The 70,001-nt window shown below is 50.2% G+C and overlaps 2 protein-coding genes and 3 long non-coding RNA genes across 6 annotated transcripts; 3 read left to right on the forward strand and 2 right to left on the reverse strand.

Moving 5' to 3' along the window:
• The first annotated feature begins 11,641 nt into the window (after window positions 1–11,641).
• FOXE3 (forkhead box E3) lies at window positions 11,642–12,697 on the forward strand. The gene has a single exon (XM_037021953.2). It carries the CDS (start codon window positions 11,654–11,656, stop codon window positions 12,599–12,601), a length of 948 nt encoding a protein of 315 aa, XP_036877848.2. The 5' UTR covers window positions 11,642–11,653; the 3' UTR covers window positions 12,602–12,697.
• An 8,515-nt stretch (window positions 12,698–21,212) lies between these two features.
• On the reverse strand, window positions 21,213–28,540 carry LOC118973048 (uncharacterized). Of its 2 annotated transcripts, none has more exons than XR_005062257.2 (3): window positions 28,356–28,540; window positions 23,463–27,659; window positions 21,213–21,999 (listed from the first exon to the last, which is right to left on the reverse strand). It is a non-coding gene; the product is annotated as an uncharacterized lncRNA (long non-coding RNA). The 2 variants fall into 2 exon arrangements; XR_005062258.2 differs by lacking the exon at window positions 21,213–21,999 and adding an exon at window positions 22,010–23,303.
• Window positions 28,541–29,131: 591 nt separating this feature from the next.
• FOXD2 (forkhead box D2) lies at window positions 29,132–32,209 on the forward strand. Its single transcript, XM_037021948.2, has 2 exons — window positions 29,132–31,053; window positions 31,144–32,209. The coding sequence occupies exon 1, from the start codon at window positions 29,154–29,156 to the stop codon at window positions 30,624–30,626; it is 1,473 nt and encodes a 490-aa protein (XP_036877843.1). The 5' UTR covers window positions 29,132–29,153; the 3' UTR covers window positions 30,627–31,053; window positions 31,144–32,209.
• Window positions 32,210–37,140: 4,931 nt separating this feature from the next.
• LOC140848887 (uncharacterized) lies at window positions 37,141–42,393 on the forward strand. The gene is made up of 3 exons (XR_012130153.1): window positions 37,141–37,276; window positions 37,390–40,224; window positions 40,313–42,393. It is a non-coding gene; the product is annotated as an uncharacterized lncRNA (long non-coding RNA).
• An 8,188-nt stretch (window positions 42,394–50,581) lies between these two features.
• Window positions 50,582–51,761, reverse strand: LOC140848681 (uncharacterized). Its single transcript, XR_012129781.1, has 3 exons — window positions 51,696–51,761; window positions 50,963–51,457; window positions 50,582–50,715 (listed from the first exon to the last, which is right to left on the reverse strand). It is a non-coding gene; the product is annotated as an uncharacterized lncRNA (long non-coding RNA).
• Between the last annotated feature and the right edge of the window lie 18,240 nt (window positions 51,762–70,001).

Genomic DNA, 70,001 nt, shown 5'->3' on the forward strand with positions numbered 1-70,001 from the left:
CATCTGTACCCAGAGGAAGGTGGGACTAAGTGTTCTCTGGGGCTCTTTAACATTCTGAGACTTTGGGCCAGTTACTTACCCTCTTTGAACCTCAGTTTCCTCATCTGTGAAATGCAAATAATGATATCCACCTCACAGAGTTATGGTAAGACAGTAGACATGAGAATATCTAACATGGGTTGGCTACAGAAACACTGAAGAAATGCTAGTGATTTTAGTAGATTTAAATTAGGGTGGCTGCCCAGCTTATACAATTTTCCCCAAGAGTCATGGCTGTGACACTCCATGTGTTTGGGGGAATTGCTCCTCCTTTAGTTGGGAGCTGCTCTCCTCCAACAGTGATTTGTCACAGGGTGCTCATGGGTCCCAGATTGGATCACCTAGAGTGTTTCTCTGGGCTTCCTTCCAACTGCAGCTCTATTCTCTCCATTTGCAGAACTGTAAGGATGGGGTCATGAAGCTGCCAACAGTCAGGTCCCCACCCTCATGGAGTAAGTGGTTTGTGAAAGTGAAGAGGATGTTTGGGCATTTGGTTCCAGACATGCCTAAATCCAGTTCTATCTTTGCCATAATTTATAAGCCCCCTTTATATATAAATTTATAATTTGTAAGGTAAAAATATTTTACCCCTCGTTTTTCTCAGGTTCATTGGGGTTAGTATTCTGTCACTTGCAACCAACAACTTGTGACCATACCTTCTCCTTTCCCTCTCTAAACCTCAATATTCTTGTCTGTGAAATGATGGGGCGGTAGCCTGCCACTTTCATCTCTGATGCACTATTACTGTCTTCACCAATTTATTAATTCCATCAATTAGTTAGCCAGCATCTGTTGTGTGTCTATTCTGTCCGTAGCCCTATATTGGACACAAAGATTCTTACTAGAGGAGAATTCACATCCCCAGGTTTCAAGGCTCACAGAATTAGGCAGAGGAGGGAGTTGAACAGCCATGCAGCACCGACCGTCTGAGGGTGTGTCAGAGGGAGGTGCAGGAACTGTGCAGAAATCAGAGATGTATGCTCCTTTGGAAGGCTTCCTGGAGGAGATGGCACAAGCTGAGTATTTCAGATGGGGATGGGGATGGAGCAAGAAGGAAAGGTATTCCAGACAGAAGAACCTACCTTTCTAAGAGCCCAAAAGAGATTGAGAGAAGTTAGCAGCCTGGGGCCAAAGGGGAGGGGACACAAGAGATGAACTTATTTGTATTTTCCACTCATGTAACTTCTGGGAAAAACAAAACAAAACAAAATTCCCCAGGGTGGAGTCTTTGAACAGGGATGAAAAGAAGTGACTCTTGACCACAGTAAAGCACTGGAGTGAATGATTCCTGACCCAGTTGGCTGCCTCTCTGGTCCTTGGTCCCATCAGGGAAGCCATGCTCACAGTTGCATCTAGCTGGTCCTGAGGCGTTGGTCCCATCTAAAAACAGGCAGGCTGGGAGCCTAAGACCAAGCAGACAGCCAAAGAGCAGCCCAGGTAGGCCTGGGAGGAGTGTAAATATCCCCCCTCAAAGGAAACATCCTCATTACATTCTGAGCAAAGGCAGTTCACAGTGAGCCCTGGAAAAAATATGCAGTTAGTGCCCCTGAACATGCCAAAGCCTGAGTAATGATGGCATGCCTGCTCCAAAGGTATAGACTGTTCCAGATGAACAGTTCTTGCCTCTGAAAGAGCCCTTCCTCCTACCCACGCAAGGTTCTGGACTCTTCCTGGAATTCTAGTCCTTTGGGAGAGATGTGGTTTGCTGGGAGTCTAGAGGCAAGTGATTGCCCTCTCTGGGCCTCAGAGGGGCAGTGCAGGGGACCTGTGCCTTACCGGACCGGAGACTACCCGCCTGCCTGGTGAATGAGTGGTGGGAGAAGGGTGCCAATTGGGAAGCTGGGAGTCAGTGCTCTAGGTGGCCTGAGGGTGAGGGAGGTGAGCTCTAAACTTCATACATCTATCAAGTGGTAATGAGTCTGCAAGGAAGCAGTAATGTGCAAACTCAAAACCCCGAAGTCCTCAAGGGTTGCTACCACCAGACAAGCACGGGAGCTGGGCATTGGCTTTGGGCCAGGTGACTCTGGGCAGCTTCCGCACCTCTGTGAACCTCCATTCCCTCATCTGCAAGTCAGGGGTGGCTTCTACAGGTAACATTCTTCCATGGTTAAAAACTTATGCATACTTACTCTCTGTTTTTAAAAAATGTAACCAACCCATCTTTGAATAGGTGATATACTGACATAATTCCAAGTTCAAAAGATGCAAATGGTACAGAGTTAAAGTCTTCGTCTCACTCCTCTTCCTTAACTACACTTTTTATTCCATAGAGGCAACCATTATTATTGGTTTCTGGAGTATTAACATATATATATATATATATATATATACAGTTTAAAAAATGTATATTGAAGTATTAACACACACACACACATACATATATTCAACAAAGTGCATATGTCTAAAGAGTGCAACTCAGTGAATAATGTTCATAGTTCTAATTTCAGGAAAAAAAAAGAAAGAAGAAGAAAAATCACCACAAATCCATCATCTGGAGATGAAACTGTTCATATTTTGGTGTATTTTCTTTCTATTTCTTTTCCATGTATATATATATATATATATATATATATATATATATATATATATATATAAACATCAGAACCGTACTGTATAACTTTTGAACCCTTTTATATTTAACATTATCTTTTGAAAAATTCCTCATGTCCTTAAAAATTCCTAAAAAATTTTCTTTTGATGTTTGACTAATGTTTCAAGGAACGGTCCCACCCTTACTGCAGGACATTGCGTTCCATTTCTCCCCTATTACAGATGCCAGTGACCATCCTGAGCATGCATCGAGCACACCCCACAAGATGAATTCCTAGCAAGGCAATTACTGAATCAGATAGTATGAACTACAGTGTTAGAACTTAAGATAAAATAGGGAGGAGCAGGCCTGACTCTCAGAGCCACTTACAGAAGGCTCTTGCCTCATGCTGGTCACAGATGCAGGGCTCCACGAGTGTGAGCTAAGGGGTCCTAGAGAGGGCAGGTAAATGCCTGCCCCTCCTTGCCCCAGAGGCCCACCCTCTAGACCTACCCTGCATGGAGCCTCTTGACAGTCACAAAGGAGTCTCAGTCTTGCCTGAGCATTTTATTCTTTTATCACTGGAGTGTTGCCAAGTGGTGGGCCAGTGAATGTTTAACAGCTGGATCTCTGGGGGTGCTGGGGTGGGGGAGGTAGGTTTCGATCTGTAGCATTTGCCCATGTCTGTGGTGTAAAATCTCCCACTGTGGCCAATTTCAAACTACCCACATGTCATGGAAAGCAGAGCTAGGACGGGATGCACCTAATCCCACCAGCTGGTGGGAGCTGGCCCCACGCACCAGCCCCTGCCTTTCTGCCTGGCCAGTCTCCCTCCCCTCCCTCTCCTTGACCTCTCACCCCCATCCCCTTGACACTCATCCAAGGTGAGAGAGATTAAACATTTTGTAGGAGGTGAATGTCGCTGAAGAACTACCTGCTTCCACTTCCCTAAAGGAGAAACTGAGCTCCAGGAGGCCAGGAGGATTGCCCCAGGTCCTCCAGCCAGATGGTCTTTCACAGGACATTATCCCTGGTCCCTGCCTAGGACACTTCTCACCGGAACTGGTGCTTTCCCAGTGTGAAAAACAGTCTTTTCTAAGCACAACCCTTCCTCTTTGGTGACTCCTGTGTGTGGATCCAAAGAGAGTCCCAGACCTCGGCCCCCTGGAGCAGAGAGCTGCGAGGGACGGTTTGTATAAGGCAGAGAGGTGAGTTCTCTGAAGCTGCCGGCTCAGTGGCTCCCGCTGCGGCTTCCAGCCTTTACCTTCTCTCTTTGTAGCAGACATTGCTGAAGGCTTCTCCTTCTCCTTCCTAAGGCAACCCAGTTTTTTCAGAATCCACTCTCTTCCACACAGCAAGCGCCCTTCCCTGTCTGGGCATAGATAGGTTCTGATTAGTCCCCGCCAACCCCGTAGTTCATGCCTCCTTGCCGGGGACTGCTTAGAAAGGGGCAGTGACCCAAGTCTGGCCATGAGAGCTGAGGAGACGGGGTGGGGGCAGCTTCCCTTTCCTCAGAAACCTGTGTGGAAGGAGGCAGCCTCTCTTCTCCTGGGTACTTGGAACCTGGCGTTGTAGTGCTGGAGGCCGTAATTATCTTGTACCCAGTGGGAAGGTGAAACCAACTCCTGGGGGATAGCAAAGCCAAGCATGTCACAGGAGGGGGGTCAGAGCCCTGCCTTCATTCTACCTTTGATCTTCTTGTGAGGGAGAAAATATATTTCCTTACAGCCCAAGTAGCTTTGAGTTGAAGTTTTCTGTTATTTGAAAGCCAACCCCATCCTGAATGATAGACCCATCCCGTCCGTCGTCCACACTGCAAATGCAGGGGTTGGTACACACAGCAGTCTTCTCACACCACTTCCTGATTCCCAGCCTCCAGTTCAGGAGCGGGATGGAGTCTGCGTTCAGGGTTTCCTCTCCCTGCATAACACCTGCCTCCCTCCCAGAGGAGTCTCAGTGCCTGAGGGCAGGAGCATTGATCTGTACCACTGGCTCCCTCTGCCTAGCACAGACTCGGCCAGGAGACAGCAGCATCATTGTAAAACCACTGAGTAATGCAGAGGAGGAGCTGGGGGCTCAGAGACCTAGGCTCCATTTTTGGCTTTGCGCTGACTTGCCTTGGGACTTCAGGCAAATTTCTCCCCTTCCTGGCCCTCAACATCCAAAATTGCAGAGAGGTATATTGGTCTAAAGCAGCAGTTTAAGAACAGGGATTTGTAAATCCCTCTCAGCTGCTCCATAAGATAGTGGTTGTGCTTTTAGAATCCACTGATGGATTCAAAATAAAATGACTGAAAAAAAATGACTGCAAAGTTTTTCTGTGTGGGGATCTATCAGTCACTGCAGCCTCAATGTCCATTTGTGTGTGTGTGAGACACATTGTGCATTCTTTTAGAGACAGCACTGGGTGCCACGTGCTTTCCAGATGCCTTGCTTTAGCTTCGGGGCCCATAGGTTGGGAATCACTGGCCTAGATCACCTCCGAGTTCTTCAGGCACCAGGGACTTAAGTGACTAACACGGGCCATAGAAGTGCAACTTGCTCAGGATTGTATAGTAAATGAGTGGTGGATCCAAACACCCTCTTCTCCAGCCTGGGCTCCCTTGGTTCAGCTGGCCTGGCTGCCAGCATCACTTCCCCTCAGCCTCCCTGGAAATGAGAAGCAGGGAGGAGGCCTGAGAGCGCTGAGATTGCTGAGGTTGTGGGGTGAATTAGATGGCAGAACGCAGAACGCTGACAGCCCGAAATGACATGGAACATACTTCACATGCCTGCTGTGTGGTTTAGGAGCAGCTGGGATTACACCCTCAGGGCTGAGCCAACATTGTCTGAGTCTGGTCCTTCACTGAGTCTGGGCTCTGCTGAGGCAAGGACCTCGTGGGGGTTCTTGGCCCAGGGCCACAAAACTAAGCAGAGGCAGTGAGGGCAGGAGGCAGATTCCTTGCTGGAAATCAGGCACAGGGATCTTTCGCCTTTCCAGATATGTGTGATCATTTGTTTGTTCATTCATTCATTCAGTCACTCAGCAAGGTAGTCTTTCAGTCACTCAACAAATGCTCCCTGAGCCATGCAGTTCTGCAGCCTGGCATCGAGTTGAAGGATGAACAGGGCGCACAGGGAGGCAGACTTAGAGCATGTTGGGTACAGTTGGGCCAGAAGTGCCAGTGGGCCTTCTGCCCGGGGAAGGAAAGGAAGGAGAAATTGGGAAATGTTATCTAGAGGATAAAATGATTATCTTGAGCAAGCAGCTCTCCAAGTTCAAAGAGGAATATACCATATACATCAGGTGAGTGTTTCAGAGGAAAAGATGGGACTTCCTGTTAATAAAGGTCTTGAGAGGTTGAGGTGCTGGTTGGAAAAATAAATGAGACTATATTTGTATCTAAAGTTGACAAAGCAGTTTGTGCTCATTTTGATCAGCAAATGCTTAGAGCAGAAGAGCTCTGCATAGTTGTGCGTGTTTTGAGGGGTCAGCAGGGTACAGGGCAGTTGATGAAAACTGAGGCATAGGGGCCTATGGGGTGCCGCTGTGATGATTTGGTCTGACTCCTGAGTGCTGGGAAGCCCCTGCAGGTGTTTTCGCATGGGCCACAGATGAGCTCTAACTGCTGAGTAGAGAAGGACTCAGAGGCAGGTAGGAGACCAGCCAGGAGGCCCCTGTCTTTGACAGTGTGAGAACAAATACTGGCCTCAACAAAGACCAAGACAGAGGGACAAGAGAAGAGAATGGATTTGAGAGGGATTTCTGAGAATGGACAGGTCTCGGTGACTGGAGGTGGCCAGGGAAGGAGTGAAAGGAGTAGGATGATGGCCAATTCCCGGGCTGTGTGACACGTAGATGTTTAAGTCACCCCTGAGATGGATGGCTAGAGGTCCTCTCTGTCCTGGTCTGGAGTGAACGGCAATGAGGGTCTGATGCTCCCCCAGAGCCAAACCTTGGTTCATATCTTGTCAGTGCTCAGCCTCCCATCTGGTCTCTCAGCCTCCAGCCTCTTCCCTTTCTAGTCCATCACTGCCACACTGATTAAACAAGAGTTCTGACTATTTTATTTCCCTGTAAAAACTTCAAAGGCTCCTTGTTGTCTCTAGAAAGACCTGATCTCCTTAGCCTGGCAAATAAAGCAAATAAAGTCACCTACATTCTGACCCCATCTACCTTCTTTGTCTCAGCCACCTGACACTCTATACTAGCCACAGTGAATAGTAATAGCAACAACAGCTATTATTTACACTGCCAGGAAGTGTCCTAAGAACTTTACACATATTAGCTCTAGTAGAGAAACACTGAATGTCTTGTACTTCCAGAATGGACTAGATCCTTTCGCCTTTATATCTTTGCTCCTGTGGTTTTCTTGTCCTGGTTTCCAGCCATCCTGCCAGCCATGTGATACATATTCATTGATCATCACCTTGTGCCAGGCACTATAGCAAGTACCAGGGATACAAACACGAGTGAGATACAGTACCTGCCCTCAGTGCATAGTCTAATGCAGCTAACAGGCACACGAAGGGTCAATAAGGTAAGTGCAGTGACAGAGATGTGATGGGGGCACAGAGAATAAGCCCTAATCTAGCCTGGGGCCTGCCCTATGTGGCTAGTGGGAGCTCTCCCCCTCCAGGAAGCCTTCCTGACTTTACCAGGCTGGGTGAGGGCCCTCTTCTGTGCCCCTCAAGTTCCTTCTCTGCCCACATCACATACTGACCACACTATACAGGGAGTGTCTGCATGGCTGTCCCCTCCTGAGCACAGTGAAGGCAGAGAACAGTTGGACTGACCATTACTCACCTAGCACCCAGGGCAGCCTGGACACAGAGACTTCGGATTTGCTGAATGCAAGTGCTTGAGGAACGAAGAGTAACAAAGAGGGACATCCTCCTCCTGGATTGTTCCCTGATGCTCTCCCCAGAGTCAGGCCTGCTTGTTTCCTTTCCTGGGCCTGGCTCAGGCCCCTCAGCCCAAAGGGCACCTCACAGAGGTTAGGCCCTTCAGGTAAGGCTGGGACTGATGCTTTCATACCTAGTGTAGGAACAGATTGGTTAGAAAGGCCACACTAACTAGCTTGGAGCTGTTTGCCCCAGGCTACTGAGGAAGGAGCAGTGCCCTGGGCAGCTCTAGTCTCGAGGGTAGGAGGGAGGAGGTCCGCAGGACCGCTGGATGGCAGGGGTGGGGTGAGGGTGTCTGAGTGGTCTCTGGTCCCTGAGGCCTTTCTGCAGCCTCTAGGCTATGGGATCCGTGATGGAGGACTTTAGGAATAAATGACTCTAGAGTGGTCTCAAATTAGAGGTATTTGAGTAATATTCCAGGAAGCCCTGTGAGGTCTGGTGACAGCTCAGGCTGGTCCCCTTGGACCTTTATTGTGTTAACATAGTTCTTTTTCCCTGGAGCTCTGGAGGGACAATCATGAGGCTCTCTTAGAGGAGCTGTGAATCTCAAGGCAAGGGCCTGCAATGACTTTTAGCCTCAGCCCCCTCTCCCCGGCAGTGTGGTTGGGAAGCTCTGGCCCCCACCCTCTATTCCTTGACTTGAAGCCCATCTTGGCTCATGGTGCCTCTGTAGAGGTGGGACTGTTGGCAGGGAGCCTTGGGGCTGATGCTAACAGCTTTGGACAGGGTGGGAATTTCCACTCCTATCTAGGGAGCCATCAACACTGTGTGCCCTGACCTGGGCCTTTGGCCTCCAAAGGGCAGTGGGAAGGCCGGCCCCAGGGCCAATCCCTGGCCATTAATCCCTCCTGCCAGCCTGAATATCCACCCAGCATGGTCAGACAAAGGACTGCCCAGCCCAGCCACTGTGTTCCTCCCGCCCCAGGGGCTCCACTCAGACGCTGGGCCGCCTGGAATCCAGGCCCATGAGAAAGGGGCTGCCTTCACTGGCCATCTTATGTCCGGATGCTCAGCCGCGTCCCGTCCAGCCCAGGGCCTGTGAAAAGAGGGCCCAGCCACGCTGAAAACACGGATTAGCCCTTGGGCCACCCCTTGACACCGGCCTGCTTAGCTCCGGGAAGCAGGCCCAACAGAGGGGGGCCAGGCAGGCATAGAGAACTGGAAAAGTCTGGGTTCTCACCCCTTTGGCCCAGCTCCCTGCTCCCACCCTCCCCAGGATTAGTATAGCCAACCGTGAAATAGGTATCATTTATTGAACATATACTATGTCCCAGGCTCTGTGCATGGACTGGAAAAGTAGAAGTACAAGGAAATTGGGGTCGGCCATGGGAGCTAATAAGAGCCACTCTCCACACCTCCTCAGATCTGGAGGTATGAGACAGAGGCTGTGGCAGGGGACTTTGAAGGGGGTGCCAGGCCTAAGGGAAGATGGTGGCTCTAGTTCTGTGCCTGAGTCTAGATGCAGGATTATGTTGTACCTAGTTGAAAATAGGTAGGCTCAGAAACCAAACCACTTCTCTGACTCTGCCTCTCCCTCTCCTTCCCTACCTGGTCTAATATTGGAAATGCCAGTTATGTAGTAGAAAAAAAATCCATTACCAAGTGCCAGTGTGAGCCTGGCACTTTCCTACATGATGCATTTGAATCTCATTACAATGCTGACAGGGTTCATTATTCCCCCATTTGGCAGGTGAGAAAACCAAGGCTCAAATAAGCAACTGGCTGCAGGTCACTTAGCTTTGCAGCTAGAGTCCCTGCTGCAGCAGTTGCCTGTCTTGTCCTCTCCTCTGGTGCTCACCAAAAGAAGGCAAGGTGGAGAGGGTACAGAGGTGGGACCTATTTGTGGATAAACCAGTCCAACTCCTCACTGTTACGGGGTGCAAGGATGTCTCTAGATTTCCAAGTATCATTCTCTCTGCTTTTGCAGCCCCCTCTGCCCACCGTCTCATAGTTGTTATTGTCCAAGTGTCCATCTCTCCATGTGATTGCAAGTCTCTTTTTTGCCATCTTCCCTACTCACTGACAGAGGGCCTCGCACTGAAGTGCTCAGTGGATGATAGTGAAATTGAGGCCAGGAGAACTGGAAGAGGAGAACTTTGGAATCCATGGGGAGTTGGTAGGACTTGAAGATTGCTTGATGTGGGGAGTGATGGGGAGGAAGGAGCCCAAGGTGATGTCCACATTTCTGATCTGGTGAGGGACAAAGGGTCCCTTTGCTGAGATGTGGAATGCAGGAAGGGGGGCAGGTCAGGGTTGTGGGGGTGGTAAGGTTGAGGGTGATATCCAATGGACACTTGAATATGCTAACCTGGAGGTTAGGAGAGATGCTAGGTATCAATTTTGCAGCTGAAGTTGTGAGAACTAGAACTCTAGAGTAAAATTATAGTCCCAGCTTTAAAATATGGTGTTCTTAGAAGAGTCACGGGACTGGTGTTCTGAACTCTGGGTTTAATTCCAGCCCTACCATTTGACTAGCTGTGTGAAATTATGTAGGTCACATAACCTCTCAGAGCCTTAGCTTCCTCATCTGCAAAACAGGGGTAATCACAGTACCTACCTCAGAAGTTGTTCATGCTGAAGACAGATAATGCATCTGAAGTGTTTGTCACATACAAAATGCTCAGTAATGTGGCTGTTGTATTATCACCTAAGACTAGAGCTGGAAGATTGGGGCCCTTGAGTTTCGAGTTTGGATTTGGAAGCCCTAGGCCCCAGGCCCGCTGTAGTTAGCTTTGGTCATCTGTACCTAGAAGCATGTCACATCAGGGCCAGAACTGGGATGAGGCACTTGGGACCCGAAATTAAAGGAGGCCCCAGCTTTCAAGTGCTGACCACTGCACTTGTGCCACCTTGAGAGTGAGTGCCCCCTTAAAATGTACATCTTAGATGCTTCACTTGCCTCACCTAACCCCAGCCCTGCTGCCTTCATCTTGCCTGCCCCCAAGGCAAGCCTCTTTCAGACAAGCCTCATCTGGATGGTGGTGGTGGTTGGTGTTTCCCACAGTGAGTTTTTAATAAAAACTGTGAAGACACCCCCACCCCAGCCCCAGTGCCATGTGAACCTGGCATTTCTGGGTCAGTAAGCAGCTCTTTCAGACTTCCAGTCTGTGGAAGCACTTGGGGGTCTCTCTCTGACCCAGTAACTGATCCCTGGAACTTCCAGTTATGCAGGTCGGCTTTGTGCATCTCCCCAGTGCACACGCTGTGTGTGTGTGTGTGTGTGTGTGTGTGTGAGAGAGAGAGAGAGAGAGAGAGGGAGGGAGGGAGGGAGGGAGAGAGAGGGAGAGAGAGGGAGAGAGAGAAAGGGAGCCCTTTTTCTAGAACAGAAGGGGCACAGAGAAGAGGCAGCCAGAAAGACAGCTCTGAGTTACAGATTTTCCAGGGGCTCTTGATGTAAAGCTGTCAGTCCTCTGGCTCCCAAATCTGCAGTTGGACTACTTTTCATAATTTTGTTTTTTCAAAGGATGCTCACAAGTGGCCTGGACATGATAGGGAGTGGGGAGGTAACAGAGAGAGGAAATAGTGGCCCTGGCGCCACCAAACATCCTTCCCTAAGACAAAGCCAGCCTCCTTGTTCTGCCTGTCCCCCCAGATACCCTTCTCATGTCCAAGAGTGGGCCTGACACCTTCCTGACCAGTACAGCCATGGGAAGCTGAGGGCTGGCAAGGTGGCCCTCGGTGGCTCTCAACTCTGTCTCATCTTTGTGGTTGGAAGGACTGGGAAGAGACTAGGAAGAATGGAGAGGACAGGACTCAGCTGGGATAAACAAAATGGGCGAGTGGTGGTGCAGAAAGTGAAGTTATAGTCCCAGAATGGGTGGATTTGTGGTTGGCATTGACCCAAGGGGGAGAAGCCGAGGGAGTGGTGGAGAGGGGAGGGCACTGATCAGGTCAGGTGGGATGGAGCCAGGACGGACCCAGTGAAGATAGGGAAGGGATAGGGCTATGTCTGGGGAAGACTAACCCCAAGGGCTGAGAGCAGGGAGGGGCGAAATGTAGGGGGGAACTGTGAGCATAGTAGGGGGATTCGGAAAGCAAATTAGGGGGAAGGCGCTGGCCAGCGAGGAAGGTCGAGCCCTCTCCCTTGGTTGGGGAGGCGGGGGAGGGGAGCTGTGTTTATATAAAGCAGGTCAGCGGCCCCTGCCCTCTCCGAGGCGCCTGGGCAGGGGCTGCAGCATCCCGTTGACAGGGCGCGGCGACATGGAGCCGCCCGCTGCTTTCTCCGGCTTCCCGGCCCCGCCCTTGGTCGTGCCGTCGGGGCCGCCGCCGTCCCCGCTTGCCGGAGCTGAGCCAGGGCCGGAGCCCGAGGAGGCGGTCGCGGGCCGCGGGGAGCCGGAGCCCGCGCCCGCGCCCGGCCCCGGACGGCGGCGGCGGCGGCCCCTGCAGCGCGGGAAGCCGCCCTACTCGTACATCGCGCTCATCGCCATGGCGCTGGCGCACGCCCCGGGCCGCCGCCTCACGCTGGCCGCCATCTACCGCTTCATCACCGAGCGCTTCGCCTTCTACCGCGACAGCCCGCGCAAGTGGCAGAACAGCATCCGCCACAACCTCACGCTCAACGACTGCTTCGTCAAGGTGCCCCGCGAGCCGGGCAACCCGGGCAAGGGCAACTACTGGACGCTCGACCCGGCGGCCGCCGACATGTTCGACAACGGCAGCTTCCTGCGGCGCCGCAAGCGCTTCAAGCGCGCCGAGCTGCCCGCGCTCCCGGCCGCGCCGCCCGGGCCCGCCGCCGGCCCGCCGTCCTTCCCCTACGCGCCCTACAGGCCCGGCCCCGGGCTGCTCGCGCCGCCGCCCCCCGCCGACCCGGGCCCCTCGCCGCCCGCGCGCCTCTTCAGCGTCGACAGCCTGGTGAGCCTGCAGCCCGAGCTGGCGGGGCTGATGGCCCCCGAGCCGCCCTGCTGCGCCGCGCCCGACGCCAGCGCCGCCTTCCCGCGTTGCCCGGCCGCCGCACCCCCGCCGCTCTACTCGCAGGCCCCCGAGCGCCAGGGGCTGCCCCCGGCGCTGCCCGGGCCCGGCCCCGGCCCGCTTGCCGCTGAGCCTCTGCTGGCCTTGGCGGGGCCGGCAGCCGCGCTCGGCCCGCTCAGCCCCGGGGACGCCTACCTGCGGCAGCCGGCCTACGCGCCGGGCCTGGAGCGCTACCTGTGAGCCCCTTCGCCACCGGCCGGAGCAGCCTGAGGGCCCCTCTCCCGCAGGACTGGGGCACTGCCTGTGAACGCCCCCTCGCTCTGCCCTCTTGGCTCGGAGAACTGCTCTGAGCTCCCTATTTCTGCCTCTTGGATTGAGCACACCTGTTTCATCTTTGTTCCCCATCTCTGGGGAGACTCCCACCATATCTTCACAGGACTGAGCCCCCGACCCCTACCCGGGTTTGTGAGCCCCTTATTTCTTCTCCGTCCCAGTCTGTGCACTCTGCCAGCGCTGTTAGGGGTCCCATGTCTGGGAGCTGGGTTACCACCAATGAGCCCCAATCCCAGGTTGCTGGTGCATTCCAAGCCCTGGGAAGCCGGACTGAGATCTCAAGCCACCTCCTCTACTGGTTCCTTATTTCTTCAACCTTTCCTCGTGTTCTTACAACTTATTAGGAGGGGTCAGACTCCCAGGCTCATGACTCTCTTGCTGTCTTCCCTTCATTTCCCAGCAGGTTTGTCCCTCCCATCCCCACCCACCTGAGGCAATTTCTTACTGGGAAAGAACTCTCCTTCCACATAGACACACTGGTAGTGCTGCTCCAGATCCTGAGGACAATTCGAGATTTCTGAGACAAGCAGCACCAGGAACTCCTGACTGAAAGGGGAGTTAGTGGGCTGCCCATTATCTGGATAACTTAGAACTTACTAGGTTGTTATTTTTTTAAATTAAAGCTGGTTTAATTAAAAAGAAAGAAGAAACCTGCTGGGCTTGGTGTGCTGGCTGGTGACTTATGAGCGTGGTCTGGGGAGATCATGGGTGAGCTTTGTTCAAAATCTTGGGTTGCCATAGCAGGTGAGAGCCCCCTCGTGACTTATCAGACAAAGGTTCATGAAGTAGAATTTGGATGGATTTAAGTCATAGCTGTGTATATAGTATGTCTAGTAAAATACTGTCACCTGCTGTATCCCAGAGGCTGGTGGATAAGAGATGGGGTGTGCACATGAGTGCATTTGGTCAGTGGATTTGTCTACTGTGTGGGATTGATCCCAGTTCACATGGATAAGGGAGCATTGGCCATACCTCCAACGAGTGCTTATTGAATGTACCAAGCACTGTATTAGGCACTGGGAATACATCACTAAATAAATGGGCCAGATCCCTGCCTTATGGAGCTTATGGATCCTTGGGGAAGACACATTACCAATCAGTATTCAGGGAAGTGAGATATGTGCTCTAGAGCCTTGAGTACTCTAGCTGTGGTCCACAGACCTTCAGCATCACCTGAGAACTTGTTAGAAATGCAGACCCTCAGGGTCTACCTCATACTCACTGAAGCATTAGGTTCTGCATTTTAACAAAATTCCCAGGTGGTAAGTATGCATAGTATTCTGGAGGAAAGGCACTGGGCCAAGGCTTGGGGCTCAGTTTTAAAGGCCAAAGCTCCTTACTTTAAGGAGTAGGACCAGGCTGTAGAACCACACATCTCCCGCCAAAATTCTGGTACTGGACTCCGCACCAATACCTTTGCCTCCTGTCTTACCTCCCTTGCTGGATTGGGAGCTGGGGCAGCAGGGACCTGAGCTGATTCCTGATTGTCCCCAGCACCAAGGACAGGGCAGCACTGAGCCCACTCAGAGGTTGTTGGTATGAGGGAGGGAGTTGGTCTTTGACCCTGTCCTGCTCTCTGGTGCTCACCCAAATGTTAAGCATCAGGCTTGTCCAAGCTGCTCTGCCCCAGGGCTCCCAGTCTAATAGGCCTGGATTAGGTGTGGAGAAGGTTGGGGAGGGGATCAGTGTGCCTTGGGCCCAGATAAACGGTGAGTTGCAAGTTGGATGTGCCTGATGCACCTCTCTTAGAGACAGGAGTTTAAAGCTCTGGGGTGGTGATGGCTGTTGAGGGTGGAGAGTAGGCAGCTCAGAGAGGTGAAGGTGCAGGAAATCTGAGAGGGCAGTGAAGGCTCTCTTTGGAGGCAGGAAGGTGAGTATGCATAGGCTGTTACAAAATGCACTGGATTGGCCCCTCCCTCAGCTCTTAACCCCTTTGAGCAAAAATCATATATAATTTCCCTGCTGCATAGTAGCCCTTTACTTAGTGTTTGTTGACTGACTGACTGAATGACTGAAACCCTACTGTCTAATGCTGTTACTGACTACTGAATAATCTGGGTTGATAGTGCTTTGTCAACTTCTCATTTGCAGCCTTTACAGTCACTTGCAAAAGAGGCAAAAGAAGGTGAAAGAGATGAAGGTGGAGGTTATTTCTCCATTTGTCAGATGAAAAAATTGCTCCTCCTTGGGGCCCAGAAGGTAGCAAAGATCTCTAAGGAGCAGAGCTCCAAAAAGATCGAACTGAAAACTTTCTTCTGCTCCAGATGGTGTTACAGCCCCTCTTCCTGCCTCAGAGCACCTCTTGAAAAATTCCTTCCAAATCCAAGAAATTTCCTGTGAAGGGGAGAACCCTTCTCACTCCGCTGAAGCCAAGGAAGTGCTTTATGAGTTCTGAATTTCATTCTTGCCTCCACCCTGCAGGTCTCTGTCCCTAGGATCTTGGAACAATGAGGACAGGTGGGAAATATCTGTTGGAAATACTAAAAATGTCACTGCTGAGTTGGAAAATCAGAAAGATTTTATTTTAAAAATGCCTCTTTGATTTTCCTTTATTCAACAGCATTGAGGGCTTACTGCATGCCAGGCTTGTGCTAGGCTCTAAGGCCAAGGTACAAATACAAATATGAGACTGTTTATGCCTTCATAGAGTTTATTGCCTGGGAAGCTATATGGCATAGAGTGCTCTAAGAATTTTGACTTTGGTAGATGTTGAAACACAAAACAAAAGCCCTAATCCAAGTCTGTCTTTAAAAAGCACCAAGCAGTTTTTTTCTATAAATGAGATTTCAGTATTATCCTCCCTCCTCTCTTTAGAGAAAATAATCTGAATAGAGATTTCAAAAATATTAAGTAAATACTCTACCTCACCCTCCTTAATTCTTGCAGAAAACTAGAAGTCAACTTCAAACACATTTTTAACACTTAATTTTTGTTTTTATTGAATTAAAGCAAGTATATAATCTAACAAGTTAAATAGCAATCAAAGGCATCCAAAATATATAAATAGATCACACACCTCAACAAACAAAAAGCAAATAATCCAATTAAAAAATGGTCAGAGGAGCTGAAAAGACAGTTCTCCAGAGAAGAAATTCAGATGGCCAACAAACACATGAAAAGATGCTCCACATAGCTAGTCATCAGAGAAATGCAAATTAAAACCACAATGAGATATCACCTCACACCAGTAAGGATCGCCACCATTCAAAAAACAAACAACAACAAATGTTGGCGAGGTTGTGGAGAAAGGGGAACCCACCTACACTGCTGATGGGAATGTAAACTAGTTCAACCATTGTGGAAAGCAGTATGGAGGTTCCTCAAAAAACTCAAAGTAGAAATACCATTTGACCCAGGAATTCCACTTCTAGGAATTTACCCGAAGAATGCAGCAGCCCAGTTTGAAAAAGACAGATGCACCCCTATGTTTATTGCAGCACTGTTTACAATAGCCAAGAAATGGAAGCAACCTGAGTGTCTATCAGTAGATGAATGGATAAAGAAGATGTGGTACATATACACAATGGAATATTATTCATCCATAAGAAGAAAACAAGTCCTACCATTTGCAGCAACATGGATGGAGCTATAGGGTATTATGCTCAGTGAAATAAGCTAGGTGGTGAAAGACAAGTATCAAATGATTTCACTCATATGTGGAGTATAAGAACAAAGAAAGAAACTGAAGGAACCAAACAGCAGCAGAATCACAGAACCCAAGAATGGACTAACAGTTACCAAAGGGAAAGGACCTGGGGAGGATGGGTGGAAAGGGAGGGATAAGGGGGGGGAATAAAGAAAGGGGGCGTTACGATTAGCATGTATAGTGTGGGGGGCATGGGGAGGGCTGTGCAACACAGAAAAGACAAGTAGTGATTTTACAGCATCTTACTATGCTGATGGACAGTGACTGTAATGGGGTTTGTGGGGGGGACTTGGTGATGGGGGGAGTCTAGTAAACATAATGTTCTTCATGTAATTGTAGATTAAGATACCAAAAAAAAATAGCAATCAAAGGCCTTTGATGGTGTCTTGTTCTTCTCTCAAACCTGTTTTGTGCCTAACTGCATCTAATTTCAATTCATATTCATCTTTTGTGGAATACACTTTGGTCTTTCCATGCTTATATTCCTCTCTTGAAACAGTAATGTTTAACTTCCTATTGTGATAGATCATCATTTATCTCTAAAATACCTATTTCTTCCCATCCCACCCAAATTACCAACTTCTGGTTAAATTCATTTTTAAGCTTTACATTATTATTACTATATATTTATGTATTTTCCTCTGATAAGCTACTACTGTGCCATGACAATTCCTTTTTTGTGTGTGTGCAACTTTTTAGTTTCCCTGGAGTTGATGTCTTCTTTTTCATTTGCTCAGCTTTCTTTGTATCTGTGGCTAAATCTTCCTGTGTTTTCCAAAAACACTGTGGTACAAGTTTTCACAAGGTCAAACTTATCAGGAACTCTGTCACTGCTTTGGGTTGTTGTGTTCTTCCTCTCCTGGTGGTCTGTCTCCCAGAGCCCTCTGTCCTCCAGCTCCACTCTGGGCTGATTGTGTTCCATGTCTGCGGTGCACACATGGTCCTGACATTTCTCTGCACTGTTTTCCTTAGAATTTCCTCCATCCCTATCCTGTATTGAATCCTCTGCTTCCAGGATTCCGTATCTTCCTTTTTCTGGGTTTATTTATTTGTTTTAGTTGAGGTAAATTTTGGGGGAAACTTTGCATATGAGAAACGAAGATGATTATTTTAGCAATGAGAAGCTAAATGTGCACTTGGACAATGAAATAGTTGAGTCAGAGCTGTGTTTTTTTAGACTTTCATTTTGGGGGGTTGAGGAAGAGGGGAATGGGAGGTTGCATTCTCCAGGTTCAGCCTGTGCTACTTACCTGGAAGCTGGGAAGGTAGCTCAGTGTTATGAAAATGAGGCGTGATGTTTTGGCAGGAGGATAAAGTCAGGGGAAAGTTCTGAGTTCCTTAGGAGTTCTTATAAGTGAGCTGAGGGGCTGCATCCTGAGTTTGGGAGACTTGGAACAACGGAGGGATGGCTTTGGGTCCAGGGTGGTGCTGAGCCGCTTGGAAGGCCTGCTGGACTCAGCTCAAAAAAGTGGCCAGCATCACCCTGGTTCATGGAGAATTGAGTGCACAGGAAAGTGACATCCTTGGCAGGGACACACGCAAGCATATCAACAGAGAAGCTCCTGTAGGCAATGTTCAGGGCTGTGGGCTTCACCTGGGAGGCAGAGGGAAAAATGTGCAGCCTGGAGAGCCCTTGGCTGTTAGTGACTGGGTTGTTTTTAAGCCCATGTGTAGTACCTCTTTGGGAGATCCTGGAAATATGAGGGGGTGGGGTGGATTTTGCAGGATGCAACAGGGTAAAGTGATCTCTTTTTAAAGACAAAAAAACTCCATGGACCCTAACCCCCAGTATTAACTTCAACTTTTAATTATAATGTAACTTAGTGTGTGCAGGTATAAAATCCTTAGGCTTGTATCTCTGATGCAACTATAAAACAAAATAAAAACAATTAAATTCAAACAGCCACAAAATAAAAATTCGAATTCATAACATTAAGCAAATGTAAAAGAAGCTATTTTTTTTTTACTGAAACTAAGTAAGTTACTTGTGCCATGAATGTGGCCCTGACTGCCCCATTGCAGGTTCTTTGGGTTTGTTGTACTGTGAGCCATGTGGTGACTACATTCATCCAACATTTTTTATCTTGAATGAAGTGTAAGCATTCCTTCATATAGCAGGCCATGCCACCAACTGGTCCAAGTGCAGGGTTTATTTATAAAATCTACATTGTTTTTTGCCTTATCTCAAGATTAAAGTAGCACTACTTGATAATAAATGCAAATGAAGATTCTACATATCAGGTCTCTGATATTTATGATATCAGGTCACCTAAGTGAACCAATATGCTTATATGAATGTGTTTAAGATTATTATTGACATGAAAATACAGCATTTAAAAATGTTCATAAATTCCTACATGTATGTTCTTCATATTTTGAATTAAGCACTTAAAAACTTAAGAAGACTTTTCTAAATAACTTAGAAGAAAATGGAGATTACAGACTATTTATAAATTAATAAAGGGGAGACAGTATATATTAAAATCCATTGGTGATAGTCAAACTTGTGCGCAGAAGAAATTTCATAGCCTTAAATATGCCATTAGAGGGAATCTGAGGTAGGGTGGTGTAGGGAGACAATTAAAAGGTTACTGCAGGATGTAGGCAGGAAAGGATGGTGGCTTGGTGGAGGTACTGGCAGAAGAAGAAAAGCAGATATACAAAGGTACAGAAATAATCAGTCATTGGCTAAAATTATCATATTCCTCATAAGCTTTCCCAATTAATCATAGCCTCATGCTAACACTGAATGCTTGGGGTGATCATTTAGCTGGTAGATACCCTGGTCTGACGTGACTTATTTAGGAATATCTAATCTCAGTAGAACAATTTTTTAGTACAGAAGAAACAGAAAACATTGTCAGAGACTGTTCCTCCATTGCTCCTGCCAGAGAGCATCTAGGCTAGCTGGTTTTACCCATGAATTTTACCTATCAAGAAACCCAGTTTTCTAGTTATATAAGTAGTTCCAGAACACAGAATAAATGGAGGTCATCCCAATTCTAGTCACTTAATTATGTTACCAAAGCCTGATAAAAAAGGGGTGAGCACACAAAATATAGTTATTCTTACACATGAAAGAAAATGCAGTGTTCTCAATGAAATGTCAGTAAATTGTGTATTACAAAAATGCACCATTGAGTAGCTTATTCCTAGAATTCAGGGTAGCATTATTAGAGTTACTAGCTCCATTTTATAGACAATGAAATTGGGGCTTATAAAGGTTAAGTGACATACTCAGGTGAAATTGCAAAGTGACTGACTCAGAACTTGTCTCCAGGTCTGCTTGACTCCAAAGTCATTCTCTTCCTCTGAGGAGGGCAAGTGAGATGGGAACTTGTAGTGAAAGCTGCAATAAAATTCCTCAGTATACCCTGATACCCTCCCATCTCCCGCACACATCCAGCCCTGATCTCAGAAGGTATCTTTCCAAGTCAAGCGACAGGTTTTGATTTCCTTTTTCTTTTAGTTATCCACTTTCTCCCTTTTCCCTTACTCCTGTCGCCCTCTTTGCCTTTCCCCTCATCAATATTGTGGAGACAAAAGCGCCATCTATTGGTCACCTTGTATGCACCTGATTTGAACAGGAAATTAGTGAAATGAAGCCAGGATCCACTTTGGATGCTATTTTGGGCTGGGGGTGGCTTCTGGTGGCTAAAAGGCACTTGCTCCAGCAGGGAACCCAATTGCTTGATTCTGCAGTTCCCACCTCCCCTGGGAAGCCCTCCCAGATCTTCTGTCCTCCCTCATTCTGGGTAGCCCTTGGTAGCTGCCCCACTGTAGAGGGGGTGGTAGGTGGTCCTGGCTGCAGAGAATTCTTCTACTCTACTAAAAGGGAAATAGAGGAAAGTCTAGGCAAACCCTCAGGGAAGGCCTTTCTTTTCTCTTTCATAGCAATTCACAATTCTCTCTAGGTTCTGTGATTGTACGCCCCTCCCCAGCAGAGGATGCAGAAGAGTCAGACACTGCCCCTGCTCAGAGGGGTCAAATGTCCTTGAGTACAATATAGGGCAGAGAGCTGACAGATCACCTTGGTCACTCACAGGTTTGCACCTCTGCCTGAGCTCCACCTCAGTCTCCTCTGAAACAGGGAGAATGCATCCTGTCCTTTCTGCCTGGGTGGGATGGGCTTTGTAACTGCTAAAGCCACTGTGATGGCAGGTAAGGATAGTCTATTCTGCCTTGCTGGGGGCTGCCCAGGACAGGGCCTGTGTCTTCTCTGTCCATTGTCTCCCTTGCTAGCAGCCTGTCAGGGCTCAGCATGCTGGGCTTTGGCCTAAGATAATATCCCTTATCTAGAGCCTGGACTTGGGCCTTCAGGGATGGAGAAGAATTAGAGATAAGAAGCCTGGACTCTGCCCTTGGGGGACACAGGCCCCACCTTCAGCATCAGACCATTTTTCTGAGTTGTTGAGAAAAGGCTTGGTGGACTTCATGATGGCTTCCTGGAGGAGGTGAGCTCTGATTTGGGGTTTTGAAGGAAGGTAGGTGGGCCCTGATAGTTCAGTTTTTATGAACCCTCCTTTCCTCCATCTTAATCCCTGTCCAGTCTGGCAAACTGAAAAAGTCTGACTACTTCCAAAGAAGTTTAGGTGAGACCAAGAGAGGAAGCAAAGATAGTGGGATGGGACAGAAGAGGAGGAGGGCAAGGTACAAAGTCTGGGGTCCCATCTAGCAGACTGCCTGGTGGGCTGCAGGCCAACCCTTAAGGCACCCACTAGGTACACCTATCATGTCCCTGCCTTCAGCACTTCAAACACCAACCATATTTTTAGGTTAGAGCCCATAGAAAGTGTTCAGCACATGGTGACAGTTTTATTACTCTGATGTTCTACACACTCCAACTTATTTATTGAAATGATTCCATTATTTCTTTTAAAGTATTTATTTAATTGTTGAATTAGATATAGTTGACATACATTATATTGGTTTCAGGTGTATAACACAGTGATTCGACAATTATTTACATTCCTAAGTGCCCACCACAGTAAGTATAGTTACCATTTGTCAACATACAAAGATATTACAATATTATAGACTATATTCCCCAAGCTGTACCTTCATCCTTGAGATTAATTGGAAGTTTACACCTCTTTATCCCCCTCTTCCATTTCATCTACTCCCCCATACCCCTCCCTGTGGCAATTACTTCTTTTCCATTTTTGTTCTGCATTTGCCCCAACAGACAATCAGTTATTGGTTTTCTGTTCATCCTACTTTTTGTTGCATAAACAAGCCAGAACAAATGTACATTTTCTCCTTCAAAAAACCCCACAACTGGAAGCATATTGTTTACATTGTTATGAATTTTGACTTTTTTTTTTCACTCAGCAATGTATCTTGGAGCTCTTTCCTGATCAGTATATCAAGAGCTTCTTTCTTTTGTTTTACACAGTATACTATTCCCTTATATAGATTTTCCTTTATTTGCTTAATGAACCTGGACTGATGGACACTTACTTACATTGTTTCTAAACATTTTGTTCTCAAGCCAGCTGCAATGATACCTTGTATATATATCATATGTGCAGGTCTATCTTCAGGAAAAATTCCTCGAAGTGTGTCTTCATACAGCCCTTGTCAGGACACCAAGCTCTCATGGTCACACTGGCTCTCTTGGCAGCTGTCCTCTTTCATTTCTTAAAGGGATCCTTTGTGACTGAAATCAAAATTTCATCACCATCTCAGCCTCACTGCCCTTCTCCCCAGTGGCCTTCCCATCCTGAGTCTTTCACTAGGGCCCTTCACTAGATATTTTGGCTTCTGGATCTGGGAAGCCTGGACACTTCCCACCTTTATCCTGGGTGGGATCTGGCTCTGGCTGTCAGTCTGCCCAGAGTGATGGGTCCTTCTTTCTAGTGCCCAGACCCTGGGCATCAGTGGTAGGTGTAGGGAGCTAGCTCTTTGGACCTCCACTGTTTAGGCCTCCAGATATCTACCCAAACACTGCAGTCTCCCCCTTTCTGCCCTCCCCCATCCAGGGCTCCATCTTTGTGAGAGCCCTGAAAGAGGCATGTATAAGACTAAGTAGGGTGGGGGCAGGGGCAAACTCCATGACTGAAAATAGCCTGGGGACCTCTGGGTTGGCCCAAACCTGTGGTATCAACTAGGGTACCATATGATGCCATATGGGGCTGATCTAAGCTGGGATGAGCATAAGCCTGGGGAGGGCAACACTGTGCAGAAATACGATTATTATTACTACTGTGAATGGCAACTGCTCACATTTGGAATTTTAGGTAGAGCACAGTAGTTAAGAGCCCTGATTCTAAAGCCAATATGTCTAGAACAGAAGTTGTACATGTCATGAGGAAACTGAAGACCTGGGAGGGGCAGAGGCATGTTTGGTTACAAAGGGAGTCAGGGCAGGACTGGGAGTAGATTTCATGCCTCTTGACTCAGTCTCCACTGGTCCTCTCCAGCTGCAAGAACAAACCTGGAGCAGTGACCTCCTGCCCACCTCCACCCAGTTCCCTCCTGTATTTTCTGTCATATGCCAAGTGCCGAAACTCCCCCAACCAGGCCTCATTCCTCAATATGAGGCTTCCCCACACTACCCGCTCCTCATTTGGGTGAAATGGAGAGGGCTCTGGGCTGGGAAATGGAAGAATTAGGATCTAGTTCCCCCTCTGCTACCATTGCTGTGTGACTTTGAGCAAATCAGTCCTCTCTCTGGATTTCAATTTCCCTATGTGGGAAATGAACTTAGAAAACCTACAGTCCAAGTTCTGGATAAATAACCTTAGTCTTTATTTACTGTGTGTAAGAAAAACAGCACACCCAGCATGCAATGCAAAAGGTGGGTGAGTGGATAGATTAAGGGTCTCTTTGAAGGAGCGCCCGGCAGAAAGCAGGTGGGCTGTACAGTGCGGTGTCCAAATGCTGGAGTCCAGGGTTCAGGCTTTAGGTTCTGAGGAGCTCAGAACAGAAAAGGAGAAGATGGGTTCTCCAGAAGGCTTCTTTCTAGAGGAGGTGGGATTGGGCAAGGATTTGAAGCATGGCCAAAGTCTGGGAAAGGAAGCAAGCATGCTGAAAGAGGAGTCTGCAGGTTATGAGTCTCTGCATGACTGTGGAAGGGGCAGGGTGGGGAACGGGGCGCTTTGGTCCCAGACCTGGTCGTACCGTTCCTGACTCTTTGCGTGGATGCGTGGCTCCTCCAGAGGTCGCTGTTCCCCGGGAATCCGTCACCAGCGTGGGCACAGCAAGGCCAGTCCTGCTGGCCCCTCGCTCTGCTTCTGTGGGGCTTACGCGGCTCCGAATCCGCTCAAGATGGCTCAGCTACCTGGGAATATTCCGCATCCACGCGGGGACTTATGGCTTCACTAGTTACACTCCTGGGGTCTCTGAAAGGCGAAACACTAAGGCGTGTATGTGTGTGAAGTGCGTAGGAGGACCGGGTCCGGATGGCTATGGCCTCTCCTCCCTCCTGCCCTGCTCCAGTTCAGGGCTGTGTCAGGGCGTCTGGTTCCGAGGTAATGCTGCTCCAGCAGGCGGCGTGCAGTCGGAAGGAAGGAGGCCGCCGCCTTAGTCCCCCTGGTTCTCCGCAGCGCCGCGCCCCTACGCTCTCCCCCCTCTCCTAGCCATAGTCCCAGGCTCGCACACTCACACATCCGCCTTCCCCTCCGGGGTCACGCTGCGGGCCAGGAGTGGGTTTGCAGTGCCCGACCAGGTCGCGCCGCTTCAGGCACGGCGGGAGAGTTGTGGGCCGGCCTGGCGAGCCTTCCAGGGCAGTTCCAGGCATAGATCGTGTGATGGGGAGAGGACTCGCGACAGCGCCGATCACACAGGGACATCCTGGGGCACACAGTCACCTTAGCCGGGAGGGGCAGACACACACACGCGGACAGAGCAACAGACCTTCGGACTCTAAAATCCAGGACCAACTTAGACAGTAGGGGCACTTAGACTTGAAGCTCAAGCTCTGCCACAGCTGGAACGTCCCCTACTCCCAGCTGAAAACCTCCCAAGAGTGTGGAGTCCACCCTACAGCGGTCGCTGCAAAGCCTGCGGCCCGGGTGCCGCGCAGTTGTCACTCCCTTGCGCCGGCAACCCTCTTCCCACGAACGAGAGTCGATAGGCTCCACAGCTCGTCCTAGTTTTAACCGCCGCGCCGTGCTGGGACCCTAGGGTGCTCAAGAGAGCCCCTCGCCACGTGGTCCCGGGGTGCGTGGGGGAGCTCGGAGGATGGGGACGGGGGCGGACCTTGGCTAGGCATAAAAGAAGGAAAGACATTTCCTCCGAGGGCACGCCGAGGTGTAGGAGGTAGTGCAGAAGCGCCCAACCCCTACCAGGCGCCAGGGCGTGGCCGATAGCCTGCAGGCGTGAAGGCGCAAACTGGAGACCCCATCATTCCTGTGATGGCAGAGGGGTCCGGCCTCTCCCTGAATGCTAACCCGGAGTCCCTGTCCCAGGTGTAGGAAGCCCTTGCAGGTCACGAACTGGAGTTTACCGCCTCCCACCAGGGTCAGGGGAGCCGATCGCTCTCGAGCAGACCAAGATCTGGGTGGAGAAAGGGGTCTGGAGATGTATTTACTGGCTGTAGCCAAACAACCATCTCTCCCCAAAGGTATGACCCTGTGGAGCTGCGGGAAGAGGGCGTGACTGTGCCGGTCTCGCCGCTTTCCCCGAGGCTGGCCTAGTTGGGGAGTAAGAAGTGTGGGGGCGTTGTGTCCCCTTCCCCGCTCGGGTCGCGCTTTGCAAGCCAGGCTAGGCTGCACGGAGGGGCGGCACTCCTCATTCGCAGAGCTCTAACTGTGGGAAGGCCATGTGAGATACAGGTCTCTGCTCAGCGTTCCAGCCTCTAGCTAGGTCTGTGCCACTCTTCACCAGTTTCGCGATTGACTTTATTTTTTCATAATGGTCTGAGAGCTCTCATTTCTCCAGCCGAGGAGAACAGCATGTCTAGAGGGACCATAAGGAGGAAAGGACGCCACTGAGCGCAACACATTGCAATAAACACCCAACAACTTCTCCTCGGTTGCCCGAACATTTTGGAGTAGACAACTCCCAAACAAGTGCTTCCAAACGCTTCCTCCCCGTCGTTTCTGGGCTGCTCAAGGGACGTGGCCAAACAATAAGGCAGAGGAAGGAGGAGATCGGGCACTCCCAGTGACATTGTAACCAAGACCCATACAGCCTGTCACCTCCTGCTTCTTGGAGGCTGTAGGCATGGGTGCTGGAGCCCAGGCTTCTGAGAAACCACCCAGGTTCTTGCGAGGGCAGTGACAAACTCACCCTGGGTGGGACATGCAACAAGAGGACATCAAAGAGGCTAAGCCCACAGGTTGGAGCCATGGGAGAAGGTCAGAAAACTAAAGGAATCCTGAATGCCAGGGTCGCCCTTCTCCCAGCCCCCAGGGCATTACTCAAATCAAATTGGTCCAGAGTCTTGGGAGTGATGAGAGGCTCCTATAAACACCTTTCCTCAGGCAAGAGTAGAGCTTGGCCAGATACTAAACAGAGTTACTTGGATAAATAGAGGAGCTCTGAGCTGGGAGTCCAGACACCCGGGTCCAACCCATATGGGGCTGGGGGGACCTTCAAAACCCTGTTGCAAGTCACATGATCTCATGGGCCTCATTTTTCACTCTATAAAGGTGTGTGTGTGTGTACTTGGAGGGTTTGGATCACTCCTTAAGATTGTACTCCACCCCTGGTTTGCAAAATGGGGGCTGGGGTGCCTGTATCCTGGGTCTGAGCAGCAGGAAGTGTACAGCAGGGCCAGGCAGAGGCAGGGGCTGGCAGCTGCAGCTGTGGGGTAGACAGGCTTGCCTGGAACATTAGAACCAGCATGTTTGGGCAGAAAATGCCACAGCCGGTGTTACCTTGAAGTTGGGAAGGAGGCAGGAGCCTCGGGAACCAGGAAGGCACTAGCAAGGAAGGAAGTTACTGGTTCACATTTGCTATTTTAGAAATGAAGACATTCAGAAGGTGAGATGGAATAGGATAATGCCAATGCTGTTTTTCTCTCCATTTACTTAGACACTAGCAGAGCTAAGCTGGGTTGGAGCTAGTGTGTGGTAGATAGTGTGGGATGTCTGTGTGAGAGAGCACTCCATGTAGTAACAAGCAAACCTGGGGTATAAGTGGGGTTGCCAAATAGAATAAATCTGCTAAATCTGGCAACCCAAGGTATGTGAGTTCATCTGGACTCACGCAAGAAATTTTCTCCAAGGCATCCTCCCTTTTTTTCTGGAAGGCTCTATCACCCAGGAAATTCCAATTCCAGGGCTACTAGTCCCTGCCCAATTTCCTGCCCATGGTTTGAGGACTGGACCTCTTCCCATTTTCTCACAGTCTCTTTATGAAGACTGAGCACACCAGGTGGATTCCCTTGGTCTTAGGAGGGGCAGATGTGTGGATGGGTGGTGGTAGGGTAGATGTTTGGGCAGAGGACTTGCTCTCACAGGATATGAGCAGCCAGACCAGGTTCCTGCTCTTTCCTACTGCTCTTAGCCAGATGACTTGTGAGGATTGAGACTACCTCATGAGGATTCTGTGACGAGGGTTGCACCTGGCCCTGCTTTATCTTGCTGTAGGAGCCTAGGTGAGTTCCTTCCCTACTCTGGGCCTCTTTTGCCCCACCTGTGGAATCAGAGAGTTGTATTTACACTAGATTATGCCATAGATTGGAGGCTACTGTTAGATGAAAAGGATAATTTATCCACTCCCATTAACCCTGTTGAGATACAGCCTTCAGGGGCTGCAGATTCCTCCCACCTTGCTTCCAGAGCTTATCCCAGTAGGACCTAATTCAGCACAGTGACTGGTGAGGATTAGATGGCAGTGGTAGCCCAGTTGGGAGCTAGATCAGGGCTTGAGATCCAGGTGGGAGACTACACAACTCCAAACCCCTAATTTTCTCTGCAGAGTCTGCAAAGCGCTCTCAATACCTCTTCGTAAGTGGCCTAGAGTGATATGGTTACTTTTACATAGCAGTCATGAGGTAGGTGTTTTTAATTTCACTTTACAGAGAAAAAAAACAGAGGCACAAAGAGTTTACAGAACTTATCTAGGGTGACAGAGCCAGTAAATGGTGAAACCAGGACTGGGACCCTAGAAGCCTGATTCCTGGGTCCCTGCTCTTTCCTACGCAGAGCAGGAAACAGGCCTGGAAGAGGAAGTAACCTGCTGACTGACCGCTGAGCGCAGCTGGGTCTTAGGCCTCGCCTGCCCCGGCTTTGGCCACTGCGCGGCGCTGTCGGAGCAGCAGCCCGTCCAAGGGCTCGTTCTTGCCGAAGTCCAGTGGCCATCTATCCTGTCACCCCCTAAGGGTTGAGATGGGCCCAGTCCGAGCTGAAGCTACTTTCTGCTGGGTTCCTGGAGGAAGGCCAGGGGAGAAAGAGAGCTAATTGGATGGGCAGGAACTCGGCTGGCGAGAAAAAGGGCACACGATCAACCTCGTGTGCGCAGAATCCTGACATAAAAGCAACAACTGGTCCGGGGCTGAGGTCAGGGTTCTTTGAGGGAGGTCTCCGTGGGGGTCCCATTGCCTGTCTGTCGAGCCTACAAGTCTGACCAGAAAGGTTTGTGTGTGGAGGGGGGGGGGAGGTAGGTGGGAGGTTGGGGAGGTTGCACTCCTTCTGCAGCGCGACTGGGGGTGGGGGAAAGGAGGAAATGGAGCGAAGGATTCCAGACCCACCGACGCACAGACAAATGCAGGTTTCCACAGGCAACGGACACAGAGATTCGCCAAGGGCGAAAGAAACAAGAGTCACAGAGCCCGAGACAATCGGACACCGAGACAGAGAAAGTACCGGCACACTCAGAGGGACGGACAAGTCCGCGCTCCGGGCACCCGCCCAAGCGCGGCAGAGAAGCGGGCTACAGGCAGGCGGCTGCTCCCCGGGTCTCCTCGCACACACTCCCGTGTCTGGAGACCCGCGGTGGGTGCAGAAGGGGATGGGTGGGTGGCGGAGTCTCGGCCTTGGAGGGGAGGAGAGGGGTGCAGCCGGAATCTCTCCCCTCTCGGAGGCTAGAGGCTGAGAGCCAAGTTTGCTCCTCGCGATCACTCACGTGCGTCTCCCCTTAGGCCGGAAGGCTCTCGGGCCCCTGCGCGCCCAGCTTCGGCGGCGTTCGTCCGGGCGTCTCGGGCTCGTCTCTCAGGTTCCCGCTCGCGCTGCAGCTGGTTTTCTGCCTTGGTGGCCCGGGCGCTGCCTTGGAGAGATGATGGGTAGGGGATGTCGCTACTTCTCCTGGCCGGCTGGTGCCCACGTGAACCTTAACGTCCAGGGAATGAGTGCACTGAAGGCAGCAGCTCCAGGGAGCGGAAGGCTTTCGGGATCTGCGGGGAAGACAAGGACCAGCCTTCGGCCATTCGAGCGGAGCTCCCGCCGCGGCGGCTGTTAGTTCCCGCCGGGCCGCTCCGCGGAGGCACTCTTCCCGCCCCCTCCTGCCCCGCCCCACCCCGCGACCGGAGCTCCGCCCCGGGCTCGCGCTCTTCCGCCTTGGGCAGCCGCTAAGAGGGAGGGACTAATTCCCTTCCCCCGCCCCGGGGGCACTGGGGGGTCGAGACCCGCCGGGGTAAAGAGAGGCCTCGGCTCCTCGCGCCCGCGCCCCCGGCGTAGGCCCCAACTCGGGCTCCCGGGGCACCGGACAGAGCTGCCAGTCGTGTGCTCACTGAGAGGTGAGAGCCGCCGCGGTGAGCCACGAGGGGGCGCTGCGGAGCCAGGGGACACCCCTCCCCGCTCCCCTCGGTCTCCCGCCCCCTCCCTGCCCGCGCGCAAAACACACTCGCCGCCGAGGCAGCGCGGTGGAGCCCGAGCCGCGGCCGGAGCGGAGCCTGAGAACGGCGGCGGCGGCTGCGGCGGCACCATGACCCTGGGCAGCTGCTGCTGCGAGATCATGTCCTCTGAGAGCTCTCCGGCCGCGCTGTCCGAGGCCGACGCAGACATAGACGTGGTGGGCGGCGGCAGCGGTGGAGGGGAGCTCCCTGCCCGCTCCGGGCCCCGCGCCCCCCGGGACGTGCTCCCCCATGGCCCCGAACCTCCTCGGGAGGAAGCCGAGGCAGATGCAGCTGAGGATGAGGAGTCCGGCGGCTGCTCGGACGGCGAGCCCCGCACTCTAGCGCCCCGGGGGGCGGCGGCCGCAACGGGAAGCCCTGGGCCGGGCGCAGCGGCCGCCCGGGGCGCGGCGGGGCCCGGGCCGGGACCACCGTCGGGGGGCGCGGCGACGCGGAGCCCGCTGGTGAAGCCGCCCTACTCGTACATCGCGCTCATCACCATGGCCATCCTGCAGAGCCCCAAGAAGCGCCTGACGCTGAGCGAGATCTGCGAGTTCATCAGCGGCCGCTTCCCCTACTACCGGGAGAAGTTCCCCGCCTGGCAAAACAGCATCCGCCACAACCTCTCACTCAACGACTGTTTTGTCAAGATTCCCCGCGAGCCGGGCAACCCAGGCAAAGGCAACTACTGGACGCTGGACCCGGAGTCGGCCGACATGTTCGATAACGGCAGCTTCCTGCGGCGCCGCAAGCGCTTCAAGCGGCAGCCGCTACCACCGCCGCATCCACACACGCACCCTCACCCTGAGCTGCTGTTGCGTGGCGGGGCTGCGGCGGGAGACGCCGGCGCCTTCCTGCCAGGCTTCGCCGCTTACGGCGCATACGGCTACGGGTACGGGTTGGCTCTGCCGGCCTACGGCGCACCCCCGCCAGGCCCGGCGCCGCATCCTCATCCACACCCGCACGCCTTCGCTTTCGCCGCCGCCGCTCCTTGCCAGCTGTCTGTACCCCCAGGCCGTGCCGCTGCGCCTCCACCGGGACCTCCGACGGCCTCGGTGTTCGCGGGCGCAGCCTCAGCTCCCGCTCCTGCGCCTGCCCCGGGCACAGGGTCGGGCCCGGGCCCCGCAGGCCTGCCCGCCTTCCTGGGCGCAGAGCTGGGCTGCGCCAAAGCCTTTTACCCCGCGTCACTGAGCCCTCCCGCAGTCGGCACCGCGGCCGGTTTGTCCACCGCACTCTTGCGCCAGGGCCTCAAGACGGACGCGGGCGGTGGTGCGAGCGGCGGGGGCGCCGGGGCCGGGCAGAGGCCTTCTTTCTCTATAGACCACATCATGGGCCACGGTGGCGGCGGGGCAGCACCCCCCGGCGGAGGCGAGGGCTCCCCAGGATCGCCATTCGCGGCGGCGGCGGGTCCTGGGGGTCAAGCCCAGGTCTTGGCCATGCTGACTGCCCCGGCCCTGGCTCCAGTGGCCGGCCACATCCGCCTCTCACACCCCGGGGACGCGCTCCTGTCCTCAGGGCCTCCGTTTGCCGGCAAAGTTGCCGGTCTCAGTGGCTGCCACTTCTGACCGCGTTAGACTCAGGGCCAGTTAGGCCCGCACTCCTCAGCCTCTCCCGGGAGCTCCTGCGGTCCCAGCGGAACTCAGGGAGTCTATTTATGAAGAGTCTCCAGATCTTGAGTCGGCGCGTGTGACTTGGCACTTCAGGCTCCACGCTCAGTCTCGCTGATAGTTGGGCCGAAGCGGGCTCCATCGCTCAGGGAGAGGCTCGGGTCTACGCGACGAGTTCGCAAGCCACGATCCCATTCCAATTTGAGCAGTGAAAGGGGAAGGAGGGAGCCTTCGCTTTTCCCCAGCCTCTGCGCCTCTCGGCAGCCCGGGAAGAATGCTTTACCGGAGAGATGCTTGCCCAGGCCCTTCGGATCCCGCCAGAAACCCCAACTGTGCAGAGAGGTCTCCCTTTCTGCCTCTCTCGCATTCTTTCCCCTACTTTGAGGTCCTGCTTGTCCAATATTATAATTTAAAGATATCTATTATCCGCTTTGTGCTTAGAAGAAAAATTCAACTTTCTTTCCTTGCTCTCAAGGGTCTTTGCATCTGCCTTGCTCTCCGAAGCCCAAAGCAGTGTCTACACAGGCAAAGCTGAATGCAGAGGTGAAGCGAGGGAGTCTCCACACTCTCTGCGGAAAGCTCGGATCCCACTCCACTGAGGAACAGCCTCCCTTTTCTGTGTTGGGGTGCTTTTGAAGGAACTTTTCCCCTTTCCCGTGGCCGGCTGGGTCCAGCCATCCAGGGCCAGCAGCCCTCTCAGCGTTCTGCTCTGTTCCAGGCCCTGGGATATTTATTGTAGCTAAAGGCAGTGAGGTTGGGGTGGCAGAGGTGGGTCTGGGTTAGGGACTGGAGAGGTGGGGATGGGGTGGGCGAAGGCACATCCTGTGGCAGGGGGTCCTGTACTTGTGTAAATATCCATACAGCGAGTGGGCTGCTATCTGCGTTCTCTGTCCACTGGGTGTGCATTAATTTAGACTTCTCCATGGGCCGGGAGACTCTGTGAAATCGTCCGATGGTTTGTGTGGAAGAAAAGAAAAACCTGTCTCCCCCCACTCCCTGTTGGTGTCATTTGAATAAATGTATGTGAATTCCAGCAGTCACCAGCTCTGTCTGCTTGCCTGCACTGCCCTTTCCTACTCCAGGCTCTTCCAGATTCCCACCCCACTCAGGTCCCAAGCAGAGGTGGAGTAAGGAAGGGCCTGGGCAGCCCAGGCAGGCAAAGGAGGACTGGGGCTTATCAGATACAGGAGACATCATGACCCTGGCCTTTGGCTGTTAATGGGGCCAGGACTCTGGGAAGCCTGTGACCTCTCCAACACTTTCATTTTTGCTCTGGTCCTCTGAAGGTATCTGCCTAGGGTTCCGCAGAGAGGTTTTGTTTCAGATGCACCTGGGGATTCTCATCTTCTAGTTTAGATTTTAGGGCGACCTGGACAGATCTAGATGTTCAGCGCTCATGGACACTGTACCCGATAAGTTCGATTTGAGTGTGTCTCTTGATGCATATTCTGTATGCCTTTTGTGTGGAGGGTTTATGGAGCCTGTGATTTGTGTTTGTGTTTGTTGGTGTGGTCACATAGCCTTGCTTTTTGTTTCTTTTTTCTTCCTTTTTTTTTTTTTTGCAGTGTTTATGTGTGTTGTATTTCAGGATATCTGTGTTATTTATTTCTACTTGTGTCCCTCTGCTTGTGATTTTCTGTCACTGTCTTTCTGATTGCCTAAGAGGAGAGAGGTTTCTTTTTTTGCCACTGTAGGGTCTTTGCATTTGCCTGTCCGCACCCCACCATTTGCCCCTTGGCAGATGGAACAGTCAGAGTGAAAGACTTGAATTGGGGACTGTGAACCCCCTCTCTCTTCCAGAGGTACATTATGAGCTAAAGGAGAGTCAGTGTCGTGCTATTCTGTTCAGGTAAACCTCCGCAACCTTTGAGTCATGCTCATAGCCAGAACCTATTGCCTGAATGCAAAGCCACTGGGTTGGCTGGAGTCTTGCATGCTCAAGCCTGGGACTCACAGTGGCTGGACTTGCAAATGTGTTGGGTGAGAGGTGATGCTTTGGATGAAACAAAGATGGTTCCTTAGCTCTTTTCTCTGTACATTCAATTGAGATCATAGGAGAGAAAGGAGAAATACAGAGGTGCAAAAAGCGGCAGTTCAACCTTCACAGGAAATAGACAAATGTTGAGGGCGAATGTTGGGAGACAAGTGACAGAGAAGGAAGGAGACAGGGTCAGAGAGCCAGACGTAGAGAACTTGAGAAGGACTGGCAGGGAGAAGCCATATTAGCTTCTTTAGCCAGGTTCCCAGGCATTAGCCTAGTAGGAAAGAAGCAGGAGGAAGGGAACAGTGTCCTGTAGGAAGAGCGTCAGTATCAGAATCAGGGTGGGAAGAACTAGCCAGGGCTGAGGAAGTGTGGTTGGGACTCCTAAGTCTCTTAGCTCCTTCCCTGGTAGAGGAAAGACAAGGTTTGAGATGCATATGATATTTACAGCCCCTCTGCCAGAGGTAAGGTCCCTCTCTTTCATCTTGTTGAGAGACTGGGAGTAGAAAAGCAATTGAATGCAGTGGGCCACCTTCCCACAATTTTATCAAATAGTCCAGGAGAAGTAAGGTTAGATTCAATGATAAAAAGAGGGAAATGGTTTCTGGCTGCTAGTTGACTTTTGATTCTGAGCTTGGTTTAATTTCTTTTCACTTAAGGAAGGTTTAACATGACTGTGCGTATCTGCCCTCAATAAAGCACTCTGTAGCTTATGTGATCTTATTTACCATGAATATGTCATTCCTAGATACTAGGTTTGAGCGTCAAATAAAAGATTTGTCAGTTGGCTTTTCCTCTCTAGAAGGGAGAAAATTAAGTCAGCTAGAATTAGTATCTCTTGGTGAGTAGATAGGTAAGATACTTCTATAAGTGCTACTCGCTGGAGAGGAAGCAGATCCTTCTGGATTCTCTACTGTGTCTTTGTGAAAGTGTGTGTGCATATGCGTGCATTTGTGTGAATTTATCAGAGTGTATTGGTGTCTATGTCTGGAACAGGAAAAGGCAGAAATAAGGTTGGGGAAGAGTGAAATGCATGCCTCCTGGGGGCTTCTAAGGAACTTGGTGCCCCAGACCCCAGTTTCCTTGTGGGTCAAGAAGGCCAGATCTAGGCCAGATGTAATTATGGATGAGGACTGGGGGCCAGAAAGAAGCCACTGATGCCCAACTAGCCTTGAAAAATACCAGAAAAAGAATTGTGAGATTTGCTCTGCTGAAGGCAGGGGAGAAGGGAGGGTGTTTGGAACTGGGGACACCTTTAGGTTGTGTGGTAATTAGGAGCTGGCAAGAACCCACCTGGGACCAGGACTGCAGGGAGGGGCAAAGAGAAGGGTAAAAGAATTGCAGATCTGTTCTGCAGAGCCCTCTGGCTTTTCTTCCCAGACCAGAGGGCCTCTGTAAGTGGCTCCCTCCCACACTGTGGGTGCATAGGTTGGGTGTTCAGAGTAAGGCGGCTTACTTGCGTGGACAGCCTCCTGGGAGTAAAAATAAGTCATCCCTTCTGGAGAGGCACCGGTGGGTTCCCTGGCCAGGTGGAGACAGCTGAGCCTCTGCCCCCGCAGGGCCCAACAATCGGTGACAATAATAAGAAAATATCCAGGGCACACCTTCGTCTCTCAAGGTGAGAAAAAAAATGCTAAGAAATCGGACTAGGGTTCAGAGTGTTGCTGAGAGCAGGCAGTTTAAAGGGAAGAAAATTGGCGAATTTCACTGGTCAATTTTGCTTCATTTCGTTCAATTTCGTTCAATTTTATTCCTTTTCATCCGGCGCCGGGTAGGCCGGAGGCCACAAGGACGGGGAGGGGGTCTTTCCGGACAGAATTTCTCCCATCTTGCAAATTTACTTTCTATGGCTGAGAACGGCCTTGCTTCCCAAAATTTGACATAGGTCTTTCAGCCAACGCTCAGCGCAGACATTTTATTTCAGTTTATTAAAAGGGTATTTAGTTTGGGTGATGGAGGCACCTCGGCGAACCTCTCCCCACTTCTCTCTTGCAGCCCAATTAAAGTGGTTAATTCTTTTCACCGCCAATTCCGCCCCATCTTTCTCTCTCCTGGGGCTCCCCGGACCACCCAGGAGCGGGCGTTGAGGTGGGGGCGGACACTTCCCCTCCATATCCAATTTGTTCTCGCCGCAGCGGGCGCGTCTTCGTGGTTACAAAGCGCTTTCCCCCTGATGACTTTTTTCCCCTTTTCAAAAACACTTCTCTCTTCCCTTCAACTAGCAACCCTCCCCAGGCCCACCCCGCCTCCCTCTCCGCTCCGGTTTATTTAAACTTCGCCTCCTCCAGCGCCGCCGTAGCGCGCACTTAATGAAGTTGAAGGCTCGGTGAGCCCGGGTGAAGAGGGTTTGGAATCTGTTGAAAGGGGCGTTTTGTGACACTGATTGGGGCGGCGGTGGGGGCGGTCGCGGACCAGACAATGACCGATCAGGCGGGTTTTCCTCCGCATAGGGTCAGGCGAATAAAGGCGCCGACGCTGTTTAAACGAGGGACCCTGCAAAAGAAAGGGAGAAAAGATTTTTGAGTGTGGAGCGTGCCTCGTATAATTTCGAGCGGTGGGAGGAAGCAGCTCGCGTAGTGTCTTTACGGACCGGATTCGGAGTTTTAATTCAAACTCTGTGCATCCCGCCAAAGAGAAGAGAGGCGAGTTTGGGTTTGCGCCTAAATTATTCCGATATGAGGTTCAAAAGGTTGCCTAGACTGGAGCCTGGAGATGCGTGCAGGAGGACCTAGCAGGATGTGTGCAAGAGGACCTGGCAGGACCTAGCGTGTAACCCTAGCTCACATTTGTCCTTGGGGTTGGCGTCCTGAGATTTCTGGAGAAACGGTGAAAGAGAAGTAAAGGTGGGCAGAGGTCATACAGGATGACTCAGCCTTCTAAGCTTTTCTTTTATCATGGTATTTGAGAGCAAAACAAAAGTTAATTGGACTTTTGTAGTGGAATTATTCTGTTTAGGGTCGGCATAGATAAGTGCCTACATAGAAAGCTGCAGGGAGGACAGAGGTGCCAGCTCTGGTTTCGGGAACGAATTTTTCCGCGAGCTAGTGGGCGCGGCGCGGGGCAGAGCGGGCACCGCTTCCTGTCGACCGGAGCCGCCGCGGGACCGGAGGCTGCGGCGGCTTCGGAGGCCCGGGGGTTTCGGACTCCCGCGGAAGAAAGGCGGTCTCCTCCCGCCGGCGTCCCCGAGCTGGACTGGGTGCCGACACCCTCGGGGTGGTTTCAACCCTCGCCCCCAGCTGAGTCCTGAGTCTCTGCGAGCGCTCTCTCTTCGCTCCAAACGGACTCCGAGGGCAAGTCGCTCGCTGGCTGCGCCTTCGCTTTTCTCCCTGTGGCAGAGGGGTCCGCACCAGGTGCCCTCTAAGCCGCGCCAGCCTACAAATCGTAATTTCTTTCTCGTGGAGGAGGTCGACAGGGTCCCGGTCTTCACCCTGTTCCTGCCCCTGTGCAGCTATTTGGAGATGCGCGGCTCCCGAGGGGCGCTCACCAGACCTGGCATACGTGGCTGCGGTGATGCGCTTAACTGCCGCAGCTGGGGTCCCGCGCACTCATCTCCGCAACGTTGGAAAATCGCCTCAGGCTGGTCTTACCTCCAGGGCTTTTCAGTCTACGCAGGCAGAAGTATCTTTGGAATCGCGGTTGCACGGATCTCAGGACTGGAAAGGACGAAGTATTGGGGGAACAAAGCATTTAAATCGGTTCCCTCGATTCCTAAAATTCACCGCGGCCCTGAAAAGCATGTTTCAAGTGGTTTGTGTGGACACTGCCAAACTGTGTGTGTGTGGTGTGGTGGGGGGGCGGTGAGGGTACAGGAGTGGGGCTTATTGTCCAAGTTAATTCGCCACCAATTAGGGGGCCGTTGATTTGCGTACCCTTCCCCAGCAGGTGTCGGTGCTGGTAGGACTCCGTGACTTGGATGCAGCGTCCAATTCAGATGCAGATGTGCGGGGTCTGGCTGGACCACCTCCCCACCCCCATTCTGGTGCGAGTTTTCCCTTGGGCCGCCTCTTTTCCAGAGCCTGTGGGTTCGCGTCTCAACGGCGATTTCCACGCAAATGTCCTAATCTTTTGGGGCTAGTTCTCGCTTCCCCACGAGTCACCCCCGTCAGAGGGCAGCTGGTGAGGTTATCGCTTAAATTAGTCTCAGGCCCAAATGGCAGTAGTGTAGAGGGTCCTGAGGACCGTGTAGCTCCACTTTCTGCTTTGGGAATGAAGGTGCCAGGCCGAGATAGCACAGAGGATCAGTTGGGGAGCTGGGGAGTGGATCCAAGGATGTGGACTCCTGGTACAAGGTGCTGGATCCTGAGGCCAGAGACGCTGGTGGGCCGGCTCTGTGCCCAACTGCTGATGTCCAGCCAGCTACGCTTTGTGGAGCCCCAGGCAGGCTGGAAGATCAAGGACCTTTGCCAGTGTCTGTTGGCAAATCCCTGGGTCTTCCATTTGGCAATGCCAGGGCTGATGGACTGCGAGGCTGCTTCAGGGTTGAGGCGCCCCAGGCAGCACCTCTGGCCTTTGATCTGCACACCTCATCTCGCTTCCTCTGTCCCTCTTGAGCATCTGAAGACTGTGAGGCCAGCATCAGGGCTCAGGCTGTGTCCAAGAACAGTTTTCCTGTTTCAAGAGTTACCTGGTAAGGATCAAACACAGGCGAGCTAATTTGCCTCCAACTTTGGAGATAGATATCTTTCCTCTGTCGCCATGCTTTCTTCTGCAAATATTTATTGCTCCCCTACTGTGTGCTAGGCCTTGTACTGGAGACACAAGCAATGAACCTCTGCCTAGTGTCATAACAAGCACTCTAACTCCGGTAGTTGAGAACCGAAGGAAAGGCAAAAAACAAGTGCTTATCACCATGTTTGAGGTAAAAGAAATTTGGTGTTTTAAGGGTTAAGGGTAGTAGATTTCCACTCTATGTTGATGGCCCCAGGTATCCAGCCCATAAGTATTTATGTGCTTTTTGGGTGTTTGAGTTGACTGTGTATATATTTGTGTGTGAGAGGGGACTGGCTGTGTCAGTGTGTGTGGACTTGGGGGGTGAATATTTGTGAGTGTGTGTGCTAATACACAGACTCCATCAGTGTATGTCTGGAAGTATGGTCCCACTACATGGATGGCTGGGGCAGATGCTAGAGGGATGTGGGTACAGAGGATTAAGGTAGAAAAGTTAGGAATGGATCTCTGCGGGGGGGAGGAGGAGGCCTAAGGTCTGAGCCTCTTCCCTTATTCTAGCAAAGACTGGGATCTGTCCACCTTCTCCCTACTTCCTTTCCCACTGCAGGCAAAGCTAGGAACATACAGTAAAGGTGATGTCGGGTACAGTAACTTAACCAGCAGTGGGACAGGCTGGCCTCCTCCCAACTCCTGCTTCCTTCCTTTCCTGCTGGTGTCCAGCCCCTTTCGCCTTAGGGTCAGGATGGATCTAGGTTGTTCCATAGTAGCCAGTTGTCTGGCCTCTGATCTGCTCTTATGCAAGATTCTGTGAGCTTCCTCCCATCCAGTGTGCATGAGGGATGTGGTCGCAGTCCTAAGGGTTCTGAAGCCTTCCCTTCTATCCCCAGGAAACCTATCCTCCTTCAGTGAGGGGGTGGGTGCAGTTTGTAGAGCCAGTAACACTGGAGCCTGCAAACTTTCCAAGGCTAACATTGGATGGGGAAACAGGTCTGGAGGAGGGGTGAGGGTGGAGCTTGTCCAAAATTGCTCAGCAGGATGCCAGATGTAAAGTTGGAGAGTGCAGCCTCTATGCCCCAGCATCAATAGTTACAGCATTTGGCTAGATACCCTGAGGGAACTTAAAAACATCTCTCCTTGTACTCTAGGGAAATCTCAATCATTGGGCTTTAGATGAGTCTGAATCCTTCCATCACGCAGGATGGGAGCCAAGTTGAGATCAAGGTGGTGGGAGAGAAGGTAATTATCTTAATAAATCAGGGCACTAAATAGGTCTCCCTCAGGTGACCAAGGTGCTGGTAGTAGTCAGGAGGAGCGCCGTGAGCAAGAGCATCTTGTGCTCCACCTACTCAGAGTTCCTGTGCTGGGGAAGGTAGCCACCCCTTTGCCCAGCCCCAGGTAGATCAGGAGGCTGAGTACCAGCTTGGCTGTGAGAAAGGGGTGGGGGGAATGGTTAAAGTTTGTGAGTAAATTTCCTCTTTCTCTAAGGAGTAGCAGCATTCCATCCACCCTGCTTTCGAGTCTGTTGGCTTACGTGTCAGAGTTCAGGATGGAGCAGTGCTGGCTTGGCATAGGCTGTGCTGGGACTCTGCAGACACAGCCCAGGTGGTTGCCTCAAGGCTTCCCCCTCAGACCCTGGGATTTTTCTTCCACTGGCAGGGCCACAGAGGGGTGGCCAGGTCTCCGTGAATGCCTTGGTCCCTCTGTTCTGCATGAATCTGTCTCCTTTGTGGAGGATAGGGAATGTGGGTGAGTGTGAAGCTCTTAGTCCTGGCCACCGTGTCTCTACTGCTGCACAGGGATAGGGTGGCATCACAGTGCCAAAATGTGAGCTTCCACCCAACTCCCTTTTACTCTTGTCTCTGTTCACACTGACCACACCCCACCTTTCTGGAGGCCCTGGGGAGTGTTTAGCGGGAGGTGAGAGAGGCAGGGTACTTCAGAGAGAACTGGAAACTGCGGGCAGTGGTCAGTGGTGTGGGGAGAACAAGTCGAAGTGGGGAAGGAGCTGTGGCTCTGCTTCCTTCCCCAGTGTACCCAGTCCAAACTTGTATAAGTCTGCAGAGTGGGTATCTGCAGGCAGGGGGGTGTCCACAGACAGAGACCCAGGGGAATGGGGAGCAGCCGGAGGGGAAGGGCTGGGCTCTGTGCGGCTTTCCCTGGAGTTTCCCGAAGACTTGTCTCATCTCTGCCTGCATCTAGGATTGTCTGGACGTGCTAGCCCACCCAATTGCATTCTGTGAGCAGAAAGAACCCAAACATGCGTGCAAAGAATATTTGGAAGCAGAAGCAATTCCTGAGGGGAGAGGCCAGGGACCTGAGTCCGTGAGGCTCCCTGCTTACCCTTTGTGAGAAGAGAGGGTCTGCTGGCATGGATCCCGACAGTCCGCGGGGCTCAGCCGCCTGGGGGCGCAGCCGGCCCCAAAGTACCCGGAGCTTACCCAGCGCCTCCCGAGGTGACCCCGCCCCATCTCCCCGGGGTCTGAGCCTCCGTTGGAGGCTGGCTGCAAACCAGTGCGCTGTCTCTCCAAAGCGGGTCGATCTATCACCAAAAAGGACGACCCTGAGCTACACCTGGCGACCCAGCGCTAAGCGGGCCTGAACCTGTGCTAACCGGAATGACCCTAAACTGACCTGGGCAGATCGCGTGCTAACAGGATGAGCTTGGGCTAACCGGGTTCTGTGCTCTCTCTCTCCAGGTTTACCTGCATAGATGAGGTGTTGAGGCTGTCCAGGCCTGTGGTAGGTCCCCAGCTCTGGCACCGAAGCAGGGCGCCCCATCCCTACACTGGTCGCTGCTCCATTCTTCTCCCCTCTGGCCTTTTAGGCTAGTTCTAGGACTTTCGTTTGAAGAGAAAGCAGCTCTGCAGCTCTGGACAAGGAGTTTACACCACCAAGAACGTGGCTGAGGTGGGGAGAGAGGGTTCCTAAAGGGAGGCTGTGACATCTTTGGGGCCATGGCTATGAGTGCCTTCCTGTGTTTGTGTTCCCACCCCAGAAACAGCCGTTCCTGTACTGCCCCACCAACCCCCAATACACTGGCAGCTCTGTCTTGGGGCAACTCCAACCTCTTCCGGGGCCCAGTGACCCTCTCTGTGAGGTGAAGTGAGCTCGTCATCAGGCTGCCCCTCATCTGCTGGAGTTCCTGTGTCCCCTCATGACTCACAATTCATTTCAACAAGTCTTTTATTATCTGCTTTGTGCCTGGCTCTGCCTTGCACTGAGGACGTGGTGGTGGACAAAAATGATGTTGTTCCTGGCTTCAGGGTGTTGACAGTCTTGTGGAGGAGGGGAAGAAACACACAAATGCATATTTAATTTCAACTGTACCATGGGCTCTAAAGTCAGAACCCCTCAGGGCACCGAGAGAGAATAGCTGGGGGCTGTACTTTAGGAGGTGAATCACTCCTTGACTCTGGTAGGCTGGCGCCTGTTGGGAGAGCAGCCATCACGCAGCATTGCATACTGTCTGGCTCTGCCTGCAGCTCACAGAGCTCTGACCATCGGGATTACTTGTCACTGCAGCTGCAGGGAGCCAGGATCCCTCCTGGTGTGCCACTGTCCATCCTAGAGAGCTCCTTGAGGACAATGAGCAGGGATTCACTCTTCATTTTGACAGCCAGGGCATCTTCAGACCCCTTTCCTCTCCCCAGGTCCTTGGAATTGGAGGAGGCAGTCTACCCCTCAAGGGTAGGGTATGGAAGCCAGGCTGGCTTTGGGATATGTGATCTCTTCAGTTCTGAGATATCTTTACCCAGTATGGCATCTGGCACGAAAAATAGTTGTTTGTTAAAAGAATGATTCTAGGAGTCCATGAAGCTACCTTTGATGAGCACAAGAGCCAATGATTCTATGGTTTATGCATCTCATTGTTCCTTCTTCCCCTTTCTACTGGGTTCACTCCCAGCTCAGTTGTGACCTCCCACAGGAAGCCTTCTTTCCCCTCTGCTTCCTCTCCCCCAAGCATGGAGTTAGATCCTGTCCTTGGGGCTCCTGTAACCTTTGGTGCTTTTGAAGAACTTACTGTTTTATTTTCTGCTTACTGCTCCATCTCCCTGAACAGACCTGGAGCTCCTTGAGAGCAGTTAAATTCAATGTATCACTCTGACCCCATAATAGAGCATAAGACCTGGCACATGAGTGAATGAATCAACTAAATGTATGGAAGAGCTCCAACACTGTCACATTTGCCCTAAGATAAATGGTGTTAAAGTTACTCAGAAGTTTAGCTTGGTATGGTGGGTATGGGGGTGGGGGTTTGGGGCACAGCACAATCCAGGACTGGGGGCCCTTGAGCCCCAGTGTGGCCAGACTACCTGAAGGGAGAGAGGAAGGCATGCTCATCCCCATGCCAAAAGGAGCTTGGGCTAGCAGCCACCCTCCAAAGGAGGCGGCCGGAGAGCCACCACCCACCATTCCCACTCTCCCATGGGACAGTGGCTGTCCATGGGGCAGTCCTGGGCCCCTAGAGCTGCCCAAGGGGAGAGGCTCCAAGTGCATGTTGGGGGCGGGATGAGGTGGGAAAGGATGAGGGTATGGGACAAAGAGGCTGATAGAGCTGGGACCTACAGGAGGTATAGTTCAGGGGGGTTGGAGAGCGCATCCTGTTTTTAACTCCTTCATGACTTCTAGTCTCATCTAGCTATCCAAACTACAGAAACCTAGAGGACAAAATACATTGGTTGGAAATCCAGATTGGGTAGAAATAATCTCAGATAAGGGCTCTTGAAGCCCTAATATGGCAAAGCACTATCCCTGGTCCCCCTCATCCATTTTCCTTAAACATGTATATCCTGTGTGGACCTGGACCAGGCTGTGAGGGAATAGAGATGAATTAAGCAGGCAGTTCCCTGACCACCACCTGCCTCCCATGCAGCAAACATTTACTGACCCTGCTATGGCTGGGCATCCCTGGACTAGGCTCACTGTAGGCAGGGGATAAGAGGGGACTTTATCCAATCTTACTCCTGGGGAAGCCCAGTCTGATGTTGCTGTCTCTTGGTGCTTCAGGTCAGGGGCAATATGTTCTGTGATAGGGGTCGGGGTAGAGGGGGCTTCCTGGGGGAAGTGGCATTTGAGCTGGGCCTTGAAGGTTTGGAAGAATTGGGTGTAAGGGGATTGCATCTGGAGCATTCCGTCCTTTATGAGCGAGGACATTTAGGAGACTAAGAATGAGTCCAAAGTGAACTTAAACTGAGAGGTCTACCCTGTACTCTTCCTGTAGTCACAAGGACTCCCCTGTGTATTATAAATGGTCCTTAAAGTCTTACTGGTTAAAGATTATTTTTCATCCAACTCGTAATCCAAATGTTGGATCAGTGGTGGTAGGAGAGAGTGGGGGTACTCTGTTCCCCACAGTCATTCAGACACCCAGGGCTTTCCATCTAGGGGCTCCATCATTCTCCAGTTTTTGTGCCAGGGACTGCTTTCAGCAGATTAGTGAAGCCTATGGACTTATGAATAAAAATTTTTCACAAAATCCACTTCACAGGACTATAAAGGGAGCTAATTATGTTGAAATTCAAGTATCAAAACATTAAAAAATTTTGTGATATAGTAGTAGATCTGATAAAACAATAGAATAAAAAATTGATATTATAATATCAAGTTAAATAAAAATACAGCAACGGGATTAACAGTGCAATTTCAAAACATTCTTAGCATAAGTGACCTTTTGATATTTCTGCAACAACCTAATATAGAAAAATACCTGTGATTTCTAATGGATGGCAAAACTAAAGGTGTGGGGGAATACTACCATGGTCTGTTGCCTTTCTTCAAAATTAAATAAAATGCTGAATTTTAGTTTAGTGGTTTGTTAAATTAAAGAATATTTTCCCCATACAAATATATGGAGCTCCCACACAACAAATTTGCTCATTGACCCCTGGGGGGTTGTGGATCCCAGTTCTAGGGCCCTTGCATCTCCATTAGATCTTCTAAACTTAAAAAAGGAGAATAGAGAATGGAGGATTCTGGGGGAGCTTTGCAGGTGGGCCAGGTCTGCAGGTGGCGATATCACTTCTGACCACTTTCCTTGGCTAGAACCCAGTCCCTAACTGCAAAGGAGCCTGGGAAATACTGTCTCACTGTGTGTGCAGGGTCAAAAGGCATAAGGAGAGGAATAAACTAACATTTGCCAGACTTCTGTGCCTGGATAGAGTCATGTGCAACCAAATGTAGTAGCTGCTTACTAAATAAATGTTGAGTTGAGTGTCTAAATGAGTGACCTTCTTTCCCTGGGGGTCTCCTGCCTGCTGTTGCCTCTGTCTCTATTCCTTTGTCCATCCAGTTGCCCTTCAGCTGGTTTGTCAGTGAATTTTCCCTCTCAGCCAACTCAAATCCTTTGGGGGATAAGATGGGACCAGTAAGTGTATGTAAGTATTAATGCTAAAATCTCAGTGTTGGCGGGTGGCTGCTCACTGTCACCTTTGTGCTGTGTCTCATGACTTTTCCCCTCCGTCAATGAGGAGGCTTACAGACCTACCTAGAAAGCATTTCCACACCCAGGGTCTTATTTGGTCCTCACAGGGTCTTGAGATGGGCATTTGTAGCCACTCTTTTCTGGCTGAGACTTGGGCAGGCCCATGGCTGCTGCAGGGTTGCACTGTAAATCGCAGCATTAGGACTTAACTCTGATCTTCTGACTCTGTGGGTCCATGCGGTCTTTCACCCCCACTCTACGGTTCTTCTTTTCTTCTCTCTCACCAGCTTCCTGCTCCCCCTGGGCCTCCTGTCAGTCTTGCAGGGTCAGCTGAGGGAGATATGGCACCTCTGCGCCTGCTCTGCGCATCCTAAGCCCCAGGGAGGTTTCCCTGAAGACTCGCAGCAGCTTAGATTCGCATAGGGCAGGACCCACTTTTCATCAGTGGCTTGCTGAGGCCGCAGGAGGCCCTAGTCCTGTGTGCCTGCATCTTCTCCTGCCAAGAGTTCCTGTTGCTGCCTCTTGGGGCCACCCTGGGTCTCCTTTGGGCCTCAGGCTTCTCATTCATCCTTCTTAGACATTGTTTCTCCCTTCCCATTCATCCCCATTTCTCCTTCCCCTTTATCTTTCTGGCCCATCTCTGTGCCCAGTCTGAGCTGCCTGGCCCAATGGGCCCAGACCTCCATAAGAGGGCAGCTCTGCTGGGCTCCTCAGCTCAGGCTCACGCTGTTGCCTCTACCCCATGGAGCCTGCTAGGTGCCCCTTCCTCAGCACCTCCAGGAAGGGGCTGAGGCTAATCCCTCTCCTCACAGACCTGGTGACCCCAGAGGGCCCCGGGGGCTGGACACCTGTGTCCTCAGACCCTCAGTGGTCAGCTTCCACTGTGCCCAGCCACCTCCTTGATGCGGATGAGCACATGTTCTGATTCTGCTCTCTTCTGGGTCGATGGGCCCGAGTTTACTCTCCTGCCCTCATGGCCCTCACCCCCTCTCATTCCCCTCCCTTATCCCCTGCTCTCCTGCCTCTTTCAGAACCACTAACCCCCCACCCCCCACTGCTACATTAACAGAGGGGTGGCTGGGGATCTGGTTTCCAATGTGTTTGCTCTTGGATAGTTATGCAGAGGGCAGCCTTACTCTGCAAAGACTCCCTGGGGAAGGCCAGCAGCAGAGCCAAAGTGTTAGGTCTGCTCTGTACAAACAGACACACAGAGGCAGACGTGCCAGTGTGAGCATATGTGCACCCCTCACCCCCCCATGACACTCTGCAACACACACAGGCCCAGCACACAGATGTGGAGTCAGGGGTTTAGGTATACACACCAGGATGAACATTTTCAAACACAAGTCAAAGGAGAGAGAATAGCACAATGAACTCCCTACACGCCCACTGCTGAAATTAAACAATGATCAGATTAAACAATATCATCTAAGTGATAGCTGCATTGAGCACAAGTAAGTGAAAAATAAATATTTTTCTGATTTCACTAATGCAGAGTTGAGTGTGTGGCTAATTTTCCCATAAATAATTATGTGGGAAGAGCATATTAAATGGAACTATGTATGGGATGGACGTTACTGGCAGCCAGTCATGTGTGCATTCTGCTTTACACAGAATATGCTCAGCCATTCTCTTTGTACTGCCTTGTGTATTGGTGACAAGAGGTGTGTGGACTGGGTGGATGGGGAGTCTGTGACGACATATCATGTGTTGGTGGGTGTGTCCTGAACAGTGACCTCTGATCGTTTTGTGATGGTAATTGTGTGTGTGAGGAGTCTGTGTGTGATGGTGCATTTGGCATGTGTACACATGTGTGCACACTTGGGGCCAGCAGGAGAGGTGTGCAAGCATCAGGAATAGCCGAGAGGCAGCAAGCCTGGCTCTTGGGAGAGACACTCATGTATGAAGAGCTCAGTGCTGGAAAGCGGCTGGTTAACAGCTTGAGCATCAAATTATAGCCCATGTGGACAGAGGTGTCAGCGGTCTCTGGTTGCTGTAAATACTTCAGTGCAATTGACAACAGCTTGTGGAGGGCTAAGTGAACTGGGGAGGGGGCAGAGGGAGCAGCAGTGTGTCCTGCAGGGACCCTGTGCCCTACAGTCCTGGCTGCTGGATTGAGTGCTTTTGGGGAGGGGTTTGGGGCAAGGAGCAGTGGGTCTGTCATGTGGGTGGGCTTCAGAGCTAGACTGGTTCATAATCCATCATCTACAGCTGGGTAACCTTGGACAAATGACTTACCTGCTCTGTGCCTCAATTTCTCTGTATGAAAAAGACCCCTGGCCAACAGAGATCATAAATACCTTGTGAGATCTTTGTGAGGATTTATTTATAGGAACTGCTTTCATCTTAAACCCCTGTTATGGTTATACAGACATTAGCTTTTATTGCCTTATGCAGGGTAATGCATGGGAATTAACACAGTGCCTCTCATGTAAGAAGCTCCCATAAATGTTAGCTTATGTTGTTAGCCTATTGCTATTGTCTTCAGAAGCCTGGACCTGTAGCTGGAGATACCACAGCCCTTCCAAATACGCATGGAAAAAAGGCTTTCAAGAGGGCAGCCAGTGGGTCTTTGTGGGTTTTCAGAGAAGATGTTTTTAGTCTTCAGTCTTTCAGAGAATCCTGCTGCACAGGATCTGAGAGAGTCTGCCCAGGGAGCTTTCTCTGTAGAACCGCCTGCCTTCTTTAGTGCCTTGGCTGCTGTGTTCTTGAAAAGTCATGTGTAAATGGGTTTCTGCAAACTCAATCCCCTTTAAAATGCACTAGCAGGGCTGAGGGCTTAAAGGGACCCTGTGGTGAATTCTTTTGTAAAGCATAGAATTTCCTGAATGTATCTATTTTGTAAATGTACAGATGTTTATAAAGTAGTGATAATCAGGAGCTCTTGAGTGCCTACTATGTGCCAAGTATTCAACATTTATTACTTAATTACAGTCTCACAACAAGCCTCTGGGAAACAACATCCTAATTTTCCAGAAGAAATAGATGTGCAGAGAGTACTACACACCTACCCGGGTTCACACAGCTAGAGCGGGCAGAGCTGGGGTGGGAAATTGGTCCAGCTCCTGTGAAAGCTCCTGCTTTTTCTGCCGAGGTCTCCCCTGCTTTGCTCCCCTTCCCTCCTATACTCCTCCCCTCCTTTTTTCTGCAATCACACAAGAATCTTTATTTTGCATATGCTGCAAAGAAGGTAGCATAGTGTAATCAACAGCCACCTAACCACAGAGACTTCAACAATGTTTAAGAAGTATGATAGTAGCTGTAACAGTCCTCTGAATTTTTGAGAGTACTTGTTAAACAACTTTTTCTTATGAACATTTTCAAACATATGCAGATGCAGAAGTAGAGAGACCAGTACAATGAGTCCCTCTATACCAACCCCTGAGATGCAACAATTAATCAAGATTTGGCTCCATCTATTCTCTACTTGTAGGAGGATCCTGTTCTAATTTTGGAAGAGATTGGTGCAGCACCTGAACTGGTATTCTGACCACCCATGGAAGATATATTATTATATATTGTAAGCAAGGGTCTTTTCCTGCATTTCTGTGGAAAGTTATCAGAAGATCCTTCTAGGTCTTGCAATTGCATTATTTTACTGTTGGCTTCCTCCTGCACCATGTTAAGTGTTTCTCCACTGGAGGAAGGAGATTGCTAGTGAGATGTAAGGGACCAAGCTCCCAGCAGCCCTTTGCTCATGGCTCAAGTCATTTGATGGTCCCCAGACTATTTGCTTTCTTCTGTGAGGACACGATGAAACTCTCTTTTCCTCCTTTTTAAGTCAATAATCATGATAATAATTAACAATAATAACTGTAACCTATAGCTTCCCTTCTCCAGAAGGACCGCTTTCTTACTGCTCTTGCAAATGTCCTGCTTCTCCTCCAATTATTAGCTTTTGTATGTTGAATTCACCCACCAATTCAATTCAGTGGTGCTGGTGTGTTGGCCAGGTGCTTGACTGGCAGTAGCAGGAGGACGTTCTTCCATTTTAGAGGTGCGTTCTGCTCCACGACACAGGGACCTTTGGTTGCAGGCCTGTTGGATGAGTCTTGAGCTCCCTCTGCATGTAGATGTAGGTGTACAGTGTTCCAGGCATATCGACTGAGGGAGGTGAGTCCTCAGACCATGAGACCTGCTCTTCTGATGTGGGATCAAGTGCTCTGCCACCTGGGACAGTGGCTTCTAAAGCAATTGGCTGGATAGAGCTGATGGCTGCCTGGGCACATGCCCCTGCAGCTGCCTGGTGGTGATCTCCTGGAATCAGCAGAGGAGAGTGCGGCGGGCTGGCAGTAACGCTATAGCACCACTTTATGCAGCTGCGCAGCCTTGCCTACTTCCCAGCTGCTCATGTACGCATCTGTCCTGTTTACAACAGGGCCACGTAGTAACCTCTCCTGAGGACCTAATATCTCAGGAAAGTTCAATAGTTTCTCTAAGCATTTTGAGACATAATTGCATCTTGGAGTGGGTTTTCATTACATTTTTAAGTTACTGTTCCCTCCTCAGTGCTTGTCATAATTAAAAAATTTGATTCAGCTTCTTACTCCTTTTAAATTTACAATGAATATGCCTTATTTACAATTTACTATGCCTTACCCTGATCTGGCGTTTTCCTCACTGAGTTTACTTTGTCCTATCAAATTATCTTTGAATAACAGTCATTGATGAAACATTTCCACTGCTCCAATTCCTGAACAATTTTGGGGGCAGTAAACGGTAAGGTGACTTTTGCTGGCCAAAGCTGTGCCTGTTCACTGCACTGTGTTTTGTATGTCTTGATAGTAATCTTGAGCAAAATAATACTTAATGATAATAATTTAAGCAAAAGAAAAAATTAAAAATGATCTGACTTTAACCATAAGAATAACACTGCTCTGGACAGATTTCTAGATCTGTGCAGTTAGCACTGAGACACTTAAGGCTTGACAAGCTGCACACTGCAACATCAGAAGGCTTCATGGATGTGCTTCTGAATCCTGCCATGACATGGCACATATAGGACATCATGGTCTGTTTGGCACGCTGGAGAAAGTGGAAGGGGACTGAGGCCCAAGGGCTGTGGGGATCAGGGATTACACACACAGTGCAAGTTCAGAGCAAGGAGGAGCTGCATCTGGACAGGGGGATTCTGGACACTTCCCTAGAGGAGGTGGGCATTGGATGAAGGCCTTAAAGAGCTAACAGAATCTTTGTAAGTGGAGCTGGTGGTGGCAGGGAGAGAATGCACTAGAAGGCTCCTGCTAATGGTAGTGGCGTCAGTTGGAGGGGATATGAGCAGAGGTAGGCCAGGGAAACCTTTTCACTGTTTACAATCATGGAGTTGCTTTTCAGTGACTATTCTGAGAGCAGGGACCCTACCTGCCTTATTCAGCTCTGTCTACTTAGCACTGCAGCACATAGGTAGGTCTGAGCCAGGTGCCTGTGTCCAGCATGGCCTGGAAGGGCGGTAGACTTGGATATTGGGAGAGGAGAAGGGAGGATGTTCCTGGAGGGGAAGCAGTGTGGGCAAAGGCACAGAGGTAGGAAAGCATGAAACATGTGTTGAGATCAATGAGGAGCCTGGTTTGTTTGGAAAAAAAGGTTTGTGCCAGGGAGTTGTGGACGATGAGGTTGGATGGTGGGCAGGAATGTTACATTTTCCAGGTTGGGTCTCAGGCCACAGCAGTAGTCCTTGCAGAAGGGCAGGGGAAAGGGCTGGGCAGCAGAGGGGTTTGCTCTGTGACCCATGGAGGGATGGGGGTGGGTGGACAGGAGGCTGTGGCCATCTCCTGGAGTTGCTCCAGGAGTCTCCCCTCGTGTCTTCCAGAGTTATGCAACTGGGAGTGGAGGGAAGGGCCAAGAATGTCATTTTTGTCTATGGGCAGACACACAGACACACACACATCAATTTGAAGGATTTTTTTTCCATTTGTCAAGAGCCAGAAAAAGGCTGAAGGTATAAAGTTCAGAACTGGCAGGGCCAGAGGGCTGCTGGGAGAAGGGCTGAAGATCTTTAAGTTTTATAAGCTGTGGCAACACTTGGGAGCTGGGATAAAAAAATTTCCATGAAGTCTCCAGAGTGGCCTGTGGAGGGCTTGGTGGAGTTTCTGGAGAGGGGTGTGTGCTCCCTCTGCAGCCTTGGCTGTGCTGGGGGTGGGCATCTGTGCCCACCAAACACCTCTTCAGGTTGGAAGATGAGGCCCTATGTTCTGGGGCTGGGGGTAGCGGGTCCCATCACAACCATGCTGCCTGGATTCAAATCCTGACCCCACAGCCTGCCAGCTCTGTGACCCTGAGCACGTGATTCAACCTCTCCGGGCCTCCCTTTCTTTGTCTGTAAAACAGGAGTAACAACATCCACCTCCCAGGGGTAGGCCAAGTACATGAGTTAATACTTAGAATAATGCATGTGGTAAGTGCTCAAGAAATGTTAGTTACTATTATTGTCATTATTGAGAAAACGGAGGTCAGAGAAGAGAGGAACAAGATGTTTCAACCGAGCAGGTCAAGTTGGGATTAGAGGCTGCCTTCAGGCATGAAGAAAATGTTAAATTACTTTTTGTTTATTCTGATCAAGAAGTCAGAGAAGGAGTATCATGTCTGTAGAGAACAATTTCTAAGAGTGGTTGAACTTTTTTTAAAAAGGTGATACTTAAGCGTGTAGCTATCCAAAAGCTCAGATATTTGGAATGATGCATTAATCAAAAGTTCTAGAGAGCTGAATTGCACTGTGCATATATTTAGATATGTGGCAGTTGGACACTCATGATCATTAAAAATTGAATGTAAGTACTGTCAACATTGGGAAGACGTCACACAACAGTGTGTTTATTCAGTAATGTAAAGAGCACTGAACGTGGAGGCAGAAGATTTGGGGGCTGCTCGGCCAGTAACTGGCTACATGTGCCCGGGCAAGTTACTGAGTCCGCCTGAGTCTGGATAAGCTGAAGATAAGAATCCACAGTTAATGATGATGGTGGTCACAATAATAATACCTGCGAAAGAGAATCCTCATGAGCACCAGCAAAACAGGAAATGCCCCTATATAATTTTAAAATGTCAAACTCTTTTCAATTCTTAAGTCAATTTATTTTTTTCAAACTTCAGTTTTCTCACCTTGTTAAGTAATTCTTATTCACTGCAAAAACATTAAAAACTACCATGAACAAAGAGAAGAAGATGAAAAATCTTTTTGTAGTTAGGTCTTCTTGATTTCTGCTAGAATATTAAAAACTTGCTTACCTTTAACAGATGTACAGTAGGGACAATTTGCATTTCATTTCATTCTCATAAGAGCAGGGCTGGGAAAGGCATGGCTAGGATTATTAAATTTGTTTTACAGGCAAAGAAACTGAGGCCCAGAGAGGTTTCTGACTTGAGTAAGGTTGCACAGCTAACCTTCTGGATGGAGGAGACAGGAGTCCTTTTCAAGGGTAACAAGAGCTGGGGAGTGTGGGTGGCTGGGGTGTGTTGAATGGGCAGCCTGGAGAAGAGGGAGAGGGGAAGGCGGCTGAGCTGGACCAAGATGCTCAGAAAGGCTTGCGAGCTCCTGCAGCAGCCATGATGTGGGTGGGGCTGCCTCCTTCCAGCCGTGGGTTTGCTTTTCCAGGGTGAGGTTCCTGGTGACCCCTTACTGGTTCATCCTCACCCTTAGGAAGCTCCAAGGATGAGAAGATTTTTAGGTAGATGGAGTGGACGGCAAGGAGGAGACGGGGCAGGTCCATTAGGTGGCAAGAACTGCACGAACAAAAGCACAGACAGGATGATTTTGGGATGAACTGGTCCCTAGTGGAAGGGATAATTTCCTAGGTCCATGGCCGCTCAGCCTCCTCTACCTCTCCCATCCACCACACTACTCTTCCTCTGATGTCCTTGTCTCAGTAAAAGGCACCATCCTTCACCTAAGCTTAGGTGTCACCTCCTCCAGGAAGCCTCCCCAGTTCATTCTGCCAAACTCTGGTCATGTCAGACATACCTGGGTTGGGACCTGTGTTGCCTTGGTCCAGGGCTGCCTCTTGTCTGTTAATGTACCCTCATTGCTCACTGCACTGCTTCCTCCTCCCACCCATGTCCTGTCATAAAGGGTGCCTGTGAGTTGGACCTTTCCTGGCACTGGACTGGTTGTGGATGGGAGCCACACTGACAGCCACCATCTCCCAGGTTCTCCAGAACAAGACCTGTGTCACATATTCCATTCTGTTGTTACTCTGTTCCCTAGAGCTAGAATTAGCTGGGTGTGCAGAATTTCAGTTCAGAAAACCCTGTTGCTGTGGCCATACAACCTCCAGCTGAAATAGTTACAGGGGGTCAAACCTGAGCTTCACATCTTTGAAAATTTTCAGTGAAGCAAACAAACAAAATGTGGGCATTCTTTGCAAATTGAAGAGTTATTTTCAAAGGTAAACTTTCACCACTATCATGACTATTATTAATAGGGTCTGTGTATTCTCTCATGGTGAGAAATTATCTTCTCTATCCATTTTCACTTTCCCTAGATCTCCGTCCAGACCAGCAGCTTCCTCTCCTTCACCAGCCTGGGCCGTCATTTCATCCGCATCCAGCTGCACAGTCAGCTTCCCTTCGCTCTCCTCCTTCCTTCTCTCCCTTCCTTCATCATGTATGTGACCCATTTACCAGCAAACACCCATTCACCTATTTAATTGACCCAATATTTATGAAGATGATTTGTTAAGATACTAGATCTGATTTTTCATCCATCTGTTTGTCCATCCATTCAGCCATCCTTCACCATTTCCTTTCCATATTACTTCACCTCAGCTACCCCATTTCTCTGAGTGGCCTCCCCAATCTCTCACCCTTCCAATTTGGAAATGTCCCTTTGAAACTGTAGGTGCCTTCTACAAAGCATCTGTGACTACCTTATCTAACTCAGAGGGATGTTTCTGGACTCTGCAGTTGTCCTTGCACGAGGGACCTGCTTGGCAGGTTTACTTTCCCGAGTCTTTGCAGCCTTATTGTCTGTTTCTGGAATTCTCCTTCTCTGCCTGGCTTTTTTATATTTTATCCACACCTCCATGCCTCATCTCAGGTCATTTCCTCTGCCTGGAATGCTCTTCCCCATATCTACTCCCATCGGCAACCTTCTTTTCTATTCACCCTACAGGACACTTAGTTCAAATGTCACTCTTTTGAGACACTGTCTCTTCCACATTGTCCATATCACCTTTCCCAGCTGAATGAATAGCCCCCTCCTCTGTGCTCCCACAATGATCTGTACATCTCTCTAGCATAGTGCTTACCACTCTGAATTTTAATTAATTGCTTGCTTGTCTGTCTCACTGGCTGGAGAGAGCATGTTAACCCATCGCTGCATTCCTGGTACCTGGCACAGAGCTGGCCTAGTAGGAGCAATGGTCTGTCTGTCTGCCTGTTTATCTATCATCATCATCATGATCAACATCATCTACCCATCATTTACCATCTCTCTATATATCTATTATCTATCAATTATTTATCATCTATTACCCACCGATCAATAGAAAACATCAATTTTCCATTTATTAATCACTTATCTATCTTTCTTTCTATCTAATCACCTATCTCATCTGTCTATCCATCTGATTTGTGGAATGAATAGTAACTAAGTCCTGCTGTTCCCCACAACTAAGTGGTCTCTGTTCCTCACCACTGTGGTCTGCACTTACCTATCCACATCCCACTTTTCCTTGAAAGCTTTGCTCAATGACTTGCTTCATGAAATCTTCCTGGATTTTGCTGCCCTCATCAGAATTTTCACTCCCTGTTCTAATTGTCCCAGTACTTTGTTGAAGGGGAGATGGGGAGGGAGGTGGGAAGAGGAAGCATGTGGGGAATGGCAGGCACCTCTCCTCCCTTTCTGCCTCTCTGTGGCCTCTGTCACAGCATGTGTCCTTACACAGGACCCTGGCCAGCTTGGCAAGCTTGGTCCTTGGGAAGCCACCCCTATAACCCATGTCCCTGTGACCTAGGCGGGCTCAGAGAGGAGCCTTCGAGGTGCTGAGACAAGGCTGGCACTTCCCAGGGCAGGAGGGACACATTTACCTATAGAACTGCCAGAGAGGAAAGGGCCCAGGCTTGGGGACTTATGTAAATCAGAAGCAAATCAAATGCAAATATTATGCAAATATACATGTGGTTCTCCTGATTGTTTCTTTCAGGGGAAGAGGCCCTTGGCAAGCCTCTTGCCTGGGTCACTGAGAACAGGATGAGCAGGGACTCCCCCCCACCCATTCTCCCGCCTTGTTCCTCCCACAAGACCCATCATCTCTATCTGTGACTGCAGCTACAGCCCCTGCTTCTGTAGTGAGTGTGTGGGGATAGGGCTCCTAGCATCTTCTTTTTAAGGGTGGGCTGGCTTGTGTCTCCCCTGTCACATGTGTGGGGGGGTGGTTTCCCTGAGGGAAAGTGGGGATAGAAATGCTGGCGTTAGCTTTTCTCAACCCTAGCTAAATCTTGTAAGGATATACATGGGAAAAGATCCTGTCTCAGCAAGGACCAGTTTCAGGCCAGGGAAGGATCTAGAACTTTTTAGTGGGCCCAGACAGGTGCTTGTGGGACAGCCGGAGGCTGGCGTCGGAGGCCTCATCTGGGCCTCTGTAGACTAAAGATGGAGTGTCAGAAGGGGGCAGGACATGGTGCAGCTGACACATGAGGGTGTCTGAGGCAACAGGCCTTGGGAAGGGGGTGATTCCTATCTGTCTTGAACCACCATCTCACAGGCTTCTGGTTAGGGGAGCAGCAGTCTTCCCTGAGGAGTCCTGCCTCTTGGTGGCCCACTGTCCCCACAGCCATACTCTCACAGAGGAAGGAAACCCAGGGAAGGAGGTGGAATGAGACTTGAACTTCTTGGTTTAGAGTACAGCAGAATCCTGTTTTGTTTACTCCACACACACAAAAAAAGTTTTTCCTGAGGGGAGAAAAGCTCAAGTTATTTCCACGAAAAGGTCCACCTCTTCCCCTGAGCCAGAGAACAGACTCCTTGGCAGAGCCTGGCTTCTGGTCTGAGTGTAAATGAGTCAGTCCCCACTGGCTCTCTCCATAATCCAGGGCATGTCTTTAATTAAGGGGACAATTGCTTGGCTCAAGGGCTGGGGGCTTCTAGCCAACAGGTCCAGCCCCTGGCAGATCCATGAGGTCCTGTGAATCTTCTCTCAGCCTGTCTCTGAGTCAGGCTTCTTTCCTGTTCTTACCAGAAGGGTCCAGATGTGGGCAAACTGGAATGAGAGATGGGAGAGGAACCACCTGCTTGATCATGTCTGGTCACTAGTAAGTGTTTCTCCAAGAATCTGGGGCTGAAAAGAGCAGAGCCATGCTGGACCAGAGCCCTTGACATATGTTTCATTCATTTCTAGGAGAGTGCAGAGGCCAACCCCTCATTTTATAGGGACCCAGGGAGGGAAGGTTCTTCCAAAGGTCACATAGGAAGCTGGCAACAGAACTCAGATCCTAGAATTCTGATCTTGTTTTAGTTTAGTTCATTGGCTTCTTTGTTCGTTAGGCATTGATCAGAGGAACAAATGGATAAATGAGTGAAGGACACGGCCTTCTGAGCTCACCAAGCTATTAGCCCACTCAGCAGGCTCAGTAGGCGATTTCCCTGTCAGTTATGGTTACACCTGCAGAATAGTTTCTTTTGTCCTTTTTAAAAACTGGGCTGCTTGTGTAGACAGAGCTTCTGTCTGCTGTTGTTCAGGGCTGCCACTTAGTCATGTCCCTGGAAACGGGGTCCTAGGAAAGCTTTGTCATCTACAAAGGCTGCTAGTGTTGAAGCTGCTCTGTCAGGGTTTCCAGGTGACCGGGGTCTGGGAGGAGCCTGGGTCCTGGGATGTTGAGGATGCGAGTGGATGGCTGTGGGGTCTGGGTGCTGGATGGATGGAGTACTGGGCATTTCCTGGGCCTGCTGGGTTCCTGGATTGTTCCTGGAAAAGAGGTGCAGGACCTAGATACTCAGGATCTGTGGGGAAAGTAGGAGGCTGAGAGGTCCGAGGCACTTTTCTCTCCTTAAAGGTAGCCTGAAAGCTGGGGATACGTGCCTGCTGTATGCAGGCAGGATTACAGACTCACATCTCTGCTTCTCTGGCAACTCAGCGTGTGAGATGTGGGACATGTCACTTCTCATATATGAGGTATTGCATATAGAGGTTAAGGTTAAGGACACAAGGTCTGGAGCCAGACTATCCAGGTTCAAATCCTGGCTCTACCACTTGCTAGTTGAATGATCTTGGGCAAGTCACTCCTCCTTTCTGTGCCTCAGTTTCCTCATCAATAAAATGGAGATGAACTTCCTTATAGGGTTGTTGTGAAGATTGAATTCATGAGAATGCTGGCATCTAGTTTGAGTCTAATAAATGCTTTTATTTGTATTATTTTGCATGATAGTTCCTGTTGGTCTGTCCTAGGAGTCTTGAGACTGGGGTCATCAGCTCTCCATAAACGTTCACTGCTTGACTACATTTCAGAGACCTGGGGCTGGGGGCAGCAAGGTCCAATAGAGCAAGTCCAGGCATATGCAGCCAGGTAGACCTGAGTTTAGAGTCATTTACAGGGTATGTGACCTTGGTTAAGTGACCTCACATCTCTGAGTGTACCTCACTTTTCCCATCTGTGAAATGGGGACAATTCTTATTTCATACAGAAACTGAGAATTAGATGAAAGAACAGATGAAAGCCCCTGGCTCATCACCTGCCAAGTAGTAGCATGTCAGTGATGAATTTGTTTTGTTCCTTTTTGCTGTTCAGAGTAGCTACAACAGAATTGAACTTCCACTCTACTGATTTTTCTTTAACTGCAATGATTGTTTGGATGGCAGTGACAATAGCACCAGTAATAGTCTGTCCACCCCTTTGCCCCATGCATAGTAGTTTATTGATCACACATTGTGTATATCATCACATGTATATCATGACATGAGGACATGTGGTCCTTGCAACAACCCTGTGAAGTATGTGATGTTATTATCCTTACTTTAAAGATGAGGAGGCTGAGGCACCTTGAGATGACAGAGGCTATGGGCAAGGCAGCAGGCCTGTTTGCAGGGGGAGCCCCTTTCCAGCCAAGCAGAGGCCACCACTCCCTAGGGTCTGGGGGGCCTCTGTGCTTATGCAAATGGATGAGTACTAATGGCTTTGCTAATAGGAAACACACAGGGAGATAGGATCTACAGCAGAGCGGAAGGCCTTCCAGAAAAGCAGAGCTGGGAGAAACCCTCAAGAAATCTGGGAAGATGATAGGGCTGCCTTGAGAACTTGCAGCACTGCAGGCAGGCGGGTTGGTGGACAGGCCCTGGGGCAGAGTGAGCCAGAGGGAGGCTGGGATGCACATAGTTAACTGGCTGCCTTGAACCTGGAGCACTTTGGAGAGCAGGAACCCTCCCTGAGCCAGGCCCAGGGAGCCTGGCACAGAATTCCTGGACACCTCCTCTTTGTTTTGCCCTGTACCGGGTCCTAGTGTCATCCAGACACTGTCTAAACCCTGCCTTCTAGAAGAGTTTAGTAGAGTGAGCCTCTGGGCTCTGGAGCCAGATTGCCTGGGTTCAAATCTAATTTCTGCCACTTGCTGTGTGACCTTGTTTGGGCAAGTTGCTCACCCTCTTTGTGCTGCAGTTTCCTCATCTCTAAACTGGGATAGTGTATATTAGTAATGATGCTGTAGTGAGGATCAAGTAAATGAATCCATGTAGGCTGCTTAGAAGAGTAGCTGAGATATAACAAGTACTGGATGAGTTATAGATGTTATTGTTGTTATTATTATTTTAGAAAGATAAGTTGACCCAATCCTTTCTTAAACCCTTCCCATAGTGTCCCACTGCCTTCAGGCTCAAGTGCATCCTTAGTGCTATGCTCTATGTCTGGCTGCTGTTCATGCTCCAGCTTTGTTGCTCCATGATCCGCTATGCTTCAGTCGTCCCAAATGACTTGTGTTTTCCTGACTGTACCATAATACTCTTACTTCTGGGCCTTTGCACATGCTGCTTCCTTGGCTGGGAGTTCCTCCTTCCAGAGGATGTAAACCTCTGCCCCATAAAGGAAGTTTTATTTCTGATGCTGATCAGATTCTGATGCCGGTACCTGGGTCCTCAGGGCCTCCTGTGTCCCACTCTCCCAGCACCTACCACTGTGTTGTGATTGTTATGGATCTGTCCTCCCCACTGGGCTGGATTGCCTGTCTGTCCCCAGTGTACAGACCAAGTCCTGATCCAGAGGAGTTTGACAAATATTTATTGAGTGAATCTAGAGGGGGATACAGACAAGTATACCAAACTGTGTGTCCCTAGGAGATAGGTTTTATAGAATAGACAACATAATCTGAGAACATAGCAGCTCACTAGGCAGTGGAGGGTGCTGGTTATAAGAACTGGCTCTTGAGGTGTTAGAATCCTGGCCCAGCTACCTGGGAGCTGTGTGACTTGGGGCAAATTGTGTAACCAGTCAGAACTTCAGTTTCTTTCTTGGTCAATGGGAACAATAATAGACTCTTGAGCATGAAAGGAAATAATGATGTAGAGTGCTTTACACCATGTCTGGCACATAGTAATGGCCATGAGATGGTGACCATCTAATGACTAATGATCCATAACTGAAGCTGCTATCACATTGCTGCCCTTTAGCCAATACCTCTGACTTGGAGGCAGCATCCAGATGGGCGAACTTGCATCTGGAGGTGGTACACTGTCTCTGGGCACTGCCTCTCACACTGTCAGCAAGGAGAAGCCACCTTGGAAACTTATGTGGAGACAGGACCAGCTGGGTGATCAGACACTCACCTGTCTGCCCTGCAAGAAGGACAAAACCTTGCCTAGAGAGCTCTCTGGCATTTGGAGTCTAAGGTGTGATCCCATGGATTCTAGGATTTTGTCTTATTCTGTCTGGGATTCTACTGTATGATTACAGCCACATCGTGTATGAACAAATGCTAACATTCATTCATTCAGTACTTCTTGAGCACTTGCTCTGTGGCTGGAGTTGGGGATATCAAGACTGATAGGATACTGTGAGCCAGCTTTCCAATCGCTCACAGTCTGGAGGGGCAACTGGAGGTGCAGACAGGCAGTTAAGGGCCAAGTTGTCAGAGCCTGTGGTGGGCCGGGGGCTGTGGGAGCACCAGCTCTCACACTTAGCACTCCCACGTGCTTTCTCTGCCTTGGGTTCCATGCTCAGGGGCTTTGTGCAGGATGGACTTTGACCTCATGAGAGCTCTGCAGGTGGGCATGAATGCTGTCCTCACCTGAATCCATTTCTTGTTGCGGCTGCAACAAGTCAGTGTTGGAAGCCCACACACTCAGCTTCTTACAACAGCACAGTTATTATCTCACAGCTTAGACTCAGAAGTCCAAAACCAGTTTCTCTGGGCTAAAGCAAAGGTGTTGGCCAGCTGGTGCTTTCAGGAGGCAATGAGGGCAGAGTCCATTTCCTTGCCTTTTTAGCTTCTAGAGGCCACCCACATTCCCAGCTTGTGGTTCTTGCATCACCCCATCTCTGCCTCTGTCATCAGTTTGCCTACTCTTACTCTGACCCTCCTGCCTCCCTCTTATAGGAACCCTTGCGATGACGTTGGACCCACCTGGATAATCCTGATAACCTCCCCATCCCAGAACCATTAATTTAATCACATCTGCAAAGTTCCTTTTACCATGTATGATACTTGCAGGTTCCAGGGTCATCCCTGGACGTGGACCTTTTTCTCTGGTCGGGGGCGGGGGGAGGGTAATTCAGCCACCACACTATCTTACAGATGAGAAGATTAGGGTTTGCAAAGGTTAAGGGATCTAAGTCAGTCATCCAGTAACAGGCTCTGGCCTCAGTCCTCAGGCTCTCAGCCGCAACACAAGTCCCCTGGTGGACGTGAGCCGTGAACCAGATTCTGCAGAATGAATCGGAGTTAACGAAATGTGTGTGGGGTAGAGGAATGGTATGTGCAGAAGCATAGTGGTGAAAATAAGCTGAGCCCCCAGTGTATTTTGGGGTCATGATTTCTTCTGATTGGCTGGAGTGTGGATATCAGCAATTCAGTCTGAAAGATGTGAAGAGTCACGGGGTGGGGGCTACTTGTATGTCCTGGGTCATTTTCCTATTCTACCCTGAATCTCCATTTCCAGTTAAGAGAAGTGGTGGACCAGCTCTTCTTCAGTCACTGTGCGAGTCTGCCAGCCCCTTCCCACCCTCCCCTCACCCCCTCCCTGTCTGGCCTGATCTCATCAGTCCCTGGGCAGAATCAAGGGCTGGATGCACTGCCCCCTTTCCCCACACCCAGGACAGAGACGGTTTCCAAATATCTGTCTGTTGAAATAATGTTCTCCGGGTGCTCGGCCTCCCTCCCGCCCTCACATTCCTGGGCGAGCCTGCCTATTTGGCTTGCTCGGACAAATATTGACTTTCTCTGTCCTTCTCACTCTGGGTCTGTTTAAAAGGCATCAATCTTCACTGGGGTGTGAGCTCCCTCTCCGTAACCTGTGGCCTCTGAGGTCCAGTCTGGGCAGGGAGTGGTGGGGAGGGGCTCACAGGCCTTGGGGACACCCCTTTCTTGCTTGGCTGCAAGAGGAGGCTTTTAGTGGAATGTTGTTCCTGGTCAGGTGCCTTCCACTGGTCCTGACAGCCCTGTTTATTGAACGTCTACTATGGTGGGTCAGGCCTGTGGCAGTGTGGCACAGACATGGAGACGCTCCACACACCTTTCTGCAGACTTCACAATAACCAGGCAGGACAGGTGGGTGATCCTCTGTCAGAAACCCTGCGGGCTCTGCCTTCAAAACCTTATTCCTAACCAGCCAGTGCTCAGCCTCCACTGCTGCCATGTGGGTCCAAGATGCCACTGTCTCGCTCCTGGATCATCGTTATCCTCCTAACCGGTCTTTCTGGACCCACCCCTGTACCCTTTAATGCTCTCAATGTTGGAGCTAGAACAATCCATTAAAATGATTGGTAGATCCTGCCAGCCCTGCAGTGGCCTCCCAGGCACTCAGAGTAAAGGTAAAATTCTTACAGTGGCTTCTGTGAGATCCTCCGTGATCACCCCACACCTCCTGCCCTGCCCTCCTCTCCGGCTCATGCACTGCTGTGCAGCCACACTGGCCTCAGTTGTGCCTCAGCCTGAGAAACTGCACTTTCTCTTCCTCCAGTCTTGGATGGTCTCCTCAGGATCTGGCAGAGCCCCTTCCTCACCTCTTTGCTGTCTCTGCCTTTTCAGTGAGCCCTTTCTGGACAGCCTTCCTCCATGCCCTCGCCCCAGGGTGCTCTCCCGCCTCCTACTTCCCCTTCTCCATAGTGCTTCCTACCATCTAACACACTGTCTACTTTAGCCATTTATTCCATTTATTACCTGTCTCTCTCTCTCAAGGGCAGCCGCCTTGTGGGCACCCAGAGCAGCCCTGGTCCTTGGCAAAGGGCCAGCCATGTTTGTTGAGTGTGTGCATTCCCACTTCGGAGATCAGAAGTGGGGGGGTTCTTTGTGTAAGACTGACTTTATTAAGTGCCTTTGGAGCACTTCACAAACACAAGCTCATGAGATGCTCACCGCATCCAACCCATAAGGTGGGCATGGCTGTTGTCCCTCTTTCATGGGTGAAGAAACCCAGGTGCCAAGGGGTGATCCTGTGGTGGCGCCGGCCAGACTGACGCTCAAATCTGCCTCTCCGTTTTGCCATGCTTTGTCCAACCCAGAGTGCATTGGTGCACTACAAAATGCCGGCTGTGGGGTAAGCTGGTGCCCAAGTCCAAGAACCTTCACCGCTACTGTCCTCCTGGCCTCCCACCTGTCTCTAGGACTCACGTGTGCATGAGCTCCCAGACCCCACTTGGTCCATCTGGGTCCAGGGCATATGGCCAGGCCTCTTTCCTCTTCCAGCTCCTCCTGGCTTCCAGCCCTTTCCTCTGGGTCCCTGCTTCTGTCTCACCACCTGTTCCTCTCAGATCTCTCCACCCACCCTATGGCCCCAAGCATTACCCTTCTGTCTCTTCTCCATCTCTTTTGCCCAGAGCTCCCTGAGATCAGGGCTACCCTCCCTCCTGGATTTCAAAGCCCTGTGTCGCTGGCTGAGGAAGCCCACCCCACTCACTCCCATCTCCTTTAGGGAAGGTGGCCCCATTATTTCCACCACCGGCCCTGTAGTCATTCCCACCTCTGCTTTTTCTCTCCTATTTTCTCTGTCTAGCCAAACCACACGCCCATTTTATTTTGAAAAAATTTGAAGAACAACGGAGTTGTAGGAATCCTTGACAAATGCTCCTATACCTTTTACCTAGAGTTACCATCCTTTACATATTCTCCCTCCTTCCTCCCCCTCTTTCCTCTCCCCTACAGCCTGTGAGCAAAGAACAGACCTCACCCTCAAATTTCAGTATGTAACTCTTTAAAAGGCCATTCTCCTGCATAACCACAATACAATCATTGCCCTAAAATTTTAACTTTGATGTTATACTATTATCTAACACTTAGTCCACATCCACATCTTCCCAATTTTCTCAATAATGTGCTTTAGAACATTTTATTTTAGTTGCCATGTCTCTTCAGCTTCCTTTAATCTAGAACAGTTTCCTAGACTTTTTTTGTTGTTGTCTTTCATGGCATTGACATTTTTGAGATGCTGATGGGTTTATTCAGCAAAATGTCCCTTGATCTGGATTTGCCTGAGTGTATCCTTATGATTAGATTCAGGTTAACCATTTTTTGGCAGGAATGCTCTCTTCCTTGCCCCCCGTCCCCTGCTCCCCTCACCAATCATCCCACCCACACTGCTCCCCTACACTTTGCTCCTGACCTCGCCAAATCTGGTTGGTGCTTCTCCACCCAGGCCAGCCCCACCTTCTGGGTCATGAGATGTCCTGCTCTGGCCCCCTGCCTTGCCCTCTGGGAAGACTCAAGGGAGCCAGGGACCTTTCCCCTGAGGCTCAGGAGGTGATGGGTGGGGTGCTCCTCACAGAGTTTTTAGCAGCAGAACCTTCGGTTCAGATACATCTTTCATGGAAAGCAATGGAGACAGACCCTGTTCTCACTGGAGGAAGTATGCATGTGCATGTGCATGTGTGTGTGTGCATACACAACTGTGTTCCTGAGCTTGAGTTCTGAAGCCGCAGCCACTCAGGTTCCCTCTGCTCCAGAATGCCCCCTGGAGATTTTCACAGCCTTCGGGCCCCTCTGATCCAAGGAAGCCGAGCCCCATTAACATTCACGAGATTTGCTGTGTGTTGAGCCTGGTGCTCGGCCCCGGGGAGGGAGGACTGAAGGTGGTGTAGTGCATCGGCTTTGAGGTCACTTTGATCTGGCTCCAAATCCCTAGACTGTTTCCTGTAGGCTGTGTGTTTCCTGTAGGCCTGGGAAAGTTACTTATTTCTTTAAGTCTTGGTTTCCTGATCTGTAAAATGGGGATAATAATAGTGAATATAGAATGCAGTAATGCCTTGGCAGGCTGGGCACATAATAGGCGGATCCCTCCAGTGGAGTGAGAAGAGCCAAGAGGGGTTCCTCAGGCTGGGATGCCCCGACCTGGCAGGTTGGGGCTCAGGAATAGTTGTTGCTGATACACAGAAGGCTTGTTACTTTCCCCTCCAAGCCTGTCATTCTGCAGTGGGTAATCAGCTGGGGCTTTGGTGGTGGGGACAGTGGGTTAGGGCTGGGAAGAATTTCCAGGCCTAGCCCTTGGCAATGACTTTGGGGCAGAGAGACTTTGAGGGTTGACGGAGGGAGCAGGGAGGGCGGGGAGGCCTAGTTCACATCAGCCTCTGCCTTGGAGCTTACCCAATCCCCTGCCTGGAGACCACATCAGCTTGTCCAGATGTGGGAGAGGAACTGGTCTCATGGCCCAGCAGCTGGGGCTCGGAGGCTGAGTTCTAGTCCCGGCTCAGCCACTGACTCCGGCTGTGAACCAGGCATCTCTTCCTGGCTCCCAGACTACTTTTCTCAGCTGTAAATTGTGTGTGTGAATTGAATCCATTTATTCATTCATCAATATTAGTTGAGCACGACTATGCACTGGGTGCTGAGATATAGTGATGAACAACAGAGACAAAGTCCCAGCCCTTATAGAACTTACATCCTAATGGGACAGATACACATGTGAGTAATTTGGCTGCAAAGGAGAGCAGCAGAGTGCTCTTAGATCGGCTGTGCTGGTAGCAGAGAGTCAAGTCAAGGAAGGCTTTCCCGAGGAAGTGAGATTTAAGTAAGGCCTGAAGGATATGTGGGAGTTGGTTATGGAAAGAGAAGGAAGGGGCACATGTGTAAGGACAGGAGAGAGCTCCAGGCAGAGCAAAGAGTATGTACAAAGGTCCTGGGGAGGAGAGGGCACAATTAATCTACAAGGACTGTTTCAGCTCTGCCACCTGAGGGTCCCTGAAGCTCCTAACTCGTTTTGTCCGTGGGAAGTAGATGGCATGCTCAGACCTGGCCGTCCTCCTCTGCTCTCTGTGGCCCCAGAGGGTAGAAGGGGCATGAAGGAAGCTGGAGAAGGGAAGTTCCATTTCCCATGAAAACTTCTTGCATCTCAGATTCCCCTCTCCCTTTTCCTCACTCTCATAATGACAAATGATAGTTGGGGTTTTCTTATTTCTTATTTATTTATTTTTATCCTTCTGGCTCTTTCTCCTGGCTTTCTCTCAATGTCTGTTGGGAGGAAAAAAATTTTTTTTTTTGTTATTTGTATAAAACGAATTCATTCTCAGGGCAGGTGATCCAAATGAGGTGTGTGTGTGTGTGTGTGTGTGTGTGTGTGTGTGTGTGTGTGTGTGTGTATGTGTGTGTGTGTGTGTCTTCCATGAAGCAGACATGGCTTCCCCAAGGCCCCAGGGAAATCCTATGTAGGTCTGGGAGATGGTGGGGGAACTCTGACCAAGGCTGGGGTGGGTGGGAGGCAGTGACAAGAGCAGGTGGCAGTGGTAGTGGTCATGGTCAGGAGGTCGCGGCTTGGGTCTAGCATATGGTCGACAGGGGAAGGAGGTGGGAAGAGGCCCTCACCAGCTTGAAGTCCCCCTGGGCTGGGCATAACTATGACCTCACCCAGGGATCAGCTAGGAGGGGAAGAGGGTATTGTCTTAAGCTGCTGCTGGTGTCCTAGGGTCAGACACGGAGTAGGCCCCTCACATAACTGGGGGCTGCTGCCTGCAGCCCCACTGTGTGCTCTTCATGGCCAAGAAAATGGAGAGCATCCTGCAGCTGGGTCTCCCAATCACACAGCATTGCAAGCAGACAATGGCCAGAGAGCTCACGGAGAGGCTGAAGGGCAGGAAAGGAGTCTGTGCACATGCAGCCTGTTACTGCTGCCAAAGTCTGCAGAAAGACCATCTGGGTAAGGGATGGTCCACTGCTCTGGGTTTGGGGACCTGCAAGGAATGAATGAATGAATGTCTGAAGAAGCTATCAGAATGGTTTGAGGTTGAGGTGCTGGAGGACTTGGCCTCTGCCCTCCTGGTGGGAAGGCAGGTTGTCTGCTAAAGGCTGTGGCAGTTCTGGGGCATCCTCTATGGAGGGGAGGAGCAACTCTTTGTCCAAGCTACTGGAGCCTGCTCTGTTGGCGGCTGCATTATTTCAGGTCCTTGCTGGTCTGGGCAGCCTCACCCAGCACAGATCCATTCACTCAGTAGGTCAGCTCAGCTCCGCCCAGCTACACATACCTCCTCTAATCTGACCCCTACCAGGCCCTGTGCAAGGAGACTTAATTCAATATGGCCCAACTTGACATAGCTCAGAAACTCAGCACAAATGCTTTCCCTTGTTCTGAATTCAGTGAAGCCCCCAAAAGGGGCTAACTTACTCTGGACAATCCATCCCAACCACCAAACTTAACTCAACTTAGCTTCCCTACCCCACATCTATTCAACTAGTATGTTTGCTCAGTTCAGCGCAAATTATACTTTGAACTCGACTCAACTCACCCCTTCTCCTCTCAGCTCAGCCTGACTTAAATCAATATGATCCATCCTAATTTAGCCCAACATGATTCAGTTTATCTTAGCTTAGCCTGACTCCTTTTTATCCGTCCCAGTCCAAGTCAGCTGGGCCAAGACTTCCCCTCCATGGCTCAGGTTATCCCAACCCAGTCCAAAATAACTCAGTCCAGCTTGAACCAACACAATTTGATTCAGTTATGTGCAACTAAAGTGTTCTAGATTTGGTTTAATTTATCTCAACCTTCAGTAACTTCCTTAGAATATGAACTCTATGAGGGCAAAGATATTTGTATGTTTTAGTTACCCATGTATCCCAAATGCATAAAACAGACCTTATACATACTAGATTCTCAACAAATCTTTATAAAATGAGTTGTTGAATGAACTCTTCCTGGCTCAACTTAAACCAACTTTATTTAACTCAACTTTTCAGTCTTAGTTTGGCTGGATTCTATAGACTCCTGTATCAACCATTCAATTTGTAGAAATTTCATATATTTATTCAACTATATGCCAGGAAGGGTTCTGATGCTGTAAGTATTATAATAAAAAAGGCTCACAGTCTCTGCTTGAGCTTTAGGGGACAGATAAAAATAATTAAAAATATATGAACACATATACAACATATATATGTTTGTTAGCTAATGGTAAGTGCAGTGAAGATAAAAACAGCAGGGTATAGGGTCAGAGAATGATGGGGGATAGAGCAGTGGTGCTAGTGGCCTTTAAAAAATTTGGTGGCCATAGAAGGCTTCTCTGAGGAGATGATATTTGAGCAGAGACCTGAACAAAAGAGCAAGGCCTTTGGTTATCCAGGGCAAGTGCTGTTCAGGAGCAGGATACAGCATGTGCAAAGGCCCCAGGGCAGGAGTGAGCTAGTATGTTCAAGGGACAGGAAGGCCAGTGCAGCTAGAATAGTGTGAGGTCCAAGAGACTTATTTAAAGTTGGTCTCTCCTACTAGACTGTAAGCTTTGAGAGGACCAGCATGGCCTTGTACTTGGCTGTGTTCTCTGCTTCTGGCATATGCTGACACACAGTAGGCACTTAAAAACAATTTTTTGAATGAACGGATTCAATTGAGCATAATGCAAACTGATTTAACCCTAATTCGCATATTTAACTCAATGCATTTTAATTTGGCTTAGCCTTGACAAGACTTTTTTTTGGGTCTTGCATCCTCTAGAAAGGAAGGCTGCAGTTCCATGATTGGAAGAGCACAAGGCTTTCTGAACTTCCCTGAACCTCCGTGAACTCCTCTATGAGGGGAAGAGTAACATCTGCCTTGCCTCTTCTGTGGGTGTTGTGGGGATTAGAGTGACTTGAGTGTGAAAGTGCTTTGTAGACAACAAAGGACTCGGGGGTCCTTCCTGCCCTGAGGCACACTGTGATCTCTGCAGTTCATTCTGCTCAGACTTTCACAAATCTGTGGTTCTGTGAGAGTACCTAAGACTTGAATCTGGGCAAGTCTCTCTGCAGTTGAAAATCCTTCTAGGGATGCCCTGGGGATGCAAGACAAAGTTCAAAGCCTTCACCATGGCACGTGTCTCCCCACTCCCTCCCTTGACCCCCGCATGCTTAGCAAGGACTGCTGCTCTCCTGCTTTGCCTTCCCCTGGCCTCTGTCTTGTCTCTGGGTTTCTTCAGCACCTGTGGTTCTCTTTGCCTGCACTCGCATTCCCTCCTGCCTTTTCTTTTTAAAATCTGAGGTAGGAGGAGCACGTTTTAGTTGTTGCCCCATTTCCACATGGCAAACCATCATTCTCATCTTTTCTGCAGGGCCTTGCTGGTGTTTTGGCATATTTATGATTTTCCTAGTCCTTCATTCCCAGTCCCTCCTCCCATTTCCCTCTTCCTTACAGGTCCCCATTCTAATGTGTTTGGTGTATGGCCTTGGAATTACACATTTCTTTGAAAGAATATGTGCTGTTTTCTTTGTGTATGTTTTTAATTTATATTAATGGTACTTTGCTTTAGAGCACCTCCTGTTTCTTATTTTTTTCCCCTTGACATATTTTTTAAAGATCTGTCCATATTATCATTGTATGTCTCTCTGGAGTCCAGTTTCTGGCCTGTAACAGCAGAGGCACTATCTGCTCACACTGCATTTTTTTACTCATTCCCCATGACACCTTGCTGACACCTTTCTTCTTAGCACCACAAACAGTGAGGGCCCCAAGAATATTCTTGTACCTTGCCCCTCAGGGACAGGGCATGTGCTTCTTTGGGGTGAATTTCCAGGAGCAGCATTGCCCAGAGGGCTTATACCTGATTTAATTTCTCTCAGGCCTGCCTGATGGCACTTCAGTAGGGCAAGAGGGCTCAGGTTTCCCTCAGTCTTTGTAGCATTTGTTATTATTCCACTTTTGCCTTTGCAATCTGATGGATATGATATGGTATTTTATAGTTTTGACTTGCACATCTCTGATTACTAGTGAGGTCCAGTGTCATGCCTCTGCTTGTTTGCCCTCTGGCTTCCCCCTCCCTCTTTACCTGGGGGAAGTTCTGCTGGCCCTTCAGGTCTCAGCACAAGTGCACCTCCCCTGGGAAGCCCTCTCTGATTGTTCCCTTCCTGATGATTGTTCCCTCCTTACTGTGTTTCCTGTCTCTGTGTTGTTCTCTTAATCTCCTGCCTTTTTTATTGTAATAGAATTTATCCTAGTGTGTAGTAATCCTGCAGTAGACTGTGGGGTCCTTGAGGATTGCATCCAGGTCTAATGTATCTCCAGGTCTCGGGAACTCTGCATGGGGCTTGGTGCAGTGAAAGTGCCAGGGAACATTTGATGACTGACTGACTGAGAGGAACAGTGTTGTGGTTTTGAAGGGTTGAGAGGTCATGCTGGCAGGGGGCAGTGTGAGCCAGGCAGAGATCTAGGTGATTTGTAACAGGAAAGACAAGGGAGAAACAGAAGAGACTGCAGAGCTTGATTCCAAGGTTAGAAGCTGAGCCATAGGCTTGAGACCCAGCTGGCAAGTTCCCCCGTGCCTGGGCTCTCATGCTGTCTCTTGTTGGAGGGGTCAAGCCTGGTGGCCGGCTGGGGCTGAGCAGGTAGAAGTATGTGGGAGCAGGGAGAGGAGGGGCACCTCTCACGCCTGGCAGTGCCTGCTTTTCTCACCAGTCCTGCCTGTTCTCAATCTCCACCGAATTTAATCATGACTCTTACTTTCTCTTGCCCCCTGCCCAACTGCAGGCCAAGATGTGTCTTCCTAACTCATTCACTCGTAGCCTTCATCCTGGGGCCAAACGTGGATGGGGCTGCTGGCAGGGGCATTGGGCTGCAGGCCAGTCTCACATCAAAAGCCCCGCAGTGACTTCAGCTGCCCTGTGGCTGCTTCAGCAGCAGGATTCTCTCCATGGCGGCAGCCCACCGTCCCAGCCCGCGGCTGGGCTAGTTCCCCACCAGAGTCTGCTCCCTTCTCTTCAGTGCCCTTCTTTGCCTTCCACATGGTTTGGCAGAGGCTGAAAGGCAGAAGATTACAGGCATGCAGTGCAACCCCACAAACCAGCGTGAAACCCCAGGCTTGTCTTTTTCCACCCTCTGCCTCTATTTAGTTTTTCCTTTCTTTGAGGAACTGGGTTCCCAACATCTCCTTCCCAGGATCAATCAGTTGGCACGGTGTTGTGGGAAATAAATTTGCATTCAATCAGGCCGAGGGCAACCAGCACAAGCAGGGCCTCTGTTCCTGCCCGGGAGCCCAGGCTCTGTTCTGTTTAAAACGCTTGGGGTTTACAAAATGAAGTGGACTAGAACATAACTTTTAATAGCACATTTGAACAGAATTTAATGAGGTTTTAAGACAGAACTACAAAGTGGCTTTTCTGCAAGGACTATTATTAATCATAAGAATAATCATAGCAGTCTATCTCATTTGCCCAGCATTCCAATATTCCAGTTTCATGTTAGTCATCCCATTTGATACTCTTAACTCTCCTGGGAGGTCACCAGGGCTGGCGTTATCTTCCTTGTCTCTTAGAACTGCATTTCTCAAACGTCAATGTGCAGAAGGCTGACCTGGGGATCTTGTTAAACTGCAGATCCTGATTCAAAGTAGTTCTGGGATTGACTTGAGATTCTGCATTTTAACAAGATCCCAGGTGATGCTGAGGCTGTAGATCCATGGTTCACACTTGAGTAGTGAGAATGAATAGCTCAAAGTATGCATAGACCAATGGTGACAGAGCCAGAATTTCTTCCTTTTTTCCTTCTTATTTTTCTTTCTTCTTTCCGCAAATACCAGCCAAGTGCTTACTGTGTACTGTGGTTTGAGGTGCAGGAATGAGTGACATTGAAAATACTTAACAGGCACAAACACCAACCAGTCACATTCACATCATCAGGTCACCAGCTCTGGGCGTTAGTGCTTCAGAGATGAATGGAGCCAGGTCTAGAGGTTCTCTGCGGAGTGT

Source organism: Manis javanica, chromosome 4 (assembly GCF_040802235.1).
Source record: "Manis javanica isolate MJ-LG chromosome 4, MJ_LKY, whole genome shotgun sequence".
NCBI lineage: Eukaryota > Metazoa > Chordata > Mammalia > Pholidota > Manidae > Manis > Manis javanica.

Excerpts from the sequence above, each read along its gene's own strand:
- FOXE3 (XM_037021953.2), top strand. The coding sequence starts at position 11,654 with ATGGAGCCGCCCGCTGCTTTCTCCGGCTTCCCGGCCCCGCCCTTGGTC.
- FOXD2 (XM_037021948.2), top strand. The coding sequence starts at position 29,154 with ATGACCCTGGGCAGCTGCTGCTGCGAGATCATGTCCTCTGAGAGCTCT.